The sequence below is a fragment of the Ranitomeya variabilis genome, chromosome 6 (genome assembly GCF_051348905.1).
Source record: "Ranitomeya variabilis isolate aRanVar5 chromosome 6, aRanVar5.hap1, whole genome shotgun sequence".
Classification (NCBI taxonomy): Eukaryota; Metazoa; Chordata; class Amphibia; order Anura; family Dendrobatidae; genus Ranitomeya; species Ranitomeya variabilis.
The window spans coordinates 425,291,822-425,363,910 of NC_135237.1; positions in this window are offsets into that span (position 1 = coordinate 425,291,822).

The window sequence follows — 72,089 nt, forward strand, 5'->3', positions numbered from 1 at the left end:
TCCTCCACCTCTTCCACAACATCATCCCTTAGCGCTTGCAGTGATTTTTCAAGCAGGCAGATAAGGGGGACAGTCATGCTGACTAGTGCATCATCTGCACTCGCCATCCGCGTGGAATAATCAAAGGGACGCAAAACCTGGCAGACATCCTTCATAGTGGCCCACTCTGTGGTTGTGAAGTCTGTACGGCGCTGACTGCGACTTTTTTGCGCCTGATACAGCTGGTACTCCATTACAGCTTGCTGCTGCTCACACAACCGCTCCAACATATGTAACGTGGAATTCCACCTGGTAGGTAGGTCACATATGATGCGATGTTCCGGCAGGCGGTGTCGGCGCTGCAGAGCCGCAATGCGCGCTTTTGCCGTGCTGGAACGCCGCAAGTGAGCACACTCTAGGCGGACCTTGTGCAGCAGTGCATCAAGATCCGGATAGTCCCTCAAAAAACTCTGCACGACCAAATTGAGCACATGTGCCAGACATGGGATGTGAGTGAGGTTGCCGAGGCCCAGGGCTGCCACCAGATTTCGGCCATTATCACACACTACCATGCCTGGCTGGAGATTCGCTGGCTCAAACCACACATCGCTCTCCTGCTTGATGGCATTCCAGAGCTCCTGCGCTGTGTGGCTACGATTCCCCAAAAAAATTAATTTCAAGACGGCCTGTTGACGTTTGGCCACGGCTGTGCTCATGTCGGTCGTAACAGGTACACGTTCATCACGGGTCCATGTGGAGGTGGACTGTGACGGCTCCTGCAGCGATGATTCTGAGGAACTGGTGTAAGAGGAGGAGTCAATGCGTACAGAATGGATTCCTGCAATCCTTGGAGTGGGCAGGACACGTCCTGCGCCACTCGCACGGTCTGTACCCGGCTCAACTACATTAACCCAATGGGCAGTGAGGGAAAGGTATCGCCCCTGTCCATGTTGACTGGTCCACGCATCGGTGGTGAGGTGGACCTTGCTACCGACGGCGTTCAGTAGCGCGTGTTTTATGTGTCCCTCAACATGCTTGTGCAGGGCAGGGATGGCTTGCCTGCTGAAGTAAAAGCGGCTGGGCACACTGTACTGTGGGACTGCCAATGACATCAAGTCACGGAAGCTGTCAGTCTCCACCAGCCTGAATGACAGCATTTCCAGTGACAGAAGTTTGGCAATGCCTGCAGTCAGAGCCTGTGCTCGTGGGTGGTTTGACGAGAAAGGCCGCCTTTTCTCCCATGCCTGTACTACCGATGGCTGTAGACTGGGCTGGGAGTGTGTGGTTGACTGGGAAAGTGGTGCTGCGGGTGGAATGACAGCGGGTCTCTGGACAACAGGGCCAGAGGTTCTTCCACGGCGATCCTGGGAGGAAGCCGAACCAGCTGCGTGTGAGCTAGAGGAAGAGGCAACACGAGCTGAAGAGGTGGTAGCTGCCGCTGTTGGTTGGCCTAGCTCTTCAGTGTGTTTGTCTAACTCCGCCGGGTGCCTGTTGCGCACATGTTTCCACATGTTGGAGGTATTGAGGTTGGCGACTTTTTGACCTCTTTTGATTTTTTGATGACACACCTTGCATCTGACATAGCAAATGTCATCTGCAACTGTGTCAAAAAAGGACCAGGCACTGCAAGTCTTGGGAGCCCCCCTTTTGACTTTTGGAAGAGACATGCTCCTTACGGGTGCCAAAGCGGAGGCTGCAGGATCCGCAGTCTTCCCCCTCCCTCTCCCTCTTTGGGCCGTACGGGGAATCTCTTCCTCAGAGCTGCTCCCACCACCTTCCTGTCCCTGACGCCAAGATGGGTCAAGGACCTCATCATCTACACTACCCTCTGCCCCCAACTGCTCCTCCTGGGTAGTCTCAGCAGCAGAGCACGCACCAGTAAGTGGCACCTGAGTGTCATCATCAGCTGATGCGGCCTGCGAGGTGGTGACCGGAGCCACTGGCCCACCCGCCTCTTCAGAGGAAGACAGAAAAAGCGGTTGGGCATCACTGCACCCTGCCTCTTCTTCCATTTCTCCAATGCTGCTTGGCTGGCCCCCTGTTTCCAAGCCAAGAGATGATTCAGAGAACAGAAGTAGAGACTGCTCCTGTCCTGGGATCTCTGTCTGCCTGGGCAATTTTGCAGGTGGTGAAGAGACAGATGGCTGCTCTCCAGTGCTCTGTGTCTGAGAGGATGTGGCACTAATGGAAGTTGATGCATTAGCTGCCATCCATCCCACAACGGCTTCAATTTGGTCTTGACGCAGCAGCGGTGTACGGCGCTCGGCGACAAAGCTGCGCATGAACGACTGTTCCCTTGTGAAAGTGGGTGCTGATGACTCACCGGTGCCCGCAGCAGGCACAGAATCCCCACGTCCCCTCCCTGCTCCGCGCCCACGCCCACGCCCACGTGCCTTACTCACTGCCTTCTTCATCTTGGTTGACTGATAAAGATAAGCAGAAAAGTACTAACGGCTTTATGTGCTTATTCCTGAGCAACTCCTCCTAACAGGTATAAGACACACTAATTTTCTAAAGTGTGGACTAGACTTGAATATGAGCTAATGTGGCCTACACAAATGTAAAGTGGTGTAACTGGTGTGTTTGGTGAACTTTATTATTTATTTATTTTTTTGGGGCTGAACTAACAACGGATAGAGCTGCAGTCACACGGAGACCGTGCAGACAGCCGTAAACGGCGCTGCAAGGCCCAAAAACCCTCCTCTACTTTATCCTATGTAGTGTTTTTCCACAAATTAGCTGGAGACGGGTGGAAAGACACTAATAGGATTTTTTTAAATTAATTAGCAGCAGACTACACTACTTGAAAACAAAATGAAAATTGATTTGGCGGTATGACGCAGTGAACAACCCTGAGCTGGAGACAACCAAGCTACGGCTGCTCACAGACTACAGGGCGAGCTGCAGTCACACGGAGACCGTGCAGACAGCCGTAAACGGCGCTGCAAGGCCCAAAAACCCTCCTCTACTTTATCCTATGTAGTGTTTTTCCACAAATTAGCTGGAGACGGGTGGAAAGACACTAATAGGATTTTTTTAAATTAATTAGCAGCAGACTACACTACTTGAAAACAAAATGAAAATTGATTTGGCGGTATGACGCAGTGAACAACCCTGAGCTGGAGACAACCAAGCTACGGCTGCTCACAGACTACAGGGCGAGCTGCAGTCACACGGAGACCGTGCAGACAGCCGTAAACGGCGCTGCAAGGCCCAAAAACCCTCCTCTACTTTATCCTATGTAGTGTTTTTCCACAAATTAGCTGGAGACGGGTGGAAAGACACTAATAGGATTTTTTTAAATTAATTAGCAGCAGACTACACTACTTGAAAACAAAATGAAAATTGATTTGGCGGTATGACGCAGTGAACAACCCTGAGCTGGAGACAACCAAGCTACGGCTGCTCACAGACTACAGGGCGAGCTGCAGTCACACGGAGACCGTGCAGACAGCCGTAAACGGCGCTGCAAGGCCCAAAAACCCTCCTCTACTTTATCCTATGTAGTGTTTTTCCACAAATTAGCTGGAGACGGGTGGAAAGACACTAATAGGAATTTTTGGAAAAAATGTGCAGCAGCCTGCACTACTTCAAAAAAAAAAAAAAAAAGGACAGTATGAGGCAATGAACCACCCTCCCTGAACTGAATACAACCAGCTATGGATGGCCTATGTGGCTGCACTCAGACTAGAGAGTGGGCTGCACTCACACACACACACAGAGAGACCTTGCAGATCGCTGTGAAAACAGCGCTACAAGGCAAAAGGAAGGTGATTAGTAGGTGAACACAGCGGTTGCTAAATTAGCCTTTGGAAAGCACAAAGAAGCAAATCGCTATCTCTAAACTGTCCCTCAGTCAGCAAACAGCGTCCTGTCACTAACTGAATTCACAGCAGAGTGATCGCAAAATGGCGCCAGCGACTTTTAAACTGCATCATGACATCATTTAAGCAGCCAATCACAGCCTTGCCAGTAGTTTCATGCCCTCCATGCTAAACAGGATGTGCCCACACTTGGAATCTTTCTCATTGGCTGAATTTCTGAATTTTGAATCATGGAACTTCCGATTCCGGTATCCGATACGCGCCAAGTATCGGAATCCCGGTATCGGAATTCCGATACCGCAAGTATCGGCCGATACCCGATACTTGCGGTATCGGAATGCTCAACACTAGCTATTATGTGTCTTTCGAGTATGTTTAAGTCAGCAAGTTCAGCTGGAATTGGCGCCAGTTCTAACTTATTAAAAACTGCAATTGGAGGAACATTTCCTGTCATTAGGTTTTCGTGGCAGCTGTGGCAAATCCACTCTGTCATCCTTTCAGGTACTGCACATAGTTCTACATGTTGACAGCCATCACTACAAACATGAACATATTTCCCTGTAAGACAATGTGATACCATGGCTGTGTTTTTTTTATATTTCTCACGTTTACACACTTTCACCTGTTTGGGGAACAGGGCTCTGTGACAGCTTGTGCAGATGTGAGTTGGTCCACTCTGTATTTCCATATGAAAGGCGTCAATGGCTTGTTGCATTATAGCACTAACCCTGTCATCAGAATTTGATTTAACTGCTTTCATTTTTTGTCGAATTAGTTGAAGTTTAGACTGCTTATATTTTTGTTGTATCCTGAAAGCACATAACATTTTATGAAACATTCTGAAATAAGTTTCATTTTTGTATTTTTCTACAAAACGTTGCTTCCTATTCTGTTTGTTTTGAAGGTCTGATGCATACTGTCGCATGTAGTTTTTCCGTTTTCTTTGAAATTCAGGGTAATTGAGATAACGTTTCTTCATGTATGCTATCCGTTTAAATCTGTAGTCTGCATCACAGGCATAACGTACATTTACATATGATTTTTTCCTCAGTCTGTAATCTGGATCATGGGCATAACGTACATTTACATATGATTTTTGCCTCAGTCTGTACTCTGGATCATGAGCATAACGTACATTTGCACATGATTTTTTCCTCAGTCTGTAATCTGCATCCCTAGAATAATGCAACTTGACATATAATTGTTGCTTCATCCTGTAGTGCGCATCACGGGAATATCGATCTGTAATAAATGCTTTTTGTTTCATTCTAAAATGAGAATAATTTAAATACTTGTCTTTTTGGTTCTTTAACATGTTTGTCTTATTTTTTTCATAATAAATATGATTTCTCAATTTGATGACCTCTTTATGGTACATTTTCTTTTGTTTATTTGCTATTACTATTCTGCGTCTTCTATTTTTGTTACGCTTTAGCATGTTTAATGTGTTTAAATTTGAAGTACCACATTCGTCGACTGGTGCATTCTTTTCGCTCACTGCAGATTGTATATTAGAAGAACTGTTTGCCTGCTGACTGTCCATTGTACAGATAAACATAACTGGCATAAACTCATAAATGCAGTCATCAGGTGTTGGTAGCAATGCATGAAATAAAAGCAGTCTTTCAATCATGTCATTCAGATATTCAAAAGTCACCATTACAGCAGTACCTGTGTCAGAGAACAATCCTTCAGGAGACCTACAGTGAGGATCGAAAAAACCAAAGTGGCCTAAACTATTGCAGAACACAGCAATAGTCAGACTGCTCATTGTGAGTAGTGCATATTTTATATCTGAAGACAGACACTGTAATCTTTCAGAAAGTTCCAAAAAGTCTGGCGCACCATCAGGTCCCCGCTTCCTTAAATATCCATACTGTGAGGGAAATTTAATAACACTGTATGTATGCATATTGTACACAACAGTGTCTGGAAGCTCATCATGAGCTAAAAAGTCATGCACAAACTTGCCTTCAGTAATTAGCTTTTGCTTTGTGCTTGTATACAACAAGTCACCCTCTTTCAAAATATAATCAAGATCATTACTTGATAACTTTGAGTTCTCATTAAGGGCAATGAGAAAAATTAGGGAATTACATATGCACTGTTTGTTTCTGGAAAATTCTGTATACCTGTAATCGCCCTGACTATGAGACGCTTGTACAGAAGTAACGCTTTTGACCTGTTCTTTTTATAATTCAGCAGCATCACACACAATTTCTAACTGCTTCTTCTCTTCTATGCTATGACCAAGTGGCAGCTTACCAGACTTTTCACAAGCAGAAATATTGATTCTTTGCAAGCGTTTTTTTTGAGCTTCAGATCGTTTCCCTTTGCGTGGCATTCTGTACAGTAATAATGATAATGCATCCCTTTAGCAACATGTTTTCAGAAACAAAATGCTGTCAAATAACAGACATAAGGTTTACACTCTTCAATGATTGTGCAATCATTGTTCATTAGATCGGGGACATATTGTTCCATTTGTACATGGCCACAAACCTGGCATTGAACGATTTATCTCCAAAAGTTGTTAGTCATGCATAGACTGCAGGACAACACACGATTTTCAGTGAAAAATTGTTCAGTGCCAGGTTTGTGGCCATGTACAAATTGAACAATATGTACAAGATTTCACTGCAATCATAGCTCTGAATTAATAATTATTTAATCATTATAATAATAGCACAATTATTTAGGCATGTAAGCCCAGCCTACAGATGGGTTTAGACACTATGATATTAGGCTATGTTCACACTTGTCGGATTACAGACTGATTCTTCCGTCGGATTGGGCGCTGAAATTCTGCCGATAAATCCGATCCACTGCTTTTGGCATCGGATTTACCGGCGGAATTTAGGAGCGGGTTTTTTTACAATGCATTGCCCCCATCGGAGCTCCGACATGGATCCGACGAGAACAACAACATGCAGCGGAGTGAAAAATCCGGACGAATCCGGTCAGAAAATTCCCCTAGCAAGTGTGCACAGGGATTTGACTGTTTTACATTGCTGCCTATGGGTTAATTCAGATTAAGCCTACGGAACTGAAAAATCCTACTGAAAATTCTGACAGAAGAATCAGTCTGTAATCCGACAAGTGTGAACATGACCTTAGACAAATCCATCACTAGCTATAGTGGCTGTTGTGACTACACAACCAATAGTTCAGTTTTAGCGCTGCGACAATCACTAGCAGCCAAATAAGACCTAGCACACACTGTCTGACATGAGATCCAACATCCAAAGTCAGATCCAATGTCAGATGCTACTGATGGCATCTAATTGTACCCTATCCAATTTTGATGTTGGAGCCATTGATTCCTATGGATCAACATTCAATCTCACATTAAAGTCCGACAGGTCTGATCTTTAAAAATCAGATCAGACTGTCAGATAGTTGAATTGGATGCTAATTTAGGGCTGTCCCACACGTCCAGATAATTCCGGTACCGGAATAAATCGTTACCGGAGTTATCCGTGTCCGTGTGCCTGGGAACTCACGTAGGCCATACGTGCGGCACACGTGTGCTGCCCGTATGGCGAGTGGATACCACACGGAACGTGTGGTACCCACGCGTGTGGTACCCTGCATCGTGCTGAAGCCGCGATTCATATGTTCCCTGCAGCAGCGTTTGCTGCAGAGAAAATATGAATAATAGTGTTTAAAATAAAGATCTATGTGTCTGCCGCCCCCCCACCCCCTGTGCGCCCCCCCCCCCCGCTGTTCAGAAAATACTCACCCACTCCCTCGTTGGCTGTCGCTCCTTCCTGGTCTGGCCCCATCTTCTCCTGTATGCGGTCACGTGGGGCTGATCATTTACAGTCATGAATATGTGGCTCCACCTCCCATAGGGGCGGAGCCGACTATTCATGATTGTAAATGAGTGGCCCCACGTGACCGCATACAGTAGAAGGCGCGGGGCAGAGAGGAAGGAGTGACAGCCAACGTGGGAGCGGGTGAGTATTTTCTGAACAGCGGGGGGGGCGCACAGGGGGTGGGAGGGCGGCGGACACATAGATCTTTATTTTGAACACTATTATTCATATTTTCTCTGCAGCAAACGCTGCTGCAGGGAACATATGAATCGCGGCTTCAGCACCATGTGGGGGGACAGCGCTTACTGTAGCACTGTCTCCTGCACGCACACGGACCCCAGACGGAGAATGTCCGTATGAGGTCCGTGTTTTACACGGACCCATTGACTTTAATGAGTCCGTGTAATACGTGCGCTCCCACGAACACTGACATGTCTCCGTGTTTGGCACACGGAGACACGGTCCGCAAAAAATCAATGACATCTGAACAGATGCATTGATTTTTATGAGTCTACGTGTGTCAGTGTCTCCGGTACGTGAGGAAACTGTCACCTCACGTACCAGAGCCACTGACGTGTGAAACTGGCCTTAGTAAGCAATGGACCCATAGAGCTCAATAGGATCTGACATTGGATGTCCAATCTCAAATAGGACAGTGTATCCTACTTCTAATAGTCGTTCACTAAAACATTTGCGTCAGTGAAAATTTGCCTCATTGGCTACACTACAAATTCATTGCAACAGTTGTGCAAATATCACTGAAAAGCAGACTGCAAATGACCTATGACTTTTGAGCAATTAATTGCGCACTGCCAGATATGTGGCTGTGTACAAAAGGAAAGATATTATATTGTATCTGCACAAATTTGCTTCCGTCAACAACCAGACATACAATGATTGTATCGTGTAAACACACCCAAAGGAGAGCTTTACACAATGTATTGCTCATGATATTGTGCAGGTGATCGCTAGTGCCAGCTGTATGTGGCCGATATTTTTCCATTTGAATGCAGCCACAAACCTGACAGAGCAATCCATCACTAATTGATTGCAGATGCTCAGCAGATTTTAGATCGCAGTAACTTTCATTATCTCAAATGGAGTGAATTGTATTGGAATGTAATAGAATTGATTTTGCATTGCAGCAGTTGAAACGACCAACCAGACAAGCTGTTTTTAACGCTAGTGATCATCTCTAAGATTGAATGCAACAAACGTTGGGTCATGCAATCACACTAGCGACAATTACTAGCAATCACTACCAAATATATTATAGTGTGTAAAGCTCCCCTAAGAGTGAACCCCCATGGGCTTGTGTGATAGTCATGCGGCACTGTTGTAACATCACACGACCTTGTCGCTTGACTATTATATTACATTGTTCTACTGTGCTGCGATACCCACAGCAGAATAACACATTAGCACTTTTTTTACTTGCCGCCATTGTGGCAAGAAAAACATCCATCTGTTTAAGCCCATTAAAAACTATGAGCTGCAACTGCTAGGAAGATTTTATCACACAACAGTTATGCGAAAGTCTTGCCCGTGTGTTTTAGTCCTATGGCTACATTTACATCTACATTATTGCATAGTTCAGTAAAACGCATTGTAACATCGTGCACTAAGTGGAGGTTTACACATGAGAATATCACTGTGAATGATCCCTGGCAGCCACAAACAGTCAAGGCTGCTAATCAGAGAGAGAAATCATAGTTTGTGATTCCACTACACCCACGGCAATAAAAATACATTGCTCAGGTCTAGTGATATTACTAGAGCTGCTTTCAAATGGCACTATCAATTAGCTATAGTGAACATCAGAATGGACCACAATCTGCTACACATCAAGCAATTAATTCATAACTGGATGCCAGAATTGCAGCCCACTTCTAATATAGTGATATTGTTCGTTAGATCGCTGGTGCCAGCCTCTAACAAACAATATTTCTAGAGATATCTGTGCATGTGACCCCCCATAACACTAAAAAGAGGAACCATAGACTAAAATAATGTTAATCTGCTAGCACTTTTTATAAACAAGGATAAAAATACTGCATACATGAGTTGTCTTTCCACTTATAAAAAGCACAAGCAAATTAACGCAATTTTAGTACATGGTCTCCTCTTGTCAGTGTTAGGGGAGGTTTACACAATGAACATCAGTATCAATGATATTGGCTGGCATCAGCCATCTAACAAGCAATATTACTAGCTTTGAATGCAGCCACAAACTGGGTACTGAGCAATAAATCATACTTAACTGCTTATGCCTGGGAGATGGCAAGTCATTCACCTGTCACTAGCGACAGGCAAATACTGCATTTAAATGCAATTCTAGCAATACTGCTAAAACCACAGCAATGTATTTATATTGCCATATTTTAGAAGAATTGCAACCATGGCTAATTGTTCAATAAGTTGCTATGATTACTAGTGAGTATCACTGGGTCTAACCAAAGCGACCAACATACCAGCATATAGCCATGAGCGATGCTTGTCAACAATCGCTTATAGCAACATCACAGTATTAGACCCCCTTTAGTAATAGTTTCTATGTGTGTTACCAATTCATCTTGCTGCTGAAAAGCAGAGTAGGGTGGATCTGTCAAAATGTAGATGTCATTGAACCCTGAGGACCCATTTATACACTTCAATGATTGTTTATTGATGGTTCATCACATCAGTGCTTGCTGTTAAATTGGGGACATATTCCATTTGCACATGGCCACAAATCTGGCCTTGATTGTCCACAATTTCACTGCAACCACAGATCTGCCGAACAATTGATGAACAATGATTGAAGAGTGTAAAGGGGTTCTCATACTGATCTGTTTTTTGGAGCAACTAAACTAAAAGACAGATGTATAGCGGCTAAAAAACACGGGCAAGTGTTTGCCAGAAATCTTGCACCAGAGAATCATGGCAAAAGTCTGAACGCATTGTTTTCAACAGTAAGAATCACCTCAGAATAGCAAATATAAATAGCATTTTTGTGCAACAGGGTTGTGTGATGCCACACTATATAGTCACGCAATAATTGTGCTCGTACATATGTTTTAGCATGTAACAAAATCATTTTTCTGCTATTGATTTCAATGAAGCTTGAAAAAACGGAATGGCTTCAGTTTGCTTTAGATCCATTTTGTTTTAGCTTTATACACTTAAACATCTCTGCTGCAGCCTGTGCTGTTGTGTTACTCAAAAACTGAAATAAAAATGGATCTGAAGCAAACAGATGTTTTTTTTTTTTGGTGCAGCCAAATGAAAAAAAAACTGATCAGCATAACTGAAAAAAATGAATGTGTGAACACAACCTAATAGATAAATTCTGTCTGAAAAATCCTGTCAAAGTAAGGGCAAAGACACACGGGTGAATATTCCCATCTAAATTTGGACAGGGATATCCACCCTGGATGCCTGGTCTGCAGAACTGAACTCTGCAGCTCAGGTGAGCCCCAGAGCACAGCCCGGCCTGAACACGGCACTCAGGGACTGAACTCTGAGCACCCGACAATTGCTCAGTGCTCAGAGTTCAGTCTCTGAGTGCCATGGTCGGTCTGGCCTGTACTCGGAGGCTCACCTGAGCCTCAGAGTTCTGCACTGCTTACTCGCGGCCAGAGCTTCACACACGCCCAAAAAAAGCATCTGAATTCAGATGCTTTTTTTGGCCGTGTGTTTTAGCCCTAAATGCTGACTTCTACTGTTCTGACTCCCTTTCTCTACAAGTTACTCCATCCATGAATTGAAGAAAATGGAGAAAAATTGATTCGTTTTTGTTCTCATTGAAGGCAATGGGAAATTATATGATTCATTTTATATTCATTTGTATTCTTTTCAGTTTTTTTAAACAGAAACAAAAGGGTTGCAACCTTTGCTTTTGTATTTTTAAAAACGGAAAGCATACCACAGAGGCCAAATGAATCCATTCCATTCCCACTATCAAAAAGAACAAAAATTAATACATTTTTCTCCTCTTGCCTTTCGTTCAGTTGTTTCTATGACAGAGCAGGTGACCAAAAACCTGTAACAATACTGAAAATGTAGCTTAATAGAAAAATCCTCTAAAATAACAGAGTAAGGGCCCTGTCACACTGGCAGATAACCTCTGCAATTGTGATTCTGCGACATATGTATACAATGTCATATCCCGCTGTCACATGTAGCGATAGCGCGGTCACAGCAGGATTCCTAGGAGCAAAGAAAGGGCTGAACTTTCACCTTATACAAAGAAGAGCAGGGGCCCAACCATGTACAGTATTTCACACAGTATGAAGTCAGAGTTACAAGCCTGCTACATCACAGATTGTCAAATCGTTATGACAAATCTCGTACTGTGTGATGGGGCCTTAAGAGCCTATTCACACAAGTGCTTTTTCTGGCTGCGATTATCACCACCGAAAATTCATAGTAGGACTGCGCCCTAATTATTTCAATGGGGCCAGCAAAAAGACCAGTGGTAATTGCTGATTATACAGTAGGTCACTGACCTATAATGGTAATGGTGGAGAAAATCAAAATGATAATTACCAGCAGCACTGGGCAAAAGTGGCCATGTGCATGAAGCCTAAGACCTTATTCACTCAGGCGATTTTCCCTAGCAATTATTGCTAGCGATTTTTCTAGTGAACAATCACTTTGAACAGAGACTATATTTTTACTATGGTGTCCTATGACAGGAAAGCACTGCCCTAAATTTTTAAATTTTAAATTGCTAGCAATTATTCTACCATAGGAGCCCATAGAAAAAAAATCACCTCTGTTCAAAGCAATTTTGCTAGCACTAATTTCCTGTGTGAATAAGACCTAATCTAAAAATTCTATAAAACAGATGGTGGGTCAGAAATGGATCTGTCACCATAGGTTAACAGAAAAAACCCCAAAAAGAAAGAGGGGGGGCTGGAGGAACGGAGTTAAGGAAAGCCCCCCATGACTGCGTTGCCAAGGGAACGCAGGAGAGCAATTTTTAAATGTGAATGCAGGGAGAAGGGATTGGTTCTGGAAATGGGGAGGAGTAGAGGGGTGGTCTAGTGGGGGGGGGTGGGTCATGGAAAAGTGCGGGAAAGGGGGCCATTACTGCTGGAATATCTAACCTGAGAAGACGTGCAGGATGGCCTCCTCCGTAGACGAAATCCTGGGGCAGCTGCGGGAGATGGCGAGGTCGCGGCGGGGAGGCTGGCTGGAGGACCAGCTGGCATCTCTGCTGGGTAGTCCGGGAGCCCAGGGGACCAGATCCAGGAGAACCCGTCCCCCAGAGCGACTGTCGCCGGAGATCGGAAGGCGCAGCAACCGCCGGCCACGGAGCCCCTCTCGGGACCCTGCGGTATGTGCGGGCCGGCGGTCACCTTCTACCCCCGGCCCGGCTTCCGGCAGGAATCCACAGGCCGGAGTTGCCGGCGCTGGACGGCGGTCGGGCGCAGCGGCGGCGCAGGCACAAAGAGGAACACAGGCCGCACCGGAAGCGCCGGGAGGACTTCCGGTTTGCGGCTCCAATATGGCGGCGCCCAGCAGGAGCGGTACCCGGCGGGCAGCGGCGGTGTCTGCGGCGCCGGCGACGAGGAGCAGCAGGCAGGGAGCGACAGGAGCAGCGACCAGCAGCGGAATGGCGGCGGGTACCACGGGGTTTGGTTCACCCCTGGTGCCTGGCAGAGGCGGCGCGGCAAGAGGCAGAGCGGCGGGCGGGCGTACCTCAACCCCACAGCCTGGCCCAGCACGGCGGGGAAGAGCGGTGGCAACTGCTGGGGCTCGTGGGAGAGCTCAGCAAGAAGACAGGTCCGGAGTCGGGCTGGCGGCTGCCAGGTCCAGGTCACCCAGAAGGTCCAGGGAAAACTCCAGTTCTCCTGCTCCGGTCCCCCCTGGTGACGTGGAGGCCAGGGGCGCGGGCCTGGAGCAACACAGCGGCGCAGAGGATTCCGGTTTCAGGAGCGACCCGCGGGAGCTCGCTGATCGCACGGCTGGCGGGGACACAGCACCCGCGCAGCTTGGTGAGTATGAAAATGATTCTGTTGCGGGGTGGGATAGTGGTGCTCGGGTTGGGGATAGTTGGTATAGGGGGGTCGATTTGGCGGGGAGTGGGGAGCCCAGCACCGTAGGGGTTCCGGGGGTCAGAGAGCTCCTGGCGGGTATGTCCCAGATATTGAGAAGACTGGATGGGGAGGGCCGGGATGGTGTGCGGTCGCCTCCGTTAGGGGCTTGGTTGCCGGTTTCTGGTACGGGTTCGGGGGGGGGAGGCGGACCCGATATGGCGTGCGGGGTGGAACTGGCGTCATCGGCGGGGGTGTCGGTATCGGTGCAGACGGATAAGGATAAAGGGGATAGAATCAAGTTGGATGATCGAGCTAAAGGGGAAGTTTATGTGTGTTTTGAGGGGCCGTTGGGTGCTCATTTAAAGAAAGAGGTTAAGGAGAAAATATGGAAGGACGAATATGTGGAGATTTTTTCCTTGTTGCCTCTGGAGAAGTTTAATCTGGATAAGGGTAAGAAAGAGGATGGCAAGAAGGAAGATGAGGAGAAGAGGCGTTGGCGATTGATACCGCAGACGTTTGTGAACTGGCAACAGGCGTTTTTTATTTTGGCGGGAGTTATAGGTGAGAAGTTCCCGGAGAACTGTACTGGTTTGTTCTGCTATGTTGATGCGATAGGGGAAGCATACAGGGCGTATGGGGGCCAGGCGTGGTTACGTTACGACGAGCAATTTCGGCAGAGGAAGGCCATTAGGCCAGAGATAAAGTGGGAACAAAAAGACATAGGTTTGTGGTTGAAGGTAATGGCCCCGACGAGGTTTGGGCAGTCCTTTCATGGGGGTGGAGGGAGTAGCGGTCAGCAGTCGGGACAAGGAAGTGGGGGTCAGGGGTTACAAGGGGTTAAGGACAAAACAGGGACGTGTTGGCAGTTCAATGACGGCCAATGCAAATATGGCAGCACATGCAAGTTCAAGCATGTTTGTTCCCACTGTGGAGGGGCCTCACATGGAGCGGCCAAGTGTTTCAAGAAAGCGAGGGGCAAACCGGGAGTGGGAGGCGGTCATGGGGGTGACACCGGTGAAGGTTCTAAGGATGGCCCCTTATCTAAGTAGGTATCCGGATAGGGAAAAGGCTAGGTTGCTGTGTGAGGGGTTTTCTGAGGGGTTTAGAATTCCTCATCCGGCTCATGCTATCCCCTTTTCTAAGAAGAACTTGAGGTCGGCTAATTTACAGCCTGATGTGGTTACGGCTAAATTGGCAAAAGAAGTTGAGCTGGGACGCATGGCGGGGCCGTTTAGTGATTTACCCGTGGAGGGGGTGGTTGTGTCACCGCTTGGGGTGGTTCCTAAAAAAGAGCCTAACAAGTTTCGCCTTATTCAGCACCTGTCTTATCCGAAGGGCCAGTCAGTTAATGACGGGATAGCTGAGGATCTCTGCTCTGTGGTTTATACCTCTTTTGATACTGCCGTGCAATGGGTGCGGAGGTATGGCTCAGGTGCACTAATGGCTAAGACAGATGTTGAATCGGCTTTTCGGTTGCTTCCGGTTCACCCCGATAGTATCCCGCTGTTGGGATGTTTTTGGAACGGAGGGTTTTACTTGGATAGGTGTTTGCCGATGGGTTGTTCAATTTCCTGCTCGCTGTTTGAAGCTTTTAGTACTTTTCTGGAGTGGGTTGTTCGGGACGTTTCCCAGGTTCCGTCGGTCATTCATTACTTAGACGATTTTTTGTTTGTTGGCCCCCCGGATTCTTTGCTGTGTGGCAATTTGTTGGCTACGATGGAGTGGGTAGCAGGCCAGTTTGGGGTGCCGTTAGCGCGTGACAAAACGGAAGGACCTGTTACGGTGTTGAGTTTTTTAGGAATTCTTATAGATTCGGTGAAGATGGAGTGTCGTTTGCCTGAGGAGAAGGCGGTGGCCTTACGGCAAGAGGTATTGAGATGCGAGAAGCTGCGCAAGGTTACATTGAAAGAGCTTCAGTCATTGTTGGGGCGGTTAAACTTTGCGTGCCGGATCATGCCAATGGGCAGGATTTTTTGTAGGCGATTGTCGAGAGCTACGGCCGGTGTGCGGTCTGCGCATCATTTTGTACGCTTGAGAAGAGAGCATAGGGAGGATTTGGTGGTTTGGCGGCGTTTTTTGGACAACTATAATGGCAGGGCCCTGATTCAACAGGAGGACTTGAACGATTTCGATTGTGAAATTTTTACGGACGCGGCTGGTAGTGTTGGATACGGGGCTTATTGTGCTGGAAAGTGGAGCGTTGGGGGATGGCCGGAGTGGTGGTGTGATGCAGGGTTTACAAAAAATTTGACGTTGTTGGAACTGTTTCCAATTGTGGTTGCGGTGTTCATTTGGGGCAGTACGTTTCAGGATAGGCGGATACGTTTCCATTGTGATAATTCGAGTGTGGTGTCAGTGATCAATAGTCTGTCATCTTCATCTCCTCCGGTAATCAAATTGGTTCGGGAGTTAGTTTTGCGGTGCTTGGAGTTGAATACATGGATTTCAGCTGTACATGTTCCCGGTGTGCAAAACTCTATAGCCGATGCTTTGTCTCGTTTGCAGTGGGCGCGTTTCCGGGAGTTGGCTCCAGAGGCGGAAGATGCAGGAACGACATGCCCTTCTCATTTGTGGCAGATAGTTGCGGACAAGGAGGACGTCTGATACAGTCGTCAGTGTCAGGAAGGACGTGGTCAGGTTATGAGGCGTCGTGGCATTTGTGGGAAGGGTGGTTGGATCAGTTGGGTTCAGTTGAATCGGATGACGATAAGGTGATGGCGTTGTTGCTTTTTATCGGTTCGGTGGTTGAATGGGGCTGGTCCGTATCGAAGTTGAGTAAATTTATAGCTGGGGTTGCTTTTGGTTTCAAGCTTCAGGGTTCTGTTGATGTTACTAAGGAATTTTTGATTCGACAGGCATTAAAAGGTTTTAGAAGGGGTTTTTCAACGTGTGACACTCGGCGGCCCATATCGTTCGGGATGTTGGAACGTTTGGGTGTAGTTTTGGGGGAAGTTTGTAGTTCTCATTATGAGGCTGTTCTGTTTCGACTGGCTTTTTCGTTAGCCTTTTTCGGGGCGTTGAGAATAGGGGAGCTGGTTTCCCCTAGCAGGTTTACAGCTGGGGGTTTGTTGGCGGGGGATACTGAATTTTGGTCAGGCGGGGTGGCTTTTTGGATCAGGCGGTCAAAGACTGATCAGTTAGGGAAAGGACGGCGTGTGGTTTTGGGAAAAGTGATTGGGGGGGCGATGTGCCCTCATAGGTGTTTGGAAGAGTATTGGGGTTTGGATCCGGATAAGTCGGGGCCACTTTTGCGACATCGTCAGGGCGAATTTCTATCGCGTTTTCAGTTTACGGCTGTTTTGAGACAAGCGTTGACAATTTTGGGCTTGGATCCGGCGTTATTTGGGACGCACTCCTTCCGAATTGGGGCAGCATCGGAGGCTGCTGGTTTGGGGCTGGGCCCGGAGGTTATTCGGCGTATTGGTAGGTGGTCGTCGAATCGTTATTTATCTTATGTGCGTAACTGATTTGTTATCTGTTTAGTGGGGTATTAATCATTGTTGTATTTTGCAGGTCGGACCCCACTTCTGGCGTGGATTTTCGGCCATTCTTTTGTGCATTGGGGGGCGATTCGTGCTGATGTTAGACACGATGGTAGGCAATTGGGATTTCAGAGGGAGGCGGTGGTGGTCCGTTGGTTGGGTTTTCGGGGCATGTCCTGGCGCGGGTTTTTGACCGAATTTTCTCGTTCGGTTAGTTTGGATCGTTCTCCGGATATTGTTGTTGTGCATTTGGGGGGTAATGATTTGGGGTCTAAGCCGGTGAGAGAACTAATTCGGGATATACGGTACGATCTATTGCGATTGTGGGTATCCTTCCCAGGGATGGTTACGGTGTGGTCCGACATTGTGCCCAGAAAATCGTGGAGGGCAGCACGTTCTATGAAGGGTATCAATAGAGCTCGGGTGAAGCTAAACAGGGCTGTGGCGAGTTTTGTTTCTCGTAACGGGGGGATGGCGGTTCGCCATTTTGAGTTGGAGGCTGGTGTTGGAAATTACTGGAGGAGCGACGGCGTTCATTTGAACGATATTGGCTTGGATTTGTGGATGTTGGCAATACAAGAAGGAGTGGAGAGGGCCATGGCGGTGGTGGGGCACTCGCGAGCCTGAGGTGTTCAGTGCTGCTCGTGGTTGGCGGGGGGCGGGGTTCTTGGAGTTGGTTTCATGGGGCTGATCTGGCTTTGGTTTACTGGCTCTGGACGGGGATTTGACCTCGGGAGCTTTGGGGTTGGTTTGCCCGGTAAACGGGTTACATGGTGCCCTCGAGCTGGTGGTTACGGCTGGGGGTAAACAAGGGGTTTTTTACATGTTGGTTTTGGGCTTTGCCTATTAGGTGCCAGATTTATTAGCTCCAAGAACCCTCCCCTCAAGTTTTATACAAATGTATAAATGGTTTTTTATGTTTGTTATTTAATAAAATGGCCGCTGTGGCCAAAATTATCCAAAGAAATAAGTGTTGCGTTTTTAATTTAGGGGGTATTAATTAGTTGGGAGAGTATAAGGATCAATGTGGTAAGAGAGGCCTGGTATATCGGAGGTCCTATCTTGGAATACGCAGTCAAGAGGGGGGGCTGGAGGAACGGAGTTAAGGAAAGCCCCCCATGACTGCGTTGCCAAGGGAACGCAGGAGAGCAATTTTTAAATGTGAATGCAGGGAGAAGGGATTGGTTCTGGAAATGGGGAGGAGTAGAGGGGTGGTCTAGTGGGGGGGGGTGGGTCATGGAAAAGTGCGGGAAAGGGGGCCATTACTGCTGGAATATCTAACCTGAGAAGCCCTCCCACCCTCCCTTGTTTTGGTCCGTAATGAGGGAATAGTTGGGGATTTGGGGTAAAAGATTTGTTTTTGTAAGGGTATATATTGCATTGCTGTCACAGTGGCTGGTTGGCGGGGGGCGGGGTTCTTGGAGTTGGTTTCATGGGGCTGATCTGGCTTTGGTTTACTGGCTCTGGACGGGGATTTGACCTCGGGAGCTTTGGGGTTGGTTTGCCCGGTAAACGGGTTACATGGTGCCCTCGAGCTGGTGGTTACGGCTGGGGGTAAACAAGGGGTTTTTTACATGTTGGTTTTGGGCTTTGCCTATTAGGTGCCAGATTTATTAGCTCCAAGAACCCTCCCCTCAAGTTTTATACAAATGTATAAATGGTTTTTTATGTTTGTTATTTAATAAAATGGCCGCTGTGGCCAAAATTATCCAAAGAAATAAGTGTTGCGTTTTTAATTTAGGGGGTATTAATTAGTTGGGAGAGTATAAGGATCAATGTGGTAAGAGAGGCCTGGTATATCGGAGGTCCTATCTTGGAATACGCAGTCATGCACCAGACAATAACAAAAGCCAGTAAGTAAATGTATCATCTCCAATATATTAATTACATAAAATGTCTCTAACCTGTTCACTGTAATATGCTAATTGAATTGATGATGATGTGTTCGGTTACACAGGCTGTAGCAAAGTTGAAGGTAAAAATGCTCCCGTTCAGCTTTTTCTGTGATAGGAAACCTATAACAGTAGTGGGAATATAGCAAAATAGAAAAATCCTCTCAGAACAATCCTACCAAATAACAGAGTAATGGAAAAATCCTGTCATAAAACAACTGGCGACTCCAAAATGTGTCTGTCCCATAAGTTACCAACAAATGTTAAAAAAAATGCACCAGACAATAACAAGAGCCAATAAGTAAATGTATGATCACTAATATATTAATTACATATAATTTTTCTAACCTGTTCAGTGTAATATGACAATTGAATAGATGTTGAAGTGCTCTCTCACACAGGCTGAGGTAAAGTGAAAGTAAAAATCCTAGGTTGCATCACAGCAATCAACTTCAGCTGACCACACAGCTGATTGACAAAAAAATAAGCATATTATCAATTTTTTGTGTAATTTAAGTTTTCTGTTTGAAGATGTGCCTTCAGCTCGAATCCATAACTATTAGAAAGCCAAAACATACACAATAGGCTTTTCCCCCTCAATTAGATACAGTAGAACTGAGAGCAAGGAATTATCAAAATAGTGTTTTTTTCAAAGCACTATAATAAATTAGCAGTGTTCAGATTACAAGATAGTGCTTTTCAAAGCACTATAATAACTAGACAATTACCTCACGGTACTAGCAGCTCTGAGGCGTTTTCCTCTCCCAGAGCGTTACCTCACAATATGGCCCACTCTGAGGCATTTGCCTCATCCAAAGATCTACTGTACATAACATAACATAACCAGTTATGAGGTGCTCACCTCTCCCAGAGGTTTACTTCACGATTCTCAAAAATCCTATGGACAAGTAGACAACTCAGGGCGTGAGATATTCTGAAGTGTTCGCATCACTCAGTATTTTACCTCAGGTTTTGAGATATTCTGAGGTGTTTGCATTACTCAGGTGCTGATTTGGTGGGTGGGGCCACTCTGGAACCGATTTGGTGGGTGGGGCCACTCTGGAACCGATTTGGTGGGTGGGGCCACTCTGGGTCCGATTTGGTGGGTGGGGCCACTCTGGAACCGATTTGGTGGGTGGGGCCACTCTGGGTCCGATTTGGTGGGTGGGGCCACTCTGGAACCGATTTGGTGGGTGGGGCCACTCTGGGTCCGATTTGGCGGGCGGCGCCACTCCGGGTCCGATTTGGCGGGCGGCGCCACTCCGGGTCCGATTTGGCGGGCGGCGCCACTCCGGGTCCGATTTGGCGGGCGGCGCCACTCCGGGTCCGATTTGGCGGGCGGCGCCACTCCGGGTCCGATTTGGCGGGCGGCGCCACCCCGGGTCCGATTTGGTGGGCGGCGTCATTCCGGGTCCGATTTGGCGGGCGGCGCCACTCCGGGTCCGATTTGGCGGGCGGAGTTACTCTGGGTCCGATTTGGCGGGCGGCGCCACTCCGGGTCCGATTTGGTGGGCGGGCCACTCTGGGTCCGATTTGGCGGGCGGCGCCACTCCGGGTCCGATTTGGCGGGCGGCGCCACTCCGGGTCCGATTTGGCAGGCGGCGCCACTCCGGGTCCGATTTGGCGGGTGGCGCCACTCCGGGTCCGATTTGGCGGGCGGCGCCACTCCGGGTCCGATTTGGCGGGCGGCGCCACTCCGGGTCCGATTTGGCGGGCGGCGCCACTCCGGGTCCGATTTGGCGAGCGGCGCCACTCCGGGTCCGATTTGGCGGGCGGCGCCACTCCGGGTCCGATTTGGCGGGCGGCGCCACTCCGGGTCCGATTTGGCGGGCGGCGCCACCCCGGGTCCGATTTGGCGGGCGGCGCCACCCCGGGTCCGATTTGGCGGGCGGCGCCACCCCGGGTCCGATTTGGCGGGCGGCGCCACCCCGGGTCCGATTTGGCGGGCGGCGTCACTCCGGGTCCGATTTGGCGGGCGGCGCCACTCCGGGTCCGATTTGGTGGGCGGGCCACTCCGGGTCCGATTTGGCGGGCGGCGCCACTCAGGGTCCGATTTGGCGGGCGGCGCCACTCCGGGTCCGATTTGGCGGGCGGCGCCACTCCGGGTCCGATTTGGCGGGCGGCGCCACTCCGGGTCCGATTTGGCGGGCGGCGCCACTCCGGGTCCGATTTGGCGGGCGGCGCCACTCCGGGTCCGATTTGGCGGACGGCGCCACTCCGGGTCCGATTTGGCGGGCGGCGCCACTCCGGGTCCGATTTGGCGGGCGGAGTCACTCCGGGTCTGATTTGGCGGGCGGAGTCACTCCGGTCCGATTTGGCGGGCGGCGCCACTCCGGGTCCGATTTGGTGGGCGAGGCCACTCTGGGTCCGATTTGTTGGGCGAGGCCACTCGGGGTCCAGTTTGGTGGGCTGCGCACCTCGGGATCCGATTGGTGGGTGGGTCACTTTAAGAGTTGATATTATCTGGCAAAACTGTCATGGTAGAGTTCGTAAGCGTTGGCATAGTAACTGAGTCTGACTGCGCATATCAATGAGCCAATCAGCCAGGTGGCAGTTGGCAGTTATTTTTAGAAATTGCCTCAGAAATCAGGCCCATTATAAACGTATGGTAAAATTTCCGTATTGAAATGCATTGAAACACTTTTTTCAAACGCAAATTGCGCCAAAACTACAAATCCGATCGACACGAAAAATACTTAGCACACCTCTTGGGGACGCTGGCTTCGAAATGACACCTCACTGGAGTCTGTGAGTGAAGCGGTTCGGGCCGCATTACGTGCGGACTGAATAATAAGAATAAGAAGAAGTTTACCACGGTGGAATAACAGTATAGTGCTTTGTTCCAAAGCACTATAATAAGAAGTTTACCACGGTGGAATAACAGTATAGTGCTTTGTTCCAAAGCACTATAATAATAATAAGAAGAAGTTTACCACGGTGGAATAACAGTATAGTGCTTTGTTCCAAAGCACTATAATAACTAGATGGGCATTTCCTGAAGGAAATACATGGTGCTTGAACAGCGCTGCCAGCTGCCAATGAACCTCAGGAGCAAGTCTGGCATGCAGGGCCCTGCCCCTGGGTATCCAATTTGGCCCCTTGGTAGCCACTTTGATGTGCGGGGCCCCTTGTTAGCAACTTTGGCCCCTTGGTAGCCATTTTGGCATGCAGGAATCCTTGGCAGCCACTTTGGCCACATCCTCTTATATACAAACATCACTCCTATATACAGACACCACTCCTATATACAGACATCCCTCTATATACAGACACCACTACTATATACAGAGATCCCTCTATATACAGATACCACTCCTATATACAGACATACCCCTATATACAGACAGCACTAAAATATACAGAAATCCCCCTATATACAGACACCACTTCTATATAAAGACATCCCTCTATATACAGACACCACTCCTATATACAGACACCACTCCTATATGCAGGCACCTCTCCTATATACAGACATCCCTCTATATACAGACACCACTCCTATATACAGACATCCCCCTATATACAGACACCACTCCTATATACAGACATCCCCCTATATACAGACACCACTCCTATATACAGACATCCCCCTATATACAGACACCACTCCTATATACAGACATCCCTCTATATACAGACACCACTCTTATATACAGACATCCCTCTATATACAGACACCACTCCTATATACAGACATCCCTCTGTATACAGACACCACTCCTATATACAGACATCCCTCTATATACAGACACCACTCCTATATACAGACATCCCTCTATATACAGAAACCACTCCTATATACAGACATCCCCCTATATACAGACACCACTCCTATATACAGACATCCCTCTATATACAGACACCACTCCTATATACAGACATCCCTCTATATACAGACACCACTACCACATACAGAGATCCCTCTATATACAGATACCACTCCTATATACAGACATACCCCTATATACAGACAGCACTACAATATACAGAAATCCCCCTATATACAGACACCACTTCTATATAAAGACATCCCTCTATATACAGACACCACTCCTATATACAGACACCACTCCTATATGCAGGCACCTCTCCTATATACAGACATCCCTCTATATACAGACACCACTCCTATATACAGACATCCCCCTATATACAGACACCACTCCTATATTCAGACATTCCCCTATATACAGACATCCCCCTATATACAGACATCTCTACTATATACAGACATCCCCCTATATAGAGACACCACTCCTATATACAGACATCCCTCTATATACAGACATCTCTCCTATATACAGACATCCCTCTATATACAGACACCACTCCTATATACAGACATCCCCCTATATACAGACATCACTCCTATATACAGACACCACTCCTATATGCAGGCACCTCTCCTATATACAGACATCCCTCTATATACAGACACCACTCCTATATATAGACATCCCCCTATATACAGACACCACTCCTATATACAGACATCCCTCTATATACAGACACCACTCCTATATACAGACATCCCTCTACATACAGACATCTCTAATATATACAGACATCCCTCTATATACAGACACCACTCCTATATACAGACATCCCTCTATATACAGACACCACTCCTACATACAGACATCCCTCTATATACAGACACCACTCCTATATACAGATATCCCCCTATATACAGACACCACTCCTATATACAGACATCCCCCTATATACAGACACCACTCCTATATACAGACATACCTCTGTATACAGACACCACTCCTATATACAGACATCCTTCTATATACAGACACCACTCCTATATACAGACATCCCTCTTTATACAGACACCACTCCTATATACAGACATCCCCCTATATACAGACACCACTCCTATATACAGACATCCCTCTGTATACAGACACCACTCTTATATGCAGACATCCCTCTATATACAGACACCACTCCTATATACAGACATCCCCCTATATACAGACACCACTCCTATATACAGACACCACTCCTATATACAGACATCCCTGTATATACAGACATCTCTCCTATATAGAGACATCCCTCTATATACAGACACCACTCCTATATACAGACATCCCTCTATATACAGACACCACTCCTATATACAGACATCCCCTATATACAGACATCCCCCTACATACAGACACCACTTCTATATACAGACATCCCTCTGTATACAGACACCACTCCTATATACAGACATCCCTCTATATACAGACACCTCTCCTATATACAGACATCCCTCTATATACAGACATCACTCCTATATACAGACATCTCCCTATATACAGACACCACTCCTATATACAGACATCCCTCTATATACAGACACCACTCCTATATACAGACATCCCTCTGTATACAGACACCACTCCTATATACAGACATCCCTCTATATACAGACATCTCTCCTATATACAGACATCCCTCTATATACAGACACCACTCCTATATACAGACACCACTCCTATATACAGACATCCCTCTATATACAGACACCACTCCTATATACAGACATCCCTCTATATACAGACACCACTCCTATATACAGACATCCCTCTATATACAGACACCACTCCTATATTCAGACATCCCCCTATATACAGACACCACTCCTATATACAGATATCCCTCTATATACAGACATCTCTCCTATATTCAGACATCCCTCTATATACAGACACCACTCCTATATACAGGTATCCCTCTATATACAGACATCTCTCCTATATTCAGACATCCCCCTATATTGAGACACCACTCCTATATACAGACATCCCCCTATATACAGACACCACTCCTATATACAGAAATCCCTCTATATACAGACACAACTCCTATATACAGACATCCCCCTATATACAGACACCACTCCTATATACAGACATCCCTCTATATACAGACATCTCTCCTATATTCAGACATCCCCTATATAGAGACACCACTCCTATATACAGACATCCCCCTATATACAGACACCACTCCTATATACAGACATCCCCCTATATACAGACATCACTCCTATGTACAGACATCCCTCTATATACAGACACCACTCCTATATACAGACATCCCTCTATATACAGACACCACTCCTATATACAGACATCCCTCTAAATACAGACACCACTCCTATATACAGACATCCCCCTATATACAGACATCACTCCTATGTACAGACATCCCTCTATATACAGACACCACTCCTATATACAGACATCCCTCTATATACAGACACCACTCCTATATACAGACATCCCTCTAAATACAGACACCACTCCTATATACAGGTCAGAGTTGTGGGTCACTTACTTTTCACACACGGGGCCGGGGGGCACTTACTTTTCACACACGGGGCCGGGGGGCACTTACTTTTCACACACGGGGCCGGGGGGCACTTACTTTTCACACACGGGGCCGGGGGGCACTTACTTTTCACACACGGGGCTGGGGGGCACTTACTTTTCACACACGGGGCCGGGGGGGCACTTACTTTTCACACACGGGGCCGGAGGGAACTTAATTTTCACACACAGGGCCGGGGGGCACTTACTTTTCACACACGGGGACGGGGGGGCAATTACTTTTCACACACGGGTCTGGGGGCGCACTTACTTTTGCACACGGGGCCGGGGGCGCACTTCCTTTTGCACACGGTGCCGGGTGCGCATTTACTTTTGCACACGGGACCGGGGCGCACTTACTTTTGCACACGGGGCCGGGGGCGCACTTACTTTTGCACACGGGGCCGGGGACGCACTTACTTTTGCACACGGGGCCGGGGGCGCACTTACTTTTGCACACGGGGCCAGGGACGCACTTACTTTTGCACACGGGGCTGGGGGCGCACTTACTTTTGCACACGGGGCCGGGGGCGCACTTACTTTTGCACACGGGGCCGGGGGCGCACTTACTTTTGCACACGGGGCCGGGGGCGCACTTACTTTTGCACACGGGGCCGGGGGCGCACTTACTTTTGCACACGGGGCCGGGGGCGCACTTACTTTTGCACACGGGGCCGGGGGCGCACTTACTTTTGCACACGGGGCCGGGGGCGCACATACTTTTGCACACGGGGCTGGGGGCGCACTTACTTTTGCACACGGGGCCGGGGGCGAACTTACTTTTGCACACGGGGCCGGGGACGCACTTACTTTTGCACACGGGGCCGGGGGCGCACTTACTTTTACACACGGGACGAGAGGGTGTCATAGTCACTTTATTCTGATGTTTGACTTTGATAAATGATCATGTCCTAAAATGGACACCGTACATTTGCATAGCTGCCATCTTTGGAAGGTCAAGTTGGGGGTAATGGAAAGTTCGCCATTATTTCCTATGGGAATTTTTTTTTTTTAAATGCGATTTAAATAAAATCTACATATCGGATCGACTATAAAAGTCATAGCACACCTGTCCCCACCGAGGCCTTCGAAACGCCGCCTGAACGGGGTCTCTGCGCCGAGCGGTTCGGGCCGCATTAATTGCTGAAAACGCGTAGAAGAATAATAAGAAGAAAATATAAGAAATCGGATTACAATATGTTGCTTGAACCTAGGAGGTTCAAGCACCATAATAATAATAAAATATAAGAAATCGGATTACAATATGTTGCTTGAACCTAGGAGGTTCAAGCACCATAATAAAATATAAGAAATCGGATTACAATATGTTGCTTGAACCTAGGAGGTTCAAGCACCATAATAAAATATAAGAAATCGGATTACAATATGTTGCTTGAACCTAGGAGGTTCAAGCACCATAATAAGAAAATATAAGAAATTGGATTACAATATGTTGCTTGAACCTAGAGGGTTCAAGCACCATAATAGTAAAAAAAATGCATGAAACAAAAAAGCGGACTTAAATTATAGGTAATTTTCTGGTGACATATATTCCTTTAACTATTTACTAACTGCGTTTCTTACAATTTTTAGAAAGATCATTAGATTTATTAATCAAAGATGCTTAGGAATATACTGGATTGATGCTGTCTGAAATACTTGAAACACACTTATTTATAGCATTCTATGGTATCTTTACTATTATCTCTCACCGACTTTTCATTTGCATTTTCAAGGTAAAGCAGTGACCAACCAGGCATTTCATACAGTATAAACATGTTACATAGACATATCATATTCTATGCCAGCTATTAAGATTAGTTGTTCGTTCTTGCTTAAGGTACATTTACGTTACACGATCGCAACCATTAAATGACTGCTGACTGGCTACATGTGATTTAAAAGTCTGTTTAAAGAAACAGACCATGCTTCCCATACATACAGAAAGATCGTTAACACGTTCCTTCTGTGCGCATAGCCCATCATTGTTCTCTGCAGTATATGTCCTGTTTATGGGCTCCTTCCCTGTCCCTTATGCTAGAAGGACCCTAGGCTATCCCTGTAGCCCAGATAGGAAACGGATAGGGATAAAATAAAACTACAGTCATACAAATACATTTACCAAACAACTTAGTGGAAATCAATTGAACAGTAGGAAGGATAAACCAAATGGGAGAGGATTAGGATAAAAACACACTACCAAATCCATGCATATATCTCCTGTAAATTACACCAACCAACTGCTACTAATTCAGAACTCTCCGTCACTACCAAACCAATGAAGCTGTGACTATCACCATCCATTTCTCTAGTTCAAGAGGTGAGTATATACCAGAGAGGAGTGGCCAACACAGAACAGCTGAGACAATTCAGGATGAGAGCTCCAGGAGACAGACAAACCCTTGCAATAACAGAGCAAGGAAAACCTGCACTGCTAATAGAAAGGTGAAGCACATTTAACACATGCAGGGGTTTGTGTAACCAGATACCAGAATCTTCTGGCCCTTCTCGTCGCGGTATCCCTGTGACATCATTATAGAAATTAAAAACATGTATTTATTTAAACTATAACATCTCTTGATGGATTAATAGAAAATTTCATTCCTAATTTTGCCATATAAAAATATATAATAAATTAAGTAACTTAAACAGGATTTTTCACCAGTTTTTACCAGCATGGTAAACTCAGACAACCCCTTCTTAAAGGGAATCTGTCACAACATTTGACCTATCTAAACTATTAATATGGGCATACAGGTTATAGACTGCTAATAAAAGGTCATCCCTGTATGCTCCATATTAGATGCCTTGTTGTGGATAAATTTATCTTTTATCATTTTATGTAAATGACCTCTTCCAGACTATGGGGAGGATGCTGTCTGGAAGATAACTCTGCCTTCAGAGATTATTTTACATAAAGTAGGAGTTACCAGTGTGATGTGTAATGGCTGCTCTCTGCTCTCCTGATCTCACTGCAGAGCGGTGTTTTAATTATACCTGACACATCTGCAGGTTCCTCTTAGCTTCAGGCAGACAGGACAGGACAGAGCTGCAAAAAAACGTGTTTGCAAGAAGACGCATTTCACTTCTCCTGTTCTGTGTTAGTTACTTGTCTCACACTGGTAACCCCCCCCCTTATATAAAATAAGCTCTGGAGGCAGAGTTATCTTCCAGGCAACTTCCTCCAGGTAGCCTGGAAGAGGTCATTTACATATAAGAAAAACGTGGATTTCTCTGGAATAAGACATCAGATCACAGATATCAAGGTATCATTTTAGTCAGCTTCCTATGATCTGCATGCGCATATAGATGGCTTATGAGGGCTTAGCCTACTGACAGATTCCCTTTAAATAATTTACTGCCCTATCTAAATAAAAATACTTTATACTCACCTCCAGCACTAACATCATTCCAGCGATGTTGGTATCGGGTTTCCATAGGCTTGTGTGATAATATTTTACCACGTGAGTAGAGATGCGTGAATATCATTGGCTCCCTCCTTATTCCGCAAGCTATAGCTCTTACTGAAGAAGCTGTAGTGGGAACTCGGATACCTGAAGCGCTCCTGATAATCAGGTGTCCAGCACCACAGCTGCATGTGTCGCGGCTGTGTGTGACAGTAACAACACATGTATGGAGGCGCCGGACACCTGATTATCGGGAGCACTTCAGGTATCCGGGTTCCTGCTGCAGCTTCTTCAGTAAGTGCAGCGCCCCAGAGTCCTGGTCGTTGCAGTACTGTAGCTCCGCCACTAAGGGGGGCTATGGTACGTCTGATGGCACTGAAGGAGTTCATCTGACCAGGTATCACAGACACCAATACATTTCACAGTCTGGCCTCCAGGGGGAGCTAAGGGTTCTATTTATTAGGCCACTCCTCACAGTCTGGTAAAACTGGGGGTTAGGCAGGAAGTTAGAGAGAAAGCTGACTGGGTTGGAACCAGGCAACACCTTGTGGCAGAGGGTGTTGTAGGGGAAGATTCAGAGGGGTCCCTGTCAGGGGTGGGATCCTGACAGAGGCCTAGCAACCAGAGAGAACGTTACGGGACCGCGCCTGCACGATATAGCGGCGGTATCCCAAGGAAGGACAAGAAGCGAGGTTTATTGTGCTGAGTGAGAAACGAGATCAACGCAACAAGGAGAATACCAGTAGGAGTCATGCTGTAAGACGAGGCAACATCCTATTGAGGCGCATAACCGGTGGCCGGAACGCCGAGGAAGTATAGAGCTCCAAGCCAAACTTCAAACCTACGGCAGGACAGTCAGTTACAGGCGGGCTGTCTCACCCAGACCCAGGAAGACACAGGGGGGTAACAACAGGAGTGGGGCGACGCAAGAGTCCCGGAAGAGCTCCGAGCCTCCCGTCATACGGGTGCGTCCTAACCGTAAGATCAGGGGGACGTAGAGGGAGAACATCAGATCGAGTTGTGAGGGAACACGAGAAACAGACACAACAGTTGTGGGGTACTATCCCGTAAGCACAGCAGGGGAGGACCACAACACAAGCGCAGGAAGGTAGGCACAGATTTCCACCTGCAAAGGGAACTCTGGAGGTGCCATCGGACCGGCCGGACTTGCACAGCCCTGTTAACCGTATTCCGGATTGAGGACTCAGAAGCCTTCAGTAAAGAGGTAAAGAGACTGCAACCTGGTGTCCTCGTTATTGACCGCGACCGGCACTACACCGCACCATAACATCAATACCACCACCTTTCATTGTGCGCCCCTCAGCAGGGTCACGGACCGGGTCTAGCCACCGTGACAACCCCAGAGCAGAGACTCAGAGGCCCGGTACCGGGTACCCCTCGGCCCTGCGGCAGTGGGGGCGCTGCATAAGCACTATAGCTTGCCGTATAAGGAGGGAGACGACGATATTCGCTCATCTCTACATGTGAGCACTGCAGCCCATCAGCGGCTCCTATTAAGCTGATATCCTTTCACTTCCGTTGGATGAAACTCGGACATCTGAAGAAAGTGAGAGAGCAGCAGCCCATTACCGACCACTGGTTGTTTGAAGGGCTCATTTGGTTTGTCCCACGAACAAAGTACATTTTAATCAATAGATCTTGTGCTGAGATAATCTTATAAATGTGCCTCTGCAGTGTAGTGTGCAATGGATGTCTGACCGCACATGGACATGGTCTGATCATACCACAGCGCCTGGCCAGGTAAGGAAGCAAAAGAGTATACAGATAGGACAGCATAGGATTGCAGGTGATTCTTTCTGTGAGGTAAAACATTTTTTTTTACCTCTCTTTTACCCAGGAGATGTGGTATGATCAGACCATTTCTCTGCACGGTCAGACACGGCTATTACACAGCGCATAGCAGGTGAACATTTATAAGAGACATTTTTTAACATATCCAATTATGGAGTTTATTATTATTATTCCAAAATCGTTTAATTGAAATGTACTTTGTTCTTGAGAAAACCCCTTTAACAATGTCAAACAAGCCTATGGAGACCCCGAGCCTACATCATTGGAACAGTGCCGGTTTAGAAGTGAGTGTATGCTTTTTTTATTTTACATTGGGGAATCTAGTATTCCAGAATGGGTATCCAAGTAGTGGACAAACCTTTTAAGGTAGAAGATATTTAGTGTGCATTTTTTCTTTTCTTCTATTTTAATTCGTGTTTCAATATTTTTCCACTCTGGTACCTAAAAAAAAACATTTATTCCCGATTCATCATTGGCTCTATATTTCTGGATTAAAAATGGTTCTAATAGTGACTTTCTGTTGGCACCTTATTCATTATTTAATTTGCCCCTTTTTCATAAGTCAACTTTACAGATGTTTTAGCCTAATTTATCAATTGTATCTTTTTGAAATATTGAAAAAATGATTGCACAGTTCTACTTCAGTACCCTAGTGGAGAACAAAATCAATTTAATTTAATTTTTGTTCGACTAACATGTACCATTTTAATGGCTTATATAACTATTTGGTCATGCCACTGTTTGCTCTAAAAAGATGTAACATTCATCAAAATGCATCAAAGCAGGTGCGCCATTTTGAAGTATGTGGCAAAAAACTTTGCTTGCAAATGCCACAGGACAATAAAAAAATCAGGGACAATGAACTCAGCGCTGAATTGGCGCAGGACTTGTATGACCTAACAAACTCACGTGACCCTGTGATCGTGAGCACCGACCCCGCTGGAATGGCACCATCACTGGAGCTAAGTATGTGTTTTGATTTTAATAGGGGCGAACATTCAGAATGAGAAGGGGTTGTCCTAGTAGTGGACAACCCCTTTAACACCTTTACCCCCGAAGGTGATTTGCACATTAATAACTAGGCCAATTCTGACCACTGTCACTTTGAGGTAATAACTCTGAAATGCTTCAATGGATACAACTGATTCAGAGATTGTTTTTTCATGACATATTATATTTCATGATAGTGGTAAAATTTCTTTGGTATAACTTGCGTTTATTTGTGAAAAAAATAAATGAAATTTGGCAAACATTTTAAAAATTTAGCAATTTTCCAAATTTGAATTTTCATGCCCTTAACCCCTTTACCCCAAGGGTGGTTTGCATGTTAATGAGGGGGCCAATTTTTTAATTCTGACCACTGTCCCTTTATGAGGTTATAACTCTGGAACGCTTCAACGGATCCTGGTGATTCTGACACTGTTTTCTCGTGACATATTGTACTTCATGGCAGTTGTAAAATTTCCTTGATATTACTTGAGTTTATTTGTGAAAAAAATGGAAATTTGGTGAAAATTTTGAAAATTTTGCAATTTTTCAAACTTTGAATTTTCATGCTCTTAAATCACAGAGATATGTCACACAAAGTACTTAATAAGTAACATTTCCCACATGTCTACTTTACATCAGCACAATTTTGTAAACAACATTTTTTTGTTAGGGAGTTATAAGGGTTAAAAGTTGACCAGCAATTTCTCATTTTTACAACACAATTGTTTTTTTTAGGGACCACATAACATTTGAAGACACTTTGAGGGGTCTATATGATAGAAAATACCCAAGTGTGACACCATTCTAAAAATGGAACCCCTTAAAGTGCTCAGAACCACATTCAAAAAGTTTATTAACCCTTCAGGTGTTTCACAGGAAGTTTTGGAATGTCTAAAAACAAATGAACATTTAACTTTTTTTCACAAAAAATTTACTTCTGATCCAATTTGTTTGATTTTCCCAAGGGTCACAGGAGAAATTGGACCCCAAAAGTTATTGTACAATTTGTGCTGAGTATGCCGATACCCCATATGTGGGGGTAAACTACTGTTTGGGAGCATGGCAGAGCTCAGCAGGAAAGAGCGCCATTTGACGTTTCAATGCAAAATTGGCTGGAATTGAGATGGGACGCCATGTCTCATTTGGAGAGCCCCTGATGTGCCTAAACAGTGGAAACCCCCAAAAGTGACCCCATTTTGGAAAGTAGACCCCATAAGGAACTTATTTGGATATGTGGTGAGCACTTTGAACCACCAACTGCTTCACAGAAGTTTATAATGTAGAGCCGTGAAAATTAAAAAATCTTTTTTTTTCCTCAAAAATGATCTTTTCGCCCCCAATTTTGTATTTTCCCAAGGGTATCTGGAGAAATTAGACCCCAAAAGTTGTTGTACAATTTATCCTGAGTACGCTGATACCCCATATGTGGGAGAAAACTACTGTTTGGGTGCATGGCAGAGCTCGGAAGAGAAGACGTGGTGTTTTGGAATGCAGACTTTGATGGAATGGTCTGCGGGCGTCACGTTGCGTTTGCAGAGCCCCTGATGTAACTAAACAGTAGAAACCCCACACAAGTGACCCCCTTTTGGAAACTAGACCCCCAAGGAACTTATCTAGATGTGTGGTGAGCACTTTAAACCTCCAAGTGTTTCACTAAAGTTTATAACGCAGAGCCGTGAAAATAAAAAATCCTTTTTTTCTACAAAAATGATTTTTTAGCCCCCAGTTTTGTATTTTCCCATGAGTAACAAGAGAAATTGGACCCCAAAAGTTATTGTCCAATTTGTCCTGAGTACGCTGATACCCCATATGTGGAAGTAAACCACTGTTTGGGTGCACAGCAGAGCTCGGAAGGGAAGGAGCACCGTTTTACTTTTTCAACGCAGAATTGTATAGATTAAGATCGGACATCATGTTGCGTTTTCAGAGCCCCTGGTGTGCCTAAACAGTGGAAACCTTCCAATTCTAACTGCAACCCTAACCCCAACACACCCCTAACCCTAATCCCAACCCTAACCACACCCCTAACCCGAACACACCCCTAACCCTAATCTCAACCCCAACACACCCCTAATCCTAATCCCAACACTAACCACACCCCCAACCCTGACACACCCCTAACCAAACCATAAACGTAATCCAAACCCTAACACCAACTCTAGCCCCAATGGTAACTTTAGCCCCAAAATGTAACTTTAGCCCCAACCCTAACCCCAACTTTAGCCCCAACTCTAACCCTAACTTTAGCCTCAACCCTAACCCTAACTTTAGCCCCAACCCTAACCTTAACTTTAGCCCCAACCCTAACCCTAACTTTAGCCCCAACCTTAACTTCAGCCCCAACCCTAACCCTAACTTTAGCCCCAACCCTAACCCTAACTTTAGCCCCAACCCTAACTTTAGCCCCAACCCTAACCCTAACTTTAGCCCCAACCCTAACTTTAGCCCCAACCCTAACCCTAATGGGAAAATGGAAATAAATACATTTTTTTATTTTATTATTTTTCCCAAACTAGGGCGGTGATAATGGGGGGCTTGATTTACTATTTATAGCGGGTTTTTATAGCGGGTTTTTATGTTTGGCAGCTGTCACACACTAAAAGACGCTTTTTATGGCAAAAAATATTTTTTGCGTTACCACATTCTGAGAGCTATACTTTTTCCATATTTTGGTCCACAGAGTCATGTGAGGTCTTGTTTTTTGCGGGACGAGTTGACGTTTTTATTGGTATAATTTTCGGGCACATGACATTTTTTGATCGCTTTTTATTCCGATATTTGTTAGGCAGAGTAAACAAAAACCAGCAATTCGTGAATTTCTTTTAGGGGGGGGCGTTTATACCGTTCCACGTTTGGTAAAATTGATAAAGCAGTTATTTAGTCATTTATATCTTTTTTTATGTTTTGGCGCTTTCATACAATAAAAACTATTTTATAGAAAAATAATTATTTTTGCATCGCTTTATTCCAAGGGCTATAACTTTTTAATTTTTTCGCTGATGATGCTGTATGGTGGCTTGTTTTTTGAGGGACAAGATGATGTTTTCGGCGGTACAATGTTTATTAACATGTCTTTTTAATCGCGTGTTATTCCACTTTTTGTTTGGCGGTATGATGATAAAGTGTTGTTTTTTGCCTAGTTTTTTTTTTTACGGTGTTCACTGAAGGGGTTAACTAGTGGGACAGTTTTATAGGTCGGGTGATTACGGACCCGCCGATACTAAAGATGTGTACTTTTATTGCTTTTTTTATTTATTTACAAAAAGAAATATATTTATTGGAACAATATATTTATTTTTTTTATTTAGGATTTTCTTTTTTTTTTTTAACACATGTAAATAATTTTTTTTAACTTTTTTACTTTGTCCCAGTGTGGGACATCATGTTATAGTGTCAGATCGCTGATCTGACACTTTGCAATGCACTGTGTCAGATCAGCGATCTGACAGGCACTGCAGGAGGCTTGCTGGTGCCTGCTCTGAGCAGGCGCTTGCAAGCCATCTCCCTGCAGGACCTGGAAGGAGCCCTGTGGCCATTTTGGATCCGTGGCCTGCAGGAAGGAGGAGGTAGGAGACCCTCTGAACAACGCGATCATATCGCGTTGCTCCGAAGGTCTCAGGGAAGCATGCAGGGAGCCCCCTCCTTGCGCTATGCTTCCCTATGCCACCGGAACACTGCGATCATGTTTGATCGCAGTGTTCCAGGAGTTAATGTGCCAGGAGCGGTCCGTGACCTCTCCTGGCACATAGTGCCAGATGTCAGCTGTGATAGTCAGCTGACAACCGGCCGCGCTCCCCCTGTGAGCGTGGCTGATCGCGTTAGACGTACTATCCCGTCGGTGGTCATACAGGCCCATACCACCTCCATGGGATAGTACGTCTAATGTCAGAAAGGGGTTAAATCACAGAGATATGTAACACAAAATAGTTAGTAAGAAACATTTCCCACATTTCTACTTTACATCAGCACAATTTTGTAACCAAAATTTTTTTTTGTTAGGAAGTTGTAAGGGTTAAATTTGTCCAGCAATTTTCATTTTTCCCACAAAATTTGCAAAACCACTTTTTAGGGACCGCATCATAGTTGAAGTCACTATGAGGGGTCTATATGATAGAAGAAACACCAAAGTGACACCATTCTAAAAACTGTATCCCTCAAGGTGCTCAAAACCACTTTAAAGAAGTTAATTAATCTTTCAGGTGCTTCACAGGCATTTTTGTAATGTGGAAAGAAAAAATGAACATTTACCTTTTTTACACAAAAAAATTTACTTCATTACTTTATTTTCACAAGAGTAGCAAGAAAACGGACCCCAAAATTTGTTGTGCAATTTCTCCTGAGCATGCCGATACCCTATATGAGGGAGAAAACCATTGCTTGGGCGCATAGCAGAGCTCAGAAGAGAAGGAGCGTCATTTGACTTTTTGAATACAAAATTTGCTGGAAAAATTGGCAGATGCCATGTCGCATTTGGAGAGCCTCTGATGTGCCTAAACAGTGAAAATCCCCCACAAGTGACACCATTTTTTAAACTAGACTCCCCAGGAAACTGATCTGGATGTGTTGTGAGCGCATTGAACTCTCAGGTGCTTTACAGAAGTTTATAATGTTAAGCCGTGAAAATAAAAAAAATCTAATTTTCCCCACAAATATGTTTTAACCCCAAATGTTGATCTTCATAAGGGTAACAGTAGAAATTGCACCATGCAATTTGTAGTGCAATTTCTCCTGAGTACGTCGATATCCAATATGAGGGAGAAAACTACTGTTTGGGCGCACGGCAGGGCTTGGAAGGGAAGGAGCATTATTTCACTATTTGAATGTTAAATTACCTGGAATCATTAGCGGATGTCATGTCCCATTTGGAGAGCTCCTGATATGCCTAAACAGTGGAAACCCCCCACAAGTGACTCGATTTTGGAAACTAGACCCCTCAAGGAATGTATATAGATGCGTGTTGAGTACCTTGAACCCCCATGTGCTTCACAGAAGTTTATAACGTCGAGCTGTGAAAATAATAAAATCACATTTTCCTTACAAAAAGTTATTTTAGCCCCAAATTTTGCATTTTCATAAGGGTAACAGGAGAAACTGCACCATACAATTTGTTGTGCAATTTCTCATGAGTACGCTGATACCCCATTTGTGGGGGAATACTACTTTTTAAGCACAGTGCAAAGCTCAGAAGAGAAGAGGCGTCATATTGGAGTTCAGATTTAGCTGGAATGGTTTGAGGGTGCCATGTCACATTGGCAGAGCCCCTGAGGTGCTAGAACAACAGAGTCCCCTATGTGTGCACTCATTTTACACTCCCCAATTAATTAATATAGGGGTGCAGTGATCATATTGACATGACATATGCCTCACAGAATTTTATACCATTGAGCAGTGAAGAAAGAATAAATAACATTTTTAACCACTAAAATGTTATTTTAACCCCACGTTTTTAATATTTCTAAGGGTTAATAGGAATTTTTTTTACAAAAAATTGTGGTCCATTTTTTCCTGAGTGCCCCAATACCCTACATGTAATCGGGAAATATTTTTCAGGCAGAGTGCAAAGCTCAGAAGGCAAGGAGAGCCATATTTTACTGTTATGGTTTGCAGGTGCCATGACTCACTGGGAGAGTCCATGACGTGCCAACACAACAGAACCCCCCCATAAGTGACCCCATTTTACAAACTACACCTCTGAATGAATGAATCTAGGGGTTGGAAATGGAGATGTGTCAATAAAACACCTATTCATTATTAATCCTATAGTTGTTACAGGTTAAACAAAGACACAGCCAGAATAAAGTATTTTAATGAAATCAAACACAACACAGTTTCCCATCTTTATTGTACTCCTAATCCATGTGATGCCCTCGATCTCCTGTCATAAAAATAAAATAATAAACCAACAATATACCCATACCTGTCCGTTGCTGTGTCCCACGCCGTAATCCATATCTGGGGTATATACAGTATGCAACCAGGACGGTGCTAAGATGCGACCGCCCAGGCTATAGGATTAGTAATGGATAGGTGTCTTAGTGACACCTCTCCATTACTAAGCCAGGCTTGATGTCACCTTACAATGCAAAGGTGACATTAACCCCACAACTATTAACCCACTTGTCACCGCTACAGGGCAAGTGGGAAGAGCGAGGCTAAGTGCCGGATTTGGCACATCTTAGAGATGTGCCTTTTCTGGGGAAGCTGAGTGCTGATATTTTTAGCCAGGGGGACCAATATCCATGGGTCCTTCCTAGGCTATTAATATCAGCCCTCAGCTTTCTGCATCGCCTTTGCTGGTTATTAATTATGGGGGGACCCCATGTCATTTTTGGGGGGTCCCCCATTTTCATAGCCAGTAAAGGCTAAATATACAGTTGTGAGCTGATATTAATAGCCTGGGAAGCTCCATGGGTATTACCCACTTCCCAGGCTATAAACATCTGCCCCAGTCACTGGCTTTCCCTCTGCTGGTTGTGAAAATTGCGTGGGAGCCCACGCCATTTTTTTCCATAAAATAATCTTTTATTGATTTAATACATATACAGTAATTTGCACACACGCTGTACTAATAGTATTTGTCACTGACATCTATATATCTACCTATTCTATATGTATTTACTGTATGTAGTCCATCTCTACTAACCTGTCGGCTACTGCAGTTATTTTACAGAAGCCAGCAGATGAATTACCGACTTTTTTCCTATCTATCTTTCAGTTCAATATAAATACATATATATGTGTGTGTGTCACTCACATGTATATATACACTCACCGGCCACTTTATTAGGTACACCATGCTAGTAACGGGTTGGACCCCCTTTTGCCTTCAGAACTGCCTCAATTCTTCGTGGCATAGATTCAACAAGGTGCTGGAAGCATTCCTCAGAGATTTTGGTCCATATTGACATGATGGCATCACACAGTTGCCGCAGATTTGTCGGCTGCACATCCCAAAGATGCTCCATACAAGGCAGGATGGATCCATGCTTTCATGTTGTTTACGCCAAATTCTGACCCTACCATCCGAATGTCGCAGCAGAAATCGAGACTCATCAGACCAAACAACGTTTTTCCAATCTTCTACTGTCCAATTTCGATGAGCTTGTACAAATTGTAGCCTCAGTTTCCTGTTCTTAGCTGAAAGGCGTGGTACCCGGTGTGGTCTTCTGCTGCTGTAGCCCATCTGCCTCAAAGTTCGACGCACTGTGCGTTCAGAGATGCTCTTAGGCCTACCTTGGTTGTAACGGATGGCGATTTGAGTCACTGTTGCCTTTCTATCAGCTCGAACCAGTCTGCCCATTCTCCTCTGACCTCTGGCATCAACAAGGCATTTCCGCCCACAGAACTGCCGCTCACTGGATTTTTTTTCTTTTTCGGACCATTCTCTGTAAACCCTAGAGATGGTTGTGCGTGAAAATCCCAGTAGATCAGCAGTTTCTGAAATACTCAGACCAGCCCTTCTGGCACCAACAACCATGCCACGTTCAAAGGCACTCAAATCACCTTTCTTCCCCATACTGATGCTCGGTTTGAACTGCAGGAGATTGTCTTGACCATGTCTACATGCCTAAATGCACTGAGTTGCCGCCATGTGATTGGCTGATTAGAAATTAAGTGTTAACAAGAAGTTGGACAGGTGTACCTAATAAAGTGGCCGGTGAGTGTACAGTCATATGAAAAAGTTTGGGCACCCCTATTAATCTTAAGCTTAATGTTTTATAAAAATGGTTTATTTTGCAACAGCTATTTCAGTTTCATATATTTAATAACTGTTGGACACAGTAATGTTTCTGCCTTGAAATGAGGTTTATTGTACTAACAGAAAATGTGCAATCTGCATTCAAACAAAATTTGAAAGGTGCATAAGTATGGGCACCCTTATCATTTTCTTGTTTTAAATACTCCTACCTACTTTTTACTGACTTACTAAAGCACTTTTTTGGTTTTGTAACCTCATTGAGCTTTGAACTTCATAGCTAGGTGTATGCAATCACGAGAAAAGCTACTTAAAGTGGCCACTTGCAAGTTGTTCTCCTGTTTGAATCTCCTCCGAAGAGTGGCATCATGGGCTCCTCAAAACAACTGTCAAATGATCTGAAAACAAAGATTATTCAACATAGTTGTTCAGGGAAAGGATACAAAAAGCTGTCTCAGAGATTTAACCTGTCAATTTCCACTGTGAGGAACATAGTAAGGAAATGGAAGAACACAGGTACAGTTCTTGTTAAGGCCAGAAGTGGCAGGCCAAGAAAAACATCAGAAAGGCAGAGAAGAAGAATGGTGAGATCAGTCAAGGACAATCCTCAGACCATCTCCAGAGAGCTGCAGCATCAACTTGCTGCAGATGGTGTCACTGTGCATCGGTCAACTATACAATTTTTTATCGGATTGAATTTGTCCAATTTCATTGCAAGTGGGTATAAGCCCTTATACTCACCTCTGGTGCGAGCGCTGCATCTCCCTGGGTTCTTGTGAGAATATGTCACGTGATCCCTGCAGCCAATCAGCAGCTGCTTCACTCTCCCCTATTTTGGGTAAATCAGACATCCAGAGGAAGTCATAGAACAACTACACTGCCTTAGGCTACTTTCACACATTAATTTTTTTGCCATCAGGCATAATCCGGCGATTTTTTAAAAAACGGATCCTGTGCAAATTGTAAAAAACAGATGCATCAGATCCGTTTTTTTGCTGGATCTATTTTTGTTTGCCAGGCATAGAGTTTGGACCTCCTTCCGGGGAGGAGAGAGAGAGAGATATGCTCAGTGTAAAAATACCAGAATCGGTAGCCGGATTCAGTCATTTCACCTCACGTTTCATCCGTTTATCACTGGAACCGTTGCTGTGCATTTTTCGCGGGACAGAAAAAAATGTTCCTACGTTTTCTCCGTCCACCAGAAAAATAATTTTTGACGCGGCAAAAAACTGATGAAACGTGAGGCCATCAGGTGCAATCCGGCGCTAGTACAACTCTATGAGAAAAAAACGGATCCGGCAGAAAAATAGAATCTGTTTTTTTTCAAAAATCGCCGGATTGTGCATGACAATCGCGGCCGGGTGTCAGATCCTGGCACATTAACCCCCGGCACACTGTGATCAAGATGATCGCAGTGTTCCGGCGATATAGGGAAGCATCGCACAGGGAGGACCCTGTGTTGCTCCGAGGGTCTCCTACCTCCTCCTCCCTGCACGCCCTGGATACAATATGGCCGCAGGGCTGCTTCCGGGTCCTGCAGGGAGGTGGTTTGCAAGCGCCTGCTCAGAGCAAGCGCTTGCAAGTGTCCCTGCAGTGCCTGTCAGATCGCTGATCTGACACAGTGCTCTGCAAAGTGTCAGATCAGCGATCTGACCCTATAACATGTATAACATGATCCCCCCTCCCCGGGGCAATGTTATAAAGTAAAAAAAAAAAATATTCACACATGTTAAAAAAAAAAAAAATTCCTAAATAAAGAAAAAAAAATATTGTTCCCATAAATACATTTCTTTATCTAAAAAAAAAACAATAAAAGTACACATATTTAGTATCGCTGCGTCCGTAACGACTCGACCTATAAAACTGTCCCACTAGTTAACCCCTTCAGTGAACACCGTAAAAAAAAAACTAGGTAAAAAACAATGCTTTATCATCATACCGCCGAACAAAAAGTGGAATAACACGCGATCAAAAAGTTGGATATAAATAACCATGGTACCACTGAAAACGTCATCTTGTCCCACAAAAAACAACCCACCATAAAGCATAATCAGTGAAAAAATAAAAAAGTTATAGTCCTCAGAATAAAGCAATGCAAAAATAATTATTTTTTCTATAAAACAGTTTTTATGGAATAAAAGCGCCAAACATAAAAAATATATATAAATGAGGTATCGCTGTAATCGTACTGACCCAAAGAGTAAAACTGCTTTATCAATTTTACCAAACGGTGGAACGGTATAAACGCATCGCCCAAAAAGAAATTCATGAATAGCTGGTTTTTGGTCATTCTGCCTCACAAAAATCGGAATAAAAAGCGATCAAAAAATGTCACATGCCCGAAAATGGTACCAATAAAAACATCAACTCGTCTCGCAAAAAACAAGACCTCACATGACTCTATGGACCAAAATATTGAAAAATTATAGCTCTCAAAATGTGGCGACGCAAAAACTATTATTTGCAATAAAAAGCGTCTTTTAGTGTGTGAAGGCTGCCAATCACAAAAATCCGCTAAAAAACCTGCTATAAAAGTAAATCAAACCCCCCTTCATGACCCCCTTAGTTAGGGAAAAATAATAAAATAAAAAAATGGATTTATTTCCATTTTCCCATTAGGGTTAGGGTTGGGGCTAGGGTTAGGGTTGGGGATAGGGTTGGGGCTAGGGTTAGGGTTGGGGCTAGGGTTAGGACTAGGGTTGGGGCTAGGGTTAGGGTTAGGGCTAGGGTTGGGGCTAGGGTTGGGGCTAGGGTTGGGGCTAGGGTTAGGGTTGGGCCTAGGGATATGGCTAGGGTTAGGGTAGGGGCTAGGGTTAGGGTTGGGGCTAGGGTTAGGGCAAGGGTTAGGGTTGGGGCTAGGGTTGGGGTTAGGGTTGGGGCTAAAGTTAGGGTTAGGGTTTGGATTACATTTACAGTTAGGATTAGGGTTAGGGGTGTGTCAGGGTTAGGGGTGGGGTTAGGGTTATAGTTGGGATTAGGGTTAGCGGTGTGGTTGGGGTTGGGATTAGGGTTAGGGGTCTGTTGGGGTTAGGGGTGTGTTGGGGTTAGGGGTGTGGTTGGGGATAGGGTTAGGGTCATGTTTGGTTTAGGGGTGTGGTTAGGGTTATGGGTAGAGTTGGGATTAGGGATAGGGGTGTGCTTGGGTTAGGGATTAAGTTAGAATTGGGGCTTCTACTGTTTAGGCACATCAAGGGCTCTCCAAATGCAACATTTTGTCCGATCTCAATTCCAGCCAGTTATGCGTTGAAAAAATAAAACAGTGCTCCTTACCTTCCGAGCTCTCCCATGCGCCCAAACAGGGGTTTACCCTAACATATTGGGTATCAACGTACTCAGGATAAATTGGAAAACAACTTTTGGGGTCCAATTTCTCTTGTTACCTTTGGGAAAATAAAAATTTGGGGGGCCAAAAAACATTTTTGTGGGAAAAAAGATTTTTTATTTTCACGGCTCTGCATTATAAACTGTAGTGAAACACTTGGGAGGTTCAAAGATCTCACAAAACATCCAGATAAGTTCCTTGGGGGGTATAGTTTCCAATACGGGGTCACTTGTGGGGGGTTTCTACTGTTTGGGTACATCAGGGGCTCTGCAAACGCAATGTGACGCCTGCAGACCATTACATTTAAGTCTGCATTCCAAACGTCGCTCCTTCCCTTCCGAGCTCAGTCATGCAACCAAACGGTGGTTCCTCCCACATATGGGGTATCAGCGTACTCAGGACAAATTTGACAACAACTTTTGAGGTCCAATTTCTCCTGTTATCCTGGGGAAAATACAAAACTGGGGGCTAAAAAAAATTTTTTGTGGAAATAAAAATAATTTTTATTTTCACGGCTTTGCGTTATAAATAGTGTTGAGCAATACCTTCCGATATCCAGAAGTATCGGTATCAGATTGGATCATCCGATATCCAAAAAATGTTGGATATCGCAGATACCGATACCCGATACCAATGCAAGTCAATGGGACACAAATATCGGAATGCAAATACGCCCTTTCTGTCCTTGTCCTTCCTGTTCTGGAGGGGGGAAGAGTGTGGCGGACACTGTGCGTGTCTGTGTGTGCGAGTAGGGTCTGTGCGGGCCTGCCAGGGATCTGTACGGGCCTCTCGGGGGTATATGCGGGCTGCTGGGGGTCTGCGTGCCTGCCGGGGCTCTGTGCGGGCTGCCGGGGCTCTGTGCAGGCTGCTGGGGCTCTGTGCGTGCCTGCCGGGGCTCTGTGTGGGCTGCCGGGGGCTCTGTGCGGGCTGCCGGGGGCTCTGTGCGGGCTGCTGGGGGCTCTGTGCGTGCCCGCATAGAGCCCCGACAGGCACATACAGACCCCCCACGGTCACACACTGACCCCGCCCGCGCACACACACACATGCAGTCTCTGTCCACACTCCATTATAGTGCGTAATTGCACTATAGGAACTTCCAATTCCAATATCCGATATCGCAAAAGAATCGGTTTTCGGTATCGGAATTCAGATACAGCGAATATCGGCCGATACCCGATATTTGCAGTATCGGAATGCTCAACACTAGTTATAAACTGTAGTGAAACACTTGGGGGTTCAAAGCTCTCACAACACATCTAGATAAGTTCCTTGGGTGGTCTACTTTCCAAAATGGTGTCACTTGTGGGGGGTTTCAATGTTAAGGCACAGCAGGGGCTCTCCAAACGCGACATGGTGTCCCATCTCAATTCCAGTCAATTTTGCATTGAAAAGTCAAATGGCGCTCCTTCCCTTCCGAGCTCTGCCATGCGCCCAAACAGTGGTCTACCCCCACATATCGGGTATCAACGTACTCAAGACAAATTGCACAACAACTTTTGAGGTCCAATTTCTTCTCTTACCCTTGGGAAAATAAAAAATTGGGAGCAAAAAGATCATTTTTGTGAAAAAATATGATTTTTTATTTTTACGGTTCTACATTATAAACTTCTGTGAAGCACTGGGTGGGTCAAAGTGCGCACCACACATCTAGATAAGTTCCTTAGGGGGTCTACTTTCCAAAATGGTGTTAAATGTGGGGGGTTTTAATGTTTAGGCACATCAGGGGGTCTCCAAACGCAACATGGCGTCCCATCTCAATTCCAGTCAATTTTGCATTGAAAAGTCAAATGGCGCTCCTTCCCTTCCGAACTCTGCCATGCGCTCAAACAGTGGTTTAACCCCACATATAGGGTATCAGTGTACTCAGAACAAGTTGCACAACAACTTTTGGGGTCCAATTTCCTCTTTTACCCTTGGAAAAATAAAAAATTGGGGGCGAAAAGATCATTTTTGTGAAAAAATATGATTTTATTTACGGCTCTACACTATAAACTTCTGTGAAGCACTTGGTGGGTCAAAGTGCGCACCACACATCTAGATTAGTTCCTTAGGGGGTCTACTTTCCAAAATGGTGTCACTTGTGGGGGATTTCAATGTTTAGGCACATCAGGGGGTCTCCAAACGCAACATGGCATCCCATCTCAATTCCAGTCAATTTTGCATTGAAAAGTCAAATGGCGCTCCTTCCCTTTCGAGCTCTGCCATGCGCCAAAACAGTGGTTTACCCCCACATATGGGGTATCGGCGTACTCAGGACCAATTGTACAACAACTTTTGCGGTCCATTTTCTCCTGTTACCCTTGATAAAACATATTGGAGCTGAAGTAAATTTTTTGTGAAAAAAAAGTTAAATGTTCGTTTTTTTTTTAAAACATTCCAAAAATTCCCGTGAAACACCTGAAGGTTTAATAAACTTCTTGAATGTGGTTTTGAGCACCTTGAGGGGTGCAGTTTTAAGAATGGTGTCACACTTGGTTATTTTCTATCATATAGACCCCTCAAAATGACTTCAAATGTGATGTGGTCCCTAAAAAAAAATGGTGCTGTAAGAATGAGAAATTGCTGATCAACTTTTAACCCTTATAACTCCCTAACAAACAAAAAATGTTGGTTCCAAAATTGTGCTGATGTAAAGTAGACATGTGGGAAATGTTTCTTATTAAGTATTTTGTGTGACAAAGGGCATAAAAATTCAAAGTTGGAAAATTGCAAAATTTTCGCCAAATTTCCTTTTTTTTCACAAATAAACGCAGGTAATATCAAAGAAATTTTACCACTATCATGAAGTACAGTATGTCACGAGAAATTAATGTCAGAATCATCAGGATCCGTTGAAGCGTTCCAGAGTTATAACCTCATAAAGGGACAGTGGTCAGAATTGTAAAATTGGCCTGGTCATTAACGTGCAAACCACCCTTGGGGGTTAAGGGGTTAATATGACATTACTTATTTTATATACTAGTATGGATGCATTCTGTGTGTATGTATATATATATATATATATATATCTATATATCTATATGTGTATATATATATATATATATATATATATATATATATATCTTTATGTATATATATTTATGTAATGAATTACGATGTATCATTTGTTTAGCACCAGATAAATTAAATTAGTTAATTTTTATATTTTTCATGCCCTGGAAAAGTAAACTTTTTTTGGGAGAATGAAAGAGTCTTGGGGGTCATTGACATGTAAGTAACTTTATATATATATATATATATATATATATATATATATATATATACACTTCACCTAACTGGAATGATGAGGTTAAACTGAAGGCAATCCAAATGACAAAGGTTGCATTTACACCTGGCTGGGGAGTTTAATCATCTACTTTTGCCAAACATTATAAACTCTCAGGGTGGGATCAAAATGATGGTACAGCTGCTGGGACCACGTGATTGGTCATGCTGCCATTATCTGCAGACAAAGAACCTTTTGTGTACACAGAAGTGGGGTAACTCTGGTAACCTGGGTCTGATCCGCAATAAAACACCACACTCCTCATACTTCTGTTCAGTTATTCATTTCCATAATATCAGAACTGTTTTAGAATTTCTTTTCCATAGAAGAATTAAAGTGGAGAAGTTGTGACACCGCCTGAACATGACTGTGTTCATAAACCACCTCATCAGTCTTTATTGGATTGGAAATCACAGTTAAATATAGCTTGTTTTGTGAGACTGATTTCCTTTGCAGGTGTTATTACATATGAACTATTTCCTGTACTTATAGATAAGCTTGTCACTGGTTTGCACTTTACTCTACTTTATGACTCTATTTTTTACAAATATATAATACTAGACTGTGGCCCGATTCTAATGCATCGGGTATTCTAGAATATGCATGTCCCCGTAGTATATGGACAAAGATGATTCCAGAATTCGTGGCAGACTGTGCCCGTCGCTGATTGGTCGAGGCAACCTTTATGACACCATCGTCGCCATGGCAACCATTATGACATCTACGTCGATACTGTGCCCGTCGCTGATTGGTCGATGCGAATTCGCGGCAGACTGTGCCCGTCGCTGATTGGTCGAGGCAACCTTTATGACATCATCGTCGCCATTCTGTGCCCGTCGCTGACTGGACGCGGGATTTCCAGGACAGACAGACAGACAGACAGAAAAACCCTTAGACAATTATATATATAGATAAATTTTCTACTATTTGCCCAAGCATTCGGCAAGTTAATAAAGGAGAGAACTGTAATGACTCGTTAAGGCTAGGGCTACACGGCATCTTGTGTGACTGAAGTTCATTTGGTGCCACTGGTACATCATGGCGCTACAGAAGTGAATGGGGTTGCATTACGACAACCACACGTCTGTGACAAGAAGATCACAAAAAATTTCTTTATTACTTGATTGTCTTAGTTGCGGTAGTGTGTGTTCCAATGCAACCCAATTCATTTCTATAGCACCATGATGCAGCAGCAAGTGAACTTCGCCTGATGACTTACAGTTCTATTGTATGGTATTCATAGAAATTTTAATCCTCTTGGTGAATTTTTTTACGCTATAAAAATTGCAATTTTGAAATTCGCACTGTCAGTTTCTCTTGTGGTAAATATATGTTTAGTTTGCAGATTTTTCCCATTGTCTTGAATGAGATTATAAAATTTAGCAGATAACAAAGGCACATGCAGGGGTTATTTTTGCATTTCCGCAGCAGTAACGCAGTAAAACGCATATAATCTGTACAAAACTTTATCTATAAAGTTTTATCACAGCTAAGTAACATGAAGTATGAAAAACAAAGCAGTTTTATTTCAAACTTGATATGCCTAAAAGCGACAAAAACCACAGGGGAAAAAAGTGCTAAAAATGCATGTTGGAAAACACACTAAAAAAATGTAATGAAAAAACGTAAGTAACCTATTTTTTTTAATGTTAAGAAGCTGCAGAAAATTCACAGCATAAAAAAACTCACCAAATATTCATTGTCTTGCTCTTTTTGCTGGACGAGAACACTTCTATCTAAAGGATCAACTCTTAAGGCCCCGTCTCACTTAGCGATTTACCAACGATCACGACCAGCGATACGACCTGGCCGTGATCGTTGGTAAGTCGCTGTGTGGTCGCTGGGGAGCTGTCACACAGACCGCTCTCCCCAGCGACCAACGATCAGGGGAACGACTTCGGCATCGTTGAAACTGTCTTCAACGATGCCGAAGTCCCCCTGCAGCACCCGGGTAACCAGGGTAAACATCGGGTTACTAAGCGCGGCCCTGCGCGCTTAGTAACCCGATGTTTACCCTGGTTACCAAAAAAAACAAACAGTACATACTCGCCTTTCGGTGTCCAGGTCCCTTGCCGTCTGCTTCCTGCTCTGACTGAGATCCGGCCGTACAGCGAGAGCAGAGCGCAGCGGTGATGTCACTGCTGTGCTCTCACTTCTCACTGTACGGCCGGATCTCAGTGAGAGCAGGAAGCAGACGGCAAGGGACCTGACGGACATCAGAAGGCGAGTATGTATTGTTTGTTTTTTTTTACATTTACGCTGGTAACCAGGGTAAACATCGGGTTACTAAGCGCGGCCCTGCGCTTAGTAACCCGATGTTTACCCTGGTTACCAGTGAAGACATCGCTGGATCGGTGTCACACACACCGATTCAGCAATGTCAGCGGGGCCTCAACGACCGAAAAAAGGTCCAGGCCATTCCGACACGACCAGCGATCTCGCAGCAGGGGCCTGATCGCTGGTACGTGTCACACATAGCGAGATCGCTATGGAGGTCGCTGTTGCGTCACAAAACTTGTGACTCAGCAGCGATCTCGCTAGCGATCTCGCTATGTGAGACGGGGCCTTTAAATGTCTGTTAATAGATGTAAATAGAGCCAATGGCAGGTATCATGTGAACGTAAGGTCATAGCCCGACTGTGGGTCTGATGAGTCAACCTAACAGCATGAAAGATCTCAAGTGGCCAGGCTGAAACTTGTGGCTGAAATAAGGGTGCAAAAATACAAGTCAGCGAAAGACATACAAATATTTAAAAGTTTTTACATTTAATTATCTGTATGATGTAAAAAATCATGTTCTGAAATAACACAATGAAGCATTTTGACTGCGTCAGAAGAGGCTAGATTTGCTGTTACATTATATAGGATTTTCACAAATCCATTTGAACCTTGTGTAGCCAAAACTCTACGTTTCTTACCGCATTTTATTTCATTTCTTTTTTGCTGTTGTGTTTTTTAACCTTAGTTTGTTTCACCTGTAGCAGTCTGGTTGCAAATTTTGCCCATTGTGATCAGCCATAGTTGTCAAGTGCTTTACCCTTATCCCCATAACCCTCGAGCCATTTCCCATTTTTGCGTTTTTGTTTTTTGCTCCCCTTTTTCCCAGAGCCATAACTTTTTTATTTTCAGTGAAAACGGCTATATGATGGCTTGTTTTTTTGGGGCAAGTTGTACTTTTGAAAGACACCATTGGTTTTAACATTTTTTGTACTGGAAAACGGGAAAAAATTTCCAAGTGCAGTGAAATTGCAAAAACAGTGCAATTCCACAGTTTTTTTTTTTTTTACCATGTTCACTAACTGTTAAAACTGACCTTCCATTATGATTTTCCATGTCATTACGAGTTCATAGACGCCAAACATGTCTAATTCTTTTTTATATAGCTGGTTAAAAAAATCCAAACGTTGGTTAAAAAAAAAGATGCCATTTTCCGAGACCTGTAGCGTATCCATTTTTTTGTGACTTGTGGCTGGGTGAGGGCTTATTTTTTGCACTTTAAGCTGATGTTTTTATTGATACAATTTTGGTGTAGATATGATCTTTTGATTGCCCGTTATTGCATTTTATTACAATGTAGCAGTGACCAAAAAACCATAATTCTGGCGTTTTTAATTTTTTTCCATTATGACATTTAGCGATCAGGTTAATTCTTTTTTTATATTGATAGATTGGGCGATTCTGAAAGTGGCAAAACCAAATATGTGTATGTTTGATTTTTTTTATTGGTTTATTTTGAATGAGAAGAAAGGGGGTGATTTAAACTTTTATATTTTTTTATTTTTTTAATATTTTTAAAAACATTTTTTTTTACTTTTTGCACGCTTCAATAGTCTCCATGGGAGACTAGAAGCTGCAGTTCTCCGATCGGCTCTGCTACATATAGGCGATGATCAGATCACCTGTATGTAGCAGAAATGCTCACTTACTATGAGCGCCGACTACCTGGTGATGCTCATAGCAATCCGACTATGACAACCATAAAGGTCTGCTGGAGACCTCTGGTTGTCATGCCAACCCATCGGTTACCCGCGATCATGCGACCGGGTCACCAATGGGTGGCATTTCTGGTGTGCTTCCCAGAAGCGCAAGTTAATTGCCGATGTCAGAGATTGACAGCGGCATTTACAGGTGCTTCTCACAAAATTAGAATATCATCAAAAAGTTAATTTACTTCAGTTGTTCAATGCAACAAGTGAAAATCATATATAGAGTCATTACAAAAAGAGTGATCTATTTCAAGTGTTTATTTCTGTTAATATTGATGATTATGGCTTACAGTCAATAAAAACTCAAAAGCCATTATCTCAGTAAATTAGAATAATTAACAAAAAAACACCAGCAAAGGCTTCCTAAGTGTTTGAAAAGGTCCCATAGTCTGTTTCAGTAGACTCCACAATCATGGGGAAGACTGCTGACTTGACAGATGTCCAGAAGGCAGTCATTGTAGTATAGAAAATGTTTCAGCACAGCCTGCTAGGGAGGTGCACAAATATAGGTTCCCAAACCTTAATACGTGAAATAATTTATAATTGGCACACTCCAGAAATGTGATGCAAAGGGGAATATTTAATGTACATACAGTAGTCACAAACGTTTCGGTCCGCATGGACCTTCATCAGTGTGCTAGATATATAGCTGAGGTGATGTGAACCATATAATGGGCCCCAATACAGTAAAGTTTGCATCAACTGGAGAGTGTTGAGGAAAACACTAGGAGATGTGGCAGTCCAGCCGTTGAAGGAAAAAGGCGCTCAAAGGACTGGTGCAGCTACGCGGTATCCACCGCAAGTAGACTGTGAGTTTGTGACTACTGTATGTACATGAAATATTCCCCTTGGCATCACATTTCTGGAGTGTGCCAATTATAAATTATTTCACAGAAGGCAGTCATTGACACACTCCACAAGGAGGGTAAGCCACAAAAGGTCATTGCTGAAGAAGCTGGCTATTCACTGAGTGCTGTACCTGTCATGATCTCAATGGCAAGAGATCATAGCATCAGCATATATAGGAACTAGCTCTTGGAAGATGGAAACTGAGCTGACCATGAACTAAACCTAACGCACAACTAGCAGTGGCCGGGTAGCATGCCTACGTTGATTCTAGATGCCCAGCACCAGCCGGAGGACTAAATAAAGCTAGCAGAGGAAAATATTAGTCCTAGCTCACCTCTAGAGAAATACCCCGAAAGGAGACAGAGGCCCCCCACATGTATTGGCGGTGAATCAAGATGAAATAACAAACGTAGTATGAAAATAGGTTTAGCAAATTTGAGGTCCACTTACTACATAGCAGAAGACAGAAAGGACACTTTCATGGTCAGCTAAAAACCCTATCAAAACACCATCCAGAAATTACTTTAAAACTCTGGCATTAACTCATAACACCAGAGTGGCAATTCCTGTTCACAAGAGCTTTCCAGACACAGTAACGAAACTACAGCTGTGAACTGGAACAAAATTGCAAAAACAAACATGGACAAGAGTCCAACTTATCTAGTAGTTGTCTAGGAGTAGGAACAAGCACAGAGAGGCTTCTGATAACATTGTTGACCGGCAAGCAACTAACAGAGCAACAAGGCTATATAGCGACTCCCACATCTTGATGGGAACAGGTGAACAGAGAAGATGAAGACACCAGTTCAATTCCACCAGTAGCCACCGGGGGAGCCCAGAATCCAAATTCACAACAGTACCCCCCCCTCAAGGAGGGGGCACCGAACCCTCACCAGAACCACCAGGGCGATCAGGATGGGCCCTATGAAAGGTACGAACCAGATCAGAGGCATGAACATCAGATGCATTCACCCAAGAATTATCCTCCTGGCCGTATCCCTTCCACTTGACCAGATACTGGAGTCTCCGTCTGGAAACACGAGAGTCTAAGATTTTCTCCACAACGTACTCCAACTCACCCTCAACCAACACCGGAGCAGGAGGCTCAACGGAAGGCACAACCGGTACCTCATACCTGCGCAATAATGACCGATGAAAAACGTTATGAATAGAAAAGGATGCAGGGAGGTCCAAACGGAAGGAAACAGGGTTAAGAATCTCCAATATCTTATATGGGCCGATGAACCGAGGCTTAAACTTAGGAGAAGAGACCCTCATAGGGACAAAACGAGAAGACAACCACACCAAATCCCCAACACAAAGCCGAGGACCAACACGACGGTGGCGGTTGGCAAAAAGCTGAGTCTTCTCCTGGGACAACCTCAAATTGTCCACCACCTGCCCCCAGATCTGATGCAATCTCTCCACCACAGCATCCACTCCAGGACAATCCGAAGATTCCACCTGACCAGAGGAAAATCGAGGATGAAACCCCGAATTACAGAAAAACGGGGACACCAAAGTGGCAGAGCTGGCCCGATTATTGAGAGCAAACTCCGCCAATGGCAAAAAAGCAACCCAATCATCCTGGTCAGCAGACACAAAACACCTCAGATATGTCTCCAGGGTCTGATTAATCCGCTCGGTCTGGCCATTCGTCTGAGGATGGAAAGCGGACGAAAAAGATAAATCTATGCCCATCCTAGCACAGAATGCCCGCCAAAATCTAGACACGAATTGGGTGCCTCTGTCAGAAACGATATTCTCAGGAATACCATGCAAACGAACAACATTTTGAAAAAACAGAGGAACCAACTCGGAAGAAGAAGGCAACTTGGGCAGAGGAACCAAATGGACCATCTTAGAGAAACGGTCACACACCACCCAGATGACAGACATCTTCTGAGAAACAGGCAGATCTGAAATAAAATCCATCGAGATGTGCGTCCAAGGCCTCTTAGGAATAGGCAAGGGCAACAACAATCCACTAGCCCGAGAACAACAAGGCTTGGCCCGAGCACAAACGTCACAAGACTGCACAAAGCCTCGCACATCTCGTGACAGGGAAGGCCACCAGAAGGACCTTGCCACCAAATCCCTGGTACCAAAAATGCCAGGATGACCTGCCAACGCAGAAGAATGAACCTCAGAGATGACTCTACTGGTCCAATCATCAGGAACAAACAGTTTATCAGGTGGGCAACGATCAGGTCTATCCGCCTGAAACTCCTGCAAGGCCCGCCGCAGGTCTGGAGAAACGGCTGACAATACCACTCCATCCTTAAGGATACCTGTGGGCTCAGAGTTACCAGGCGAGTCAGGCTCAAAACTCCTAGAAAGGGCATCCGCCTTAACATTCTTAGAACCCGGTAGGTATGACACCACAAAATTAAACCGAGAGAAAAATAATGACCAGCGCGCCTGTCTAGGATTCAGGCGCCTGGCGGTCTCAAGATAAATCAAATTTTTGTGGTCAGTCAATACCACCACCTGATGTCTGGCCCCCTCAAGCCAATGGCGCCACTCCTCAAAAGCCCACTTCATGGCCAAAAGCTCCCGATTCCCAACATCATAATTCCGCTCAGCGGGCGAAAATTTACGGGAAAAGAAGGCACAAGGCCTAATCACGGAGCAGTCAGAACTTTTCTGCGACAACACTGCCCCAGCTCCGATCTCAGAAGCGTCGACCTCAACCTGAAAAGGTAGAGCAACATCAGGCTGACGCAACACAGGGGCAGAGGAAAAACGGCGCTTAAGCTCCCGAAAGGCCTCCACAGCATCAGGGGACCAATCAGCAACATCAGCACCCTTCTTAGTCAAATCGGTCAATGGCTTAGCAATATCCGAAAAACCAGCAATAAATCGACGATAAAAGTTAGCAAAGCCCAAAAATTTCTGAAGACTCTTAAGAGAAGAGGGCTGCGTCCAATCACAAATAGCTTGAACCTTGACAGGATCCATTTCAATGGAAGAGGGGGAAAAAATATATCCCAAAAAGGAAATCCTCTGTACCCCAAAAACACACTTAGAACCCTTCACACACAAAGAATTAGACCGCAAAACCTGAAAAACCCTCCTGACTTGCTGGACATGAGAGTCCCAGTCATCAGAAAAAATCAGAATATCATCCAGATACACAATCATAAATTTATCCAAATAATCGCGAAAAATATCATGCATAAAGGACTGGAAAACTGACGGAGCATTTGAAAGACCAAAAGGCATCACTAAATACTCAAAGTGGCCCTCGGGCGTATTAAATGCGGTTTTCCACTCATCCCCCTGCCTGATTCGCACCAAATTATACGCCCCACGAAGGTCAATCTTAGAGAACCACTTGGCCCCCTTTATGCGAGCAAACAAATCAGTCAGCAACGGCAATGGGTATTGATATTTTACAGTGATTTTATTCAAAAGCCGATAATCGATACATGGTCTCAAAGAGCCGTCTTTTTTTGACACAAAGAAAAAACCGGCTCCTAAGGGAGATGACGATGGACGAATATGTCCCTTTTCCAAGGACTCCTTTATATATTCACGCATAGCAGCATGTTCAGGCACAGACAGATTAAATAAACGACCCTTTGGGTATTTACTACCCGGGATTAAATCTATGGCACAATCGCACTCTCGGTGCGGAGGTAACGAACCAAGCTTGGATTCTTCAAAGACGTCACGATAGTCAGACAGGAACTCAGGAATTTCAGAGGGAATAGATGATGAAATGGAAACCACAGGTACATCCCCATGAGCCCCCTTACATCCCCAGCTCAACACAGACATAGCTTTCCAGTCGAGGACTGGGTTGTGAGATTGCAGCCAAGGCAATCCTAGCACCAAATCATCATGTAGATTATACAGCACCAGAAAGCGAATAATCTCCTGGTGATCCGGATTAATACGCATAGTTACTTGTGTCCAGTATTGTGGTTTATTATTAGCCAATGGGGTGGAGTCAATCCCCTTCAGAGGAATAGGAGTCTCCAAAGGCTCTAAATCATACCCACAGCGTTTGGCAAAGGACCAATCCATAAGACTCAAAGCGGCGCCAGAGTCGACATAGGCGTCCGTGGTAATAGATGACAAAGAGCAAATCAGGGTCACAGATAGAATAAACTTAGACGGTAAGGTGCAAATGGAAACAGATTTACCAAGCTTTTTAGTGCGCTTAGAGCATGCTGATATAACATGAGTAGAATCACCACAATAGAAACACAACCCATTTTTCCGTCTAAAATTCTGCCGCTCGCTTCGGGACAGAATTCTATCACACTGCATACTCTCTGGCGATTTCTCAGTGGACACCGCCAGATGGTGCACTGGTTTGCGCTCCCGCAAACGCCTATCGATCTGAATAGCCATTGTCATGGACTCATTCAGACCCGCAGGCACAGGGAACCCCACCATAACATCCTTAATGGCATCAGAGAGACCCTCTCTGAAAGTCGCCGCCAGGGCGCACTCATTCCACTGAGTAAGCACAGACCATTTACGGAATCTTTGGCAGTAAATTTCCGCTTCATCTTGCCCCTGAGATAGGGACATCAAAGTTTTTTCTGCCTGAAGCTCCAAATGAGGTTCGTCATAAAGCAACCCCAAGGCCAGAAAAAACGCATCCACATTGAGCAACGCAGGATCCCCTGGTGTCAATGAAAAAGCCCAGTCTTGAGGGTCGCCCCGGAGCAAGGAAATCACAATCCTGACCTGCTGTGCAGGATCTCCGGCAGAGCGAGATTTCAGGGACAAAAATAATTTGCAATTATTTCGAAAATTCTGAAACCCAGATCTATTCCCCGAGAAAAATTCCGGCAAAGGAATTCTCGGCTCAGATACAGGTGCATGACAAACAAAATCTTGCAAATTTTGTACCTTCGTGGCGAGATTATTCAAACCTGCAGTTACACTCTGAAGATCCATTGCAAACAGGTGAACACAGAGCCATTCAAAGAGAGAGAAAAAAAAAAAAAAAAAAAAATTTCAGCAGACTACTTATTTCTCTCCTTTCTCAGCCAAGGATTTTAACCCTTTAGTGGGCCGGTCAAACTGTCATGATCTCAATGGCAAGAGATCATAGCATCAGCATATATAGGAACTAGCTCTTGGAAGATGGAAACTGAGCTGACCATGAACTAAACCTAACGCACAACTAGCAGTGGCCGGGTAGCATGCCTACGTTGATTCTAGATGCCCAGCACCAGCCGGAGGACTAAATAAAGCTAGCAGAGGAAAATATTAGTCCTAGCTCACCTCTAGAGAAATACCCTGAAAGGAGACAGAGGCCCCCCACATGTATTGGCGGTGAATCAAGATGAAATAACAAACGTAGTATGAAAATAGGTTTAGCAAATTTGAGGTCCACTTACTACATAGCAGAAGACAGAAAGGACACTTTCATGGTCAGCTAAAAACCCTATCAAAACACCATCCAGAAATTACTTTAAAACTCTGGCATTAACTCATAACACCAGAGTGGCAATTCCTGTTCACAAGAGCTTTCCAGACACAGTAACGAAACTACAGCTGTGAACTGGAACAAAATTGCAAAAACAAACATGGACAAGAGTCCAACTTATCTAGTAGTTGTCTAGGAGCAGGAACAAGCACAGAGAGGCTTCTGATAACATTGTTGACCGGCAAGCAACTAACAGAGCAACAAGGCTATATAGCGACTCCCACATCTTGATGGGAACAGGTGAACAGAGAAGATGAAGACACCAGTTCAATTCCACCAGTAGCCACCGGGGGAGCCCAGAATCCAAATTCACAACATGTACCCAAGCATATTAATGGAAAGTTGAGTGGAAGGAAAAAGTGTGATAGGGAAGGGTGCACAAGCAACTAGGATAACCGCAGGCTTGAAAGGAAAAGGCCATTCAAAAATTTGGGGGAGATTCACAAGGAGTGGACTGCTGCTGGAGTCATTGCTTCAAGAGCCACCACACGCAGACTTATCCAGGGCATGGTATACAAGTGTCGCATTCCTTGTGTCAAGTCACTCATGACCAATAGACAATGCCAGAAGCGTCTTACCTGGACCAAGGAGAAAAAGAACTGGACTGTTGATCAGTGGTCCAAGGTGTTGTTTTCAGATGAAGGTAAATTTTGCATTTCATTTAGAAATCAAGGTCCCAGAGTCTGGAGGAAGAGTGGAGAGGCACACAATCCAAGCTGCTTGAGGTCTAGTGTGAAGGTTCCACAATCAGTGATGGTTTGGGGAGCCATGTCATCTGCTGTTGTATGTGCACTGTGTTTTATCAAGACCATAGTCAGCGCAGCCATCTACCAGGAAATTTTAGAGCACTTCATGCTTCCCTCTGCCGACAAGCTTTTTGGAGATGGAAATGTCAGTCTCCAGCAGGATTTGGCACCTGTCCACACTGCCAAAAGTACCAATACCTGGTTTAAAAACAACAGTATCACTGTGCTTGATTGGCCAGCAAACTCGCCTGACCTTAACCCATAGAGAATCTGTGGGGTATGGTCAAGAGAAAGATGAGAGACACCAGACCCAGCAATGCAGATGAGCTGAAGGCTGCTATCAAAGCAACCTGGGCTTCCATAACACCTCAGAAGTGCCAAAGGCTGATCACCTCCATGACACGCCGCATTGATGCAGTAATGGATGCAGAAAGAGCCTCGACCAAGTATTGAGTGCATTTACTGAACATACATTTCAGTAGGACAACATTTTGGATTTTAAAATCATTTTTAAGCTGGTGTTATAAAGTATTCTAATTTACTGAGATAATTACTTTTGGGTTTTCATTGACTGTAAGCCGAAATCCTCAACATTAACAGAAATAAACACTTGAAATAGACTCTGTTTGTAATGACTGTATATAATATGAGATTCACTTTTTGTATTGAAGAACTGAAATAAATTAACTTTTTGATGATATTCTAATTTTGTGAGAAGCACCTGTATGTTTGACTCTGAGAGGCTGCAGCATTTTCAGAGAAAAACATATTTTAATAGCTGCAGGGGACCGAGACAGTACTATAGACTAGGCTATTAAGGTATATTTTACATTGAAAATGCCGCAGCCTCTCAGAGTCAAACATGCCTGCCTGGCTACAGCCAGTGTCTGATACATGCTGACCATGCAGATGACAGGTTCATTTTAAAGGCAACCTGTCACCCCCAAAAAGGCTGGTGAGGTAAGCTCACCGGCATCAGGGGCTTATCTACAGCATTCTGTAATGCTGTAGATAAGCCCACGATGTTACCTGAAAGAGGAGAAAAAGAAGTTAGATTATACTCACCCAGGGGCGGTCCCGGTGCGGTCAGGTCGGATGGGTGTCTCCGGTCCGCTCCGGCGCCTCCCATTTTCATTCCATGATGTCCTCTTCGGGTCTTTACACCGCTGCAGAGCAAAGTACTGCAGTGCGCAGGCGCCGGTCCTCTCTGACCTTTCCGGCGCCTGCGCACTGCAGTACTGGTTCCGTCTGAAGGATCTGAGGTTGGTGGATAGTCAGACATGTTGAGGCATGGAATTCCAGAGGATGGGGGATATTCGGGAGAAATCTTGGAGGCGGTTGTGTGAGGACCGAATAAGTGTGGTGGAGAGTAGGAGGTCTTGGGAGGATCGGAGATTACGTGAGGGAAGGTATTGGGAGATTAGTTCAGAGATATAGGGAGGGGACAGGTTGTGGATGGCTTTGTAGATCAGTGTTAGTAGTTTGAACTGGATTCGTTGGGGAATTGGGAGCCAGTGAAGGGATTTTCAAAGGGGAGAAGCAGGGGAGTAGCGAGGAGAGAGGTGGATTAGCCGGGCAGCAGAGTTGAGGACAGACTGGAGTGGTGCAAGAGAGTTAGCGGGGAGGCCACAGAGGAGGGTGTTGCAGTAGTCGAGGCGGGAGATGATAAGGGCATGCACAAGAGTCTTAGTAGATTGTGGGGTGAGGAAGGGACGGATTCTGGCAATATTTTTGAGTTTGAGGCGACAGGAGGTGGCAAGAGTTTGAACGTGCGGTTTGAAGGACAAGGCAGAGTCGAGAGATGTCTTTGAACCACATACTGCGTAACTGTATATACAGAGTACCCAGCGTATCTCAGTATACACTCGCTGTATCCTATACCTGAGATCCCAAGTAGCCACAAGCATAAACACCACCAGTATATACACCCCCTGTACCTGGGGCAACATCTATAAATATTACACAGCTTTTTATAACCCCTGAACCTGGAACTACATGTAGCCATATGCATTGTACCCAGCATTATAACCCCTGTACCTGAGACCATATTTGGAAGCATATACTGTACACAGTACACAGCATTACAGAATGCTGTAGATAAGCCCCTGATGCCGGTGAGCTTACCTCACCAGCCATTTTGGGGGTGACAGGTTCCCTTTAAGGCTGTGTTCACATATAAATCTTTTTTGTGCACTTTGTCTTCAATAATTTACTACAATGGCCAGATGGTTGAATCCTGTTGACAAACTATGGTGAAAAACCACACAGTTTTTAGAATTTTTTAAAAATGCAACAACATAGTACCCAATCTCTTGTGGTTTCCTCACAGCATTGACTTATATATGGGAAACCCGTAGCAAAGTAAACCACATGTAAACACACAAAAAAGGGGAACTTCAAATGTACAGTATATCCACAGGGAAAGGAAAAAAGGGAAATAGTTAAACCCTTTAAATTAAACTAGAAGGGTGAAAGATCACAAGTTCCATTGAACTAGAAACCCTGGAACATGTTTTCTGTTTATGAAATGGAAAATTTAGCAGTAAGTGATTTTAAAGAGGACTTGTCACCTCTTGTGACTTCTCAGCTTTTGAAAATAGTTGTATTCCCATTACATAACAATACTGAATGATCTTTTGTTCGAGCTGTGCATGGTGCTATTCCTCATTTATTTCCCCAAGAACTTTGACTAAACAAACATACCCCAAACACATACATGTTACCAATTGGGGGTGCTCCCTCCACAATCTTACTCTCTCCAATCAGTGCTGACCTTATCAGACTCACAAACTGAATGGCAACTCCCAGTTGTCAAACTATCGAGGAAGATTAACAAAGGAACATCACAATGTAGTAAAGCTTCAGGATTGCTTCTGTTATGGAGAATACTTATTTTGGCAAAAAAAAAATCACAAAATAAAATGTATGTCGGAAGAGTCAACAAGCCCTCTTTTACCTTAGTTGATATATTAACGAATCTTTTAGGATAAACATGATTTAACCCCTTTCCAACATTGGGCGTAATAGTACACCGATGTCGGACACACTCCATTTGATGTGGACTTCGGCGCTGAACCCTCATCTTTTCTGTTACATTTCAGCTGTTTTGAACATATGGCATGTGCCGCTAATAGCTGTGCGAGGAATTGCGGCTGTTAACCCGTTAAATGCCATTGTCAAACCCTGACAGCGGCATTTAACACGCTTTTCCGGCAAGCATGCCAGAAATCCACCCATCAGTGACCCGTCACGTGATCTCGGGTCACCACTGGGTTGGCATGACAACCAGAGGTCTCCTGCAGACCTCTATGGTTGTCAATGCCAGATTGCTATGAGCACCACCCGGTGATTGGCGCTCATAGCAAGTGAGTAATTCAGCTACATACAGGCAATCTGATCATCGCCTGTATGTAGCAGAAGCGATCGGGTTATGGCAGCTTCTAGTCTCCCATGGAGACTATTGAAGCATACCAAAAGTTAAAAAGAATGTTTTTAAAAATATTAAAAATAAAAAAATAAAAGTTCAAATCACCCCCCTTTCGGCCCATTCAAAATAAAACAATAAAAGAAAATCAAGCATACACATATTTGGTATCGCCGAGCTCAGAATTGCCTGATCTATCAATAAAAAAATTCACCTAATAACTATAAACTTCTGTGAAGCACTTGGGGGTTCAAAGTGCTCACCACACATCTAGATCAGTTCCTTAGGGGGTTTACCTTCCAAAATGGTGTCACTTGTGGGGGGTTTCCACTGTTTAGGCACATCAGGGGCTCTCCAAACGCGACATGGTGTCCAGTCTTAATTCCAGCCAATTTTGCATTGAAAAGTCAAACAGCGCTCCTTCCCTTCCGAGCTCTGCCATGCGCCCAAACAGTGGTTTACCACCACACGGGATATCAGCGTACTCAGGACAAACTGCACAACAACTTTTGGGGTCCAGTTTGTCCTGTTACCCTTAAGAAAATAAAAAATTTGGGGCGAAAAATCATTTTTTGTGAAAAAAATGATTTTTTTTACGGCTCTACATTATAAACTTCTGTGAAACACTTGGAGGTTCAAAGTGCTCACCACACATCTAGATTAGTTTCTTAGGGGGTCTACTTTCCAAAATGGTGTCACTTGTGGGGGGTTTCCACTGTTTAGGCACATCAGGGGCTCTCCAATCGCGACATGGTGTCCGATCTCAATTCCAGCAAATTTTGCATTGAAAAGTCAAATGGCACTCCTTCCCTTCCGAGCTCTGCCATGTGCCCAAACAGTGGTTTACCCCCACATATGGGGTATCGGCGTACTCAGGACAAATAGTACAACGACTTTTGTGGTCCAATTTATCCTGTTACCCTTGGTAAAATAAAACAAATTGGATCTGAAGTAAAAATTTTGTGAAACAAAGTTAAATGTTCAATTTTTTTCAAACATTCAAAAAATTCCTGTGAAGCACCTGAAGGGTTAATAAACTTTTTGAATGTGGTTTTGAGTACCTTGAGGTGTGCAGTTTTTAGAATGGTGTCACTTTTGGGCATTTTCTATCATATAGGCCCCTCAAAGTCACTTCAAGTGTGAAGTGGTCCCTAAAAAAAATGGTTTTGCAAATTTTGTTGTAAAAATGAGAAATCGCTGGTCAACTTTTAACCCTTATAACTTCCTAACAAAAAAAATATGTTTCCAAAATTGTGCTAACATAAATCAGACATGTGGGTAACGTTATTTATTAACTATTTTGTATGATATGACTTTTTAATTTAAGGGCATAAAAACTAAAAGTTTAAAAATTGCAAAATTTTAGCCAAATTTCTGTTTTTTTCACAAATAAACGCAAGTTAAATAGAAGAAATTTTACCACTATCAAAAAGTATAATATGTCATGAGAAAACAATCTCAGAATCACCAGGATCCGTTGAAGCGTTTCAGAGTTATGACCTCATAAAGTGACAGTGGTCAGAATTGAAAAAATGGCCTGGTCAGGAAGTTGAAAACAGGCTTCGGGGTTAAGGGGTTAAGGGCATAAAAATTTAAAGTTTGAAAATGTTGACATTTTAAAAATTGTTATCACATTTTTGATATTTTCATAAATATACACAAATCATATCTACCAAAATTTACAACTATCATGAGGTATAATATGTCAGAAATAAACAATCTCAGTATCAGTGGGATCCGTTGAAGCGTTCCAGAGTTATAACCACATAAATTGACACTGGTCAGATTTAAAAAACTTGGCCTCATCATTAAGGTAAAAATTAGCTCCGTCACTAAGGGGTTAATATATTGCAGTCATCATATAATCTAGCGCTGTGTACTTATAATTGCTCATTTTGCCCCTTTTACCCAGCTAATTCATCTCTTTTCCATTAGGTCTATGACATCACGTGATTAAAAACTGACTACTTGAACCCGTCTTAGATAATAAACTTATTTAATTTTTATTATTTATTTTATTTATTTTTTTTAATAGCGGGAGATCATAGGCTCTTGCAACGCTACTGGACCCCAATCACATGAGAACATGCTGGTGTTGGAGTGGTGAGTGGTATGGGGACAGGTCTCAATTTTGCAGTGGGGACTATAACAATATAATTTTACCACTGGATCACCACTATACTGCAGTCCTTAGTACAAGGGTACCATACTGCTTATAGTGCGGTCCCAATTTCAGTGGGTATATCCCACTAGATACTGTGTACAGTATATGCTTCCAAATATGGTCTCAGGTACAGGGGTTATAATTCTGGGTACAATGCATATGGCTACATGTAGTTCCAGGTTCAGGGGTTATAAAAAGCTGTGTAATATTTATAGATGTTGCCCCAGGTACAGGGGGTGTATATACTGGTGGTGTTTATGCTTGTGGCTACTTGGGATCTCAGGTATAGGATACAGCGAGTGTATACTGAGGTACACTGGGTACTCTGTATATACAGTTACGCAGTATGTGGTTCAAAGACATCTCTCGACTCTGCCTTGTCCTTCAAACCGCACGTTCAAACTCTTGCCACCTCCTGTCGCCTCAAACTCAAAAATATTGCCAGAATCCGTCCCTTCCTCACCCCACAATCTACCAAGACTCTTCTGCATGCCCTTATCATCTCCCGCCTTGACTACTGCAACACCCTCCTCTGTGGCCTCCCCGCTAACTCTCTTGCACTACTCCAGTCTGTCCTCAACTCTGCTGCCCGGCTAATCCACCTCTCTCCTCGCTACTCCCCTGCTTCTCCCCTTTGCAAATCCCTTCACTGGCTCCCAATTCCCCAACGAATCCAGTTCAAACTACTAACACTGATCTACAAAGCCATCCACAACCTGTCCCCTCCCTATATCTCTGGACTAATCTCCCAATACCTTCCCTCACGTAATCTCCGATCCTCCCAAGACCTCCTACTCTCCACCACACTTATTCGGTCCTCACACAACCGCCTTCAAGATTTCTCCCGAATATCCCCCATCCTCTGGAATTCCATGCCTCAACACGTCCGACTATCCACCAACCTCGGATCCTTCAGACGGAACCTGAAAACCCATCTCTTCAAGACAGCCTACAGCCTGCAATAACCATTCTGCCGCCTCGCCATCGCCAGAGCAGCCGCCTCACCACCACCAGAGCTGCTGCACCTCCGACCTTCTGTCTCTTCCCCACTATCCCATAGAATGTAAGTCCGCAAGGACAGGGTCTTCTCCCCTCTGTACCAGTCTGTCACTGTAAACTTGTTTACTGTAAACGATATTTATAACCCTGTATGTAACCCCTTTCTCATGTACAGCACCATGGAATTAATGGTGCTATATAAATAAATAATAATAATAAAGACATGGGGTAGTATATGTTTCTGGGTACTATGTATAAACGTTACTGCTACAGGAAGTATATAAGGAGATAGGGATGGGTGGTGTGGGATGTGCATGCAGTGGGATGGAAGGTCGCCATTTGCCTCCTCTGGCTAGAGCACCAAAATAACTTGTCTCAGCCAAGCCTGTTCCCTGTACCACAGAATGAAAACCTTGGTTCTAGCACAAGTTTCGGTGAGTAGCAGACTGCTGTGACCCAAAACCTTTTACTCCCATCAAGTGACGCTATAACACATTCGAGAAAATATAACTGTTTTATTTAGGAAAGATTTTAACAAAACTTTCATCTTTTTACTTGGCTTAAAATTATGGTTGCAGCTTAACACAGGCAATATTTGCCAAAAATCGGGTGTAGGGAGATTATCTGCCTTCCGGTCTCCCGGTGCAGGTTTCTTCACCACCAAAATCTCCACCCATTGCGCAGCTGCAACTTCAAAATCACATAACAAAGGGGAGAGAGGGCGGGAACAGGTCCGGGTACTGAGGAGACCGGATGTTACACCGGTCACCTGATGATCCACCTTCTGGGAAAAAGAACGCCCCCTCGGGAGGCGTGGCCAGCCAATTCTTGGCAGTGTCACTGTAATGGGAGACCGATGCCAGCCCAGGGAGAGGGCCCTGCAGTCAGGGGACAGCGGCATAGCCGCCGTGTCCCTCAGTATGTTTTACATTTAGGGTCTAGCACATGTTTTGCACATGTGAGAAAAGTACTTGTGAAAGAATCATTTTTTGCCCATTTTGGTATTGACCAGGAACAACTTGTACGGTTAACTCCGATTACAGCAATGGATAGCTCAATAGCTTCTAAGGCAATGAGACAACATGACCGCTCACAAAGAAGACACCTTCATTTCAGAGAACCTAGAAAAGGATTCATAGACCATAACATATTGTGCTGCTGAGCATTAATTAGCCTGGAGAAAAACATGCATTTTTGTGGGTAATTGCAACACCTTTTGTAACTTATTTTCCACCTGAGCAGACCTTAATAGTGTTAATGCACAGTGATCCCTTATTGACCCTTGTCCAGTTAAAACCTAAAAATTCTTCAGATTGCAAGCAGCCAAAAGCAAACAAGAAGTTAAAAGTGTTGTCGGTGTAGTGAGCAAGGTCTAATTAACACTGCACAGGTAGTAAACATCTAACCTCACTAACCTGGACTGTAAAATAGTAAAGGAGATGACATGTGCAAACAAATTCTACTTGGTCTGCATGACAATCTGTCCTCCTCATACATGGCTGCAAACAGCTTGTTTCTAGGGAGAGTTCTCTTTGCTCTACAAGACACAAAACCCCTTACCTTATAAAATGAAGGTGTATGTACAAAAGAATCTCCAGGAGATTTCAAAGTATCAGGCATTCCGCTCATATGTGTGGAATTTTTTTTTCTGTAACTTAACATTTTCTAATTATAACCACTTAACAACATCCTCATAAAGAATATGGATTTCTTTGTAATTACTGTACACTCAAATGCTGCTTGGTTGACTTAAAGGGCATCTGTCAGTAGGCGCAACCTTTCTAAGCCACCTATATGGACAAGCAGGTCACAGAAAGTTGAGCACAATGATACCTTGCTGGCTGAAATTTGATGTCTTATTCCAGAGAAATCCACTTTTTTCTTAATATGTAAATGAACAGTTAAGAACTATGGGCGGGACACAGACCTCCCCAAGAATCTGCCGCTGTAGATTATTTTACATTAGCAGACTGTCTGTCATTACATGTCTCACACTGGTAACTTCCCCTATTATTTAAAATAAGCTATGGAGGCAGATTCTCATATACATAGATCAGTGTCTAGCCCATAGTTATCTCTGGAATAAGACATCAGATTGCAGATATCAAAGTATACTTTTATTCAACTTTTTATGACCTACATGACGATATAGATGACATTGAAGGGTTCATCCTACTTGCAGATGCCTTTCACAGTGCTATACATGCTTTAGTAATACACACAATTTACTAATTTCTACACGAAAATATCTGCACTTAAACATTATTGAATTGAAAGTGCAAAGCACTGTGTCTGAATGCAATTTTTCAATAGTGCAGCAATAAAACCATCCCTCTTAATTTTGGTACCCACCTCTGTGTTATTACAATTTTATCATGGCAATATTGAGGAATCACTAATGTAAATACATCATTTAAAGAATAAGTATTATTAAAATTATTATTTAACCCCTTAATGACAGAGCCAATTTGATACTTAATGATCGAACCAATTTTTTACAATTCTGACCACTGTCACTTTATGAGGTTATAACTCTGGAACGCTTTAACGGATCCCGCTGATTCTGAGACTATTTTTTCATGACATATTGTACTTCATGTTAGTGGTAACATTTCTTCGATATTACTTGCGATTATTTATGAAAAAAAATGGAAATATGGCGAAAATTTTAAAAATTTTGCAATTTTCAAACTTTGAATTTTTATGCCCTTAAGGGCTCATACTTACTTGTGAGCAACTCGGATGAGTACCCGGCACTGCACCTGCACAGAGGAGTGGAGCATGCGGCTGCATGTATTCCTATGCGGCCGCACGCTCTGATCTGAGTGCCGGCAGCAGCGCCGGGTTTTAACATGCGAGACTCATCCGAGTTGCTCGCAAGTGAATATGAGCCCTAATCAGAGAGATATGTCACACAAAATAGTTCATAAATAACATTTCCCACATATCTACTTTACATCAGCACAATTTTGGAAACAACATTTTTTTGTTAGGAAGTTATAAGGATTAAAAGTTGACCAGCGATTTCTCATTTTTACAACAAAATTTACAAAACTATTTTTTTAAGGGACCACATCACATTTAAAGTCACTTTGATGGGTGTACATGACAGAAAATACCCAAACTTGACACCATTCTAAAAACTACACCCCTCAAGGTGCTAAAAACCACATTCAAGAAGTTTATTAACCCTTTACGTGCTTCACAGGAACTGAAACAATGTGGAAGGAAAAAATGAGCATTTAAGTTTTGCAAATATTTTACTTCAGAATCAATTTGTTTTATTTTCACAAGTGTAAAAAGAGAAAATTAACCACAAAAATTGTGATGCAATTTCTCCTGAACAAACTGATAGCCCATATGTGGGGGTAAACCACTGTTTAGGCGCACGGCAGGGCTTGGAAGAGAAGGAGCACCGTTTGACTTTTTCAATGCAGAATTGGCTGGAATTGAGATCGGACGCCTTGTTGTATTTGGAGAGCCCCTGATGTGCCTAGACAGTGGAAACCCCCCACAAGTGACACTATTTTGGAAACTAGACCCTTTAAGGAACTTGTCTAGATGTGTGGTGAGTACTTTAAACCCCCAGGTGCTTCACAAAAGTTTATAACGTAGAGCCGTGAAAATAAAAAATCGCATTTTTTCTGCAAAAATGATCTTTCGCCCCCAAATTTTTATTTTCACAAGGGTAACAGGAGAAATTAGACCCCAAAAGTTGTTGTGCAATTTGTCCTAAGTATGCCGATACCCCATATGTTGGGGTAAACCACAGTTTGGGCGCATGGCAGAGCTTGGAATAGAAGGAGTTTCGTTTGACTTTTTCAATGCAGAATTGGCTGGAATTAAGATCGGACGCCATGTAGCGTTTGGAGAGCCCCTGATGTGCCTAAACAGTGGAAACTCCCCACAAGTGACACTATTTTCAAAACTAGACCCATTAAGGAACTCATCTAGATGTGTGGTGAGCACTTTAAACCCCAAGTGCTTCACAGAAATTTATAACGTAGAGCCGTGAAAATAAAAAATCCTTTTTTTCCTCAAAAATGATTATTTAGCTTGCAATTTTTTTTCTCAAGGGTAACAGGAGAAATTGGACTCCAAAATTTATTGTCCAGTTTGTCCTGAGTACGCTGATACCCCATATGAGGGGGGGACCACTGTTTGGACACACATCAGGGCTTGGAAGGGAAGTAGAGACGTTTTAAAATGCAGACTTTGATGGAATGGTCTGCGCGCTTCATGTTGCATTTGCAGAGCTCCTGATGTACCTAAACAGTAGAAACCCCCCACAAGTGACCCCATTTTGGAAACTAGACCCCACAAGGAACTTATCTAGATATGTGGTGAGCATTTTGAACGCCCAAGTGCTACACAGAAGATTGACGCAGAGCCGTGAAAATAAAAAATCATCTTTTTCCCACAAAAATTATTTTTAGCCCCCAATTTTTTTTATTTTTGCAAGGGTAACAGGAGAAACTGGACCCCAAAAGTTGTTGTCCAATTAGTCCTGAGTACGCCGATGCCCCATTTGTGGGGGTAAACCACTGTTTGGGTGCACGGCAGAGCTCAGAAGGGAGGGAGCACTATTTGACTTTTTGAGCGCAAAATTGGCTGTCACGTTTGGAGACCCCCTGATGTACCTAAACAGTGGAAACCCCCCAATTCTAACTCCAACCCTAACCCCAAAACACCCCTATCCCTAATCCCAACCCTAACCATAACCCTAATCAAAACGCTAAGCCCAACACACCCCTAATCATAATCTCAACCCTAACCTCAAACCTAACCCTAATCCCAACCCTAATCCCAATACACCCCTAACCCTAATCCCAACCCTAACCTTAACCCTAATCCCCAACCTAACCCTAATCCCAAACATAACCCTAATGCCAACCCTAACCCTAATACAATCCCTAACCCTAATCCTAACCCTAATCCCAACCCTAACCCTAATCCCAACTCTAACCCTAACTTTAGCCCCAACCCTAACCCTAACTTTAGCCCCAGCCCTAACCCTAACTTTAGCACCAACCCTAACCCTAATTTTAGCCCCAACCCTAACTCTAACCGGCCGACAGATCACGGCAGGCGCACTGCGCATGTGCCCACCATTTTCTTACTGGAGGAAGAAGTCAGCGGCCAGGAGGAGATGCAGGAGGACCCAGGGACATCGGTAAGTATAACAGGGTCCCCAATCCCCCCATTTCTCTGTCCTCTGATGTGAGATCACATCAGAGGACAGAGAATGACAGACATTGCTTTTTTTGTGGTCGCCGGTAAACGGTTAATTACCGGCAATCGCAAAACAGGGCTCTGTAAAAACCAACCCCGATCATGTTCTTTGGGGTCTCGGCTACCCCCAGCAGCTGAGACCCCAAAGATCTGCTGGGTGCCGGCCGGCGGGCGCACTACGCATGCGCCCGCCATTTTTTTCCCGAAAGAAGATGGCGGCACCCATCAGGAGCCACGAGGAACACCGGGGGACAAGGGTAAATATCGGGGGGTGATCGGGGACCCCATTTCTCTGTCCAATGATGTGCGATCACATCGGAGGACAGAGAAATTAAATGGGAAATTGCGGGGTTTTTTGCGGCCACCGGTAAACGGTTAATTACCGGCGATCGCAACCCGTGGGTTGGTAAAAACTGACCCAAATCATGTTCTCTGGGGTCTCGGCTACCCCCGGCAACCGAGACCCCAGAGAAAATCCGATTCTGGGGGGCGCTATACACTTTTTCCACAGCGCCATTAATTAACGGCGCTGTGGTTTAAGTACCCTTAACTGCCGCCGTTAAAAGGCATATCGGCGGTCATTAAGGGGTTAAACTATTATTAGTGTTTAATTATCCTCCAGGCATTGTTAAAGTTGGACATTTTTGTAATATATTTTATTTTACTTCTTTCTCTCTCAACCGCTATGGCACAGGGAAGTTTCAATGCGCAATTTATGCTCCATCATGTGACATACAAAAGTAATGCTAACTGCTGTCGCTTCAAAAGCATCCAGCAACTAGAGGGGTTAGCACAGTCACAGGAGACAGGGAGTGGTTAGCAGAGCCCCAAGAGGATTGTATGAAACTTGCTCTGGCAGCAGCCAAAGGGATTAATGGTATGTGTCTGTGATCTGTCTCACAAACGTGCAGGCAAGTGAATGATAGGGACACAGGATTCCATTACAGAGTGGGGCTGGGCTATCCCCTGCACTGCTAGTTGAGAAAGTCTATCAAGAGCAGGAAGATAAGGACTTGAAGAAATTGTGTCACAGGGATAATCTCCCTCAGTAAACCCTCCCCCCTCTTCCATTACATGTGCTAGAAGGAATGCTGTGTACTACTGTGCTTTTGTAAAGAGTCTTGATCTGTGCTGAACTGTGCTATCAAAAGAGATTGTTAGTCAATGTGCCTCTAAGAAGCAGCAGAACTGTTTATGAAGCCTGTGCTTAAAAGACTTGAATTGTACTGAATGTGCTGTGACATTAAACTACACTGTTCATCTGTTCACGAGGACTCTATCAATTGTATCTGTGTGAGCAAGTGGATCCAACTTGTGTCTGGGGAAGCTGCAGTACACGGTCGCCCTGAGAAACAGTTCCCCTAGAGTTCCAAAGAATTCATGAGACCTGTCCCACCCCTATCATCTGAATCTAGCGGCATACATGTAACAATCAGATGCTCCATTCATCAACAGCTCTGCACAGATCTGTACACGGAATTCACACAATCTAAGTATGGGAATTCCCCTGAATACATGGTTGGGGAGCAGAGAGGCTTAAACAGAAAAAGTCCTGTACACATACTGCAAGTAGCGTAAGGATCTTGGTTGAGTAGCAGTCGAAAGGAGCTTCTGATGGACTATATACTTTTGTTATTGTAGGTTATTGTTTTTTGAGAAAATAGGAAGCAATATAAGAAATTAAATACAGTATATTACTAAAATACATAACTTTCCTGAAGGATAAGTAAATAAAAAAGGCTTAGTTAGTTTTTACATTTTCAAGACTAGTAGTCAATAATTGCACAAGTGAGAAATTATCAAATACTGTACATCATCAACGCATTAGAGAATCCCTATTACGTTAGGGAGATATCACTAGCACCACAAGAGAGTGCATTGTCAGTGGAGTGATAAAATGCTCTAATACTAGGCAGAAAAAGTTTTAATAAATGATTTAGCAGTCCTGATGACTTTTTTACGCCGTATACAATCCTCACCAGTAAAACAAATCTTTTTAAAGGAGATCTCAAATGAGGCTGAGTTATCGCCCATCCACAGGAGAGGTGATAACTTACAGATCAGTGGGGGGTCTGACATATGGGACTTACACCAATCAGCAGAATGGGACACTGTTATTCCTGCTTTTCCCATTTAGAATGGAGGCGCAGTGTTCCTGGTGCTCCATTCATTCTCTTTTCTGCTTGCCTGGAAAAGCTGAGCACAATTGTGAAAAAGTGGGATACTGTATGCTGTTACATATTGTGAGAATTGCAGACAAGCAGCACTCAAAATGTTAATATTCCCTCTTAGGGGCTTGTTCATGGGGCTTAACTCTGCTTGATATGCAGATGCTTCTGGAAAGAGCTGGAACAAGCTCCCCTTGCAGTCAGCCAATGACTGCAGCTGGAAAGAGTCAAATAAGAGAGAAGGAAGCAGAGGAAGGCAGACTGCAAGGAGGGAAGGTTGTTCTCTCTCCCTTGACTGCTGGGTCTAGAAGGGACCAATAGAAAAGGAGGGGAGCAGACAGTCTTCAGATTGGAAGGATTCCAATTACACCTCCATTAGGAAAGAACTGCCTCAGAGAAGCACAGCTGAGCCCTAAGTAAAGAATATTGAATGAGGTTTACCAAAGGAACAACCTGAGAATGAGTTAATTGAATTGAGATGACAAGTATCCCACTCGGATCTGCCTGTCCTCATGTTTGGGTCAAACTTTAACTGTGAGTGTAAATCTGACCACCAGTTACCTATTATTTGTATATAGTTTTTTACCCCGTTATCATGAGTAAAGAGACTGTTATTTCCAAGTTAACCCCTTAATGACCGTCGATACGCCTTTTAATGGCCGCAGTTAAAGGGCCTTATTCCTCAGTGCCGCTTAGAAATAAGTGTAGAGCGCGCCCAATGTTGGAAAATCTCCGGAGTCTTGGCTATCGGTGGTAGCTGAGACCCTGGAGAACATGAATCGGGTTGGTTTTTACCATCCCCAGTCACGTGATTGCCGTTATTCACGAATAATGGCAATCACAAAGCAAAACCATTTTCCATTCATTTCTCTCTCCTCATATATGATCTAGTATATCAGAGGAGAGAGAAATGGGGTCTCCCGAGCACCCAGTACCTCTGCCATTCCAGGACCCTACTGCTCCATCCCCTTACCCTCCGCACCATTTTCCTGGAAGAAGATGGCGAGTGCATGCACAGTGCACAAGCTGAGATCTGCCAGCCGGTACCCGGCAACAATAGATTTTTCCTATTGCTTGATTTTGATCACTGTGATAGACCCTATCACAGTGATCAAAATAAAAAATAGAAAATTAAACTCCCCTTTGTCACCCCTTTAGGCTGGTTTCACACTTGAGTTTTCA